Source organism: Bos javanicus, chromosome 6 (assembly GCF_032452875.1).
Source record: "Bos javanicus breed banteng chromosome 6, ARS-OSU_banteng_1.0, whole genome shotgun sequence".
NCBI classification, from domain to species: Eukaryota; Metazoa; Chordata; class Mammalia; order Artiodactyla; family Bovidae; genus Bos; species Bos javanicus.
This window is the reverse complement of record NC_083873.1, coordinates 99,555,975-99,628,063: the sequence shown is the minus strand read 5'-3', so window position 1 is coordinate 99,628,063 and position 72,089 is coordinate 99,555,975. Positions and strand designations below refer to the sequence as shown.

General features: G+C 43.7%; 1 protein-coding gene across 1 annotated transcript; it reads left to right on the top strand.

Moving 5' to 3' along the window:
* Positions 1–40,357: 40,357 nt before the first annotated feature.
* On the top strand, positions 40,358–46,609 carry NKX6-1 (NK6 homeobox 1). Its single transcript, XM_061420685.1, has 4 exons — positions 40,358–40,497; positions 40,794–42,202; positions 43,928–44,100; positions 46,276–46,609. The coding sequence occupies exons 2-4, from the start codon at positions 41,539–41,541 to the stop codon at positions 46,546–46,548; spliced, it is 1,110 nt and encodes a 369-aa protein (XP_061276669.1). The 5' UTR covers positions 40,358–40,497; positions 40,794–41,538; the 3' UTR covers positions 46,549–46,609.
* The last annotated feature ends 25,480 nt before the right edge of the window (positions 46,610–72,089 follow it).

Genomic DNA, 72,089 nt, shown 5'->3' with positions numbered 1-72,089 from the left:
TTTAAAAATTTAATTTATTTATTTGACCATGCCACACAGTATGTGGGATCTTAGTTCTCTCACTAGGAATTGAACCTGCAACCCCTGTGTTGGAAGTGGAGAATCTTAACCACTGGACCACTAGGAAAGTCCCTAAAATGAATCATTTTGGTGCTCAAATTGTCCCAGGTTTTGCCAGGAGAAGTCTCAAGCTAGCACCTGTGTCCTTGTGATATGCTCCTATTCTATTCCTTTTTTTTTGTTTGTTTTTTTAATTTGGAGAACTTCTTTACTTTCTGACATAACCAGCTGTTTCAGGATCAACTTGTATTTATTCTGCCCCAGTCCTGGAGTTAATACAACTTCCTATCTAGGCAGCAGTTACAGATTCAGGTGAGTATGCAGAAAGAGGGGAAGTACAACCCTGGGGTAGGAAGCCCTTCAGCCTTCTGCGATATGAGCAAAATAGAATGGATAATGATGAAGTAATATAGTGGGCATGTTTGCTGCTAGGAGAAAAACCAGATTTGGCATGTGCATTATTCTACAGCTGTGTCAACAGAATAAAATAGTGGCTTGATACATTTCAGTGGTAAAGAATCCACCTGCCAATGTAGAAGACTTGGGTTCAGTTCCTGGGTTGGCGAGATCCCCTGGAAGAGGAAATGGCAACCCACTCTAGTATTCTGGCCTGGGAAATTCCATGAACAGAGGAGCCTGGCAGGCTACAGTCCATGGGGTCACAAAAGAGTTGGACATGACTTAGTGACTGAACAACAACAACACGGACCGTGGAATAAGAATACCTAAATTAAAATTTCAGCTCTCATGTGCTGGTCACATGTCCTTTGGTTGAAGAATTAGTTTCTTCATCTGTAAAATGAAAGAGTAATAGTATTAACAGTATGAAATGATACAAGAATTACATTAAATAAACCATGTAAGTGCTGAGCAAAATCCATAGCACATAATGAATCCTCAATAAATCACAAGTTGTTATTATCAATCGTATTTGTTAGATTCTTTGTTCTTTTTCATTTCTCCTTTTTCAGGTTGAATAAAAAAAACAATGCTTTTCTAGTTGGAAACTATTCTGCTGTTAAGTTTAATTTTGGGGGGTGTATTGTGGAGCTGAAAAGGTCATTTGGTGATGTCACTTTTTTTTTTTTTAATGTATGATAGAAAGAAAATGTCTAAGAAATGTATAATAACCATTAAATTAGCCCTAAAGGGAAAATCCTATGTCCAGAGGAGCCTGACTGGCTACAATCTGTGGGGTCGAAAAGACTCAGACAGGACTTAGCAACTGAGCATGCATGCATGCAATCAATCCAGTTCATAAGGGTGTTCAGAAAATAATAGTGGGAACGTCCACTAGGGGGAGCTATTATAACAGATTATGTGGTATTCCTTTTAAAATTATTTTTGCAGTTGGTTGATAATGAATCTTTGCTGTAAGTGCAAGTTGATAAGTATGATGCTGTACTTTTGTGCAGACTGTAAATATGACAGCAGACTGTTTCAAAAGATAAACATTAGTGTAATTTGTAGAGAATAAATATTTCCCAAGTTTTGAAAACTACACTAGGATCCTATTCCATCTTGGCCAAAAGGATTTCATAGAAATTGAGTAGGACTAAGAGTTAAATAAAGTTCACATTAAATAGCAAAACAAAATCAAACGATTTAAAATGATTGCCAACATTCTCTGAAATGACTATAGAAAGTAAAGACAAATGACAATTGAAATGCAGTTCTCTCGAGTCCTGCTCTAATCAATAGTGAAAGAAGACTCTTAACACAAAAGAAGTGACTTTGAATCAGAAATAACCTGGTGATTTAGGACATACAGTGACACAGCAGCAGGGCAAAGGATCTGCTGGTAGTCAGGGGACTCAGCTATCCTGCTTTTTGACCCCAGGCCAATCATTCAGCCTCAGTTGCCCCATCTCTTACTGAACAGGGCTGGAGCTCCAAGGTTCCTTTGGGTTCTCACACTCTATCATGGTGACACTGAAAGCAGGAAGTTAGTGTAATTATGTTTAAGATATTTATTTGCTTAACTTTTACTATCTTATGTGTTATAGTCACATGGTCCATATTGTACTCCAGCCAAATACCCCCAAATCAGTCATAATTTATATATGAAAAACATTCTGGTACTTCCCTGGTGGTTAAGACATCGGACTTTGAAGATAGGGGATGCAGTTTCTATCCCTGGTCAGGGAACTAAAATCCCAAAAGCTTTGCAGCGCAGTTTAAAAAAATTTTTTTTTTCCTAACACTTAATTATTACTATTGTTTTTGGTTTGTTTTGGGTCTTTTTGAAGGGTAAGAGAATACTAGTTTCTAAGGACTGATCTGAGCTGAAGAATGTTAAAGCTGGCTATGTTAGGTTGGAAAAATAGATGGGCTATATTTCACTGCACAAAGCCAAATCAACCATTAGAAGAAATATATATTTCAGTAAAATTTTGTATTTTCAATGGAAAACTTTCATATCAATTGTGAATGTATTTGCAATTGGCAGACACAAACTCTATTCCTACTTTTTGTTTGAGAAAATGCTTTTTGGTATTTGGAAGAGTCCCTACACCTTATGGGCTTCTCTGGTGGCTCAGACAGTAAAAAAATCTGGCAACGCAGGAGACGGTGTTTGATCCCTGGGTGGGGAAGATCCCGTGCAGAAAGGAATGGCTACCCATCCCAATATTCTTGCCTGGAGAATTCCACGGACAGAGGAGCCTGGTGGGCTACCGTCCATGGGGTCACAAAGAATCAGACATGACTGGGTGACTAACACTAACATTTACACCTTATAGAACTGTATTTAAAAACACACTTTCAAAAAAAAAAAAAAAAAAAAACACACACTTTCCATTTCAATTAAGACTGATTTTATACTGTATACCATAATACAAGAGTTTCTGGTAATTTTGCAAAACTGCCTTGAAAATATCTATTGATCCCTTTTAGAAATGATGTGTCCATTTGTAGACCTCACTGGGATCTTGATTCAAACAAGCTACGTGTAAAAAGACATTTATGGGACCTCGAGGGCTTCCCAGGTGGCACCCATGGCGAAGAACTTGCTGCCAATGCAGGCGATGCCAGAGACAAGGAAGAGCCCTTGGTGTGGGGTGATCCCCTGGAGGAGGACAGGGAAACCCACTCCAGTACTCTTGTCTGGAAAACCCATGGACGGGGAGCCTGGCTGGGTACAGTCTATGGGGTCACAAAGAGCTGGACATGACTGAAGTGACTTAGCATGAGGAAACATGAACCCTGAAGAATAATAGAATTAAGAAACTAATTTTTAAATATGAAAATGAAAATATAGTTATGTGGATTTTTTTTTTAGGAGTCCTTCTCCTCTTTTAGACATGCACAGTGAAATAATTATCCATGTAATGATATGATAGCTGGAATTTGCTTCAAAACAGTCTAAGTGTCTGGGGGGAGAGAGAGATGAGTGAGGCCATAAATGAAATAAGCTTAGCCATGAGTTGAAAATTTCGAAGCTGGGTCCTGAGTATATGGTGGGGAGGGTCATTCTCCATTCTCTGTACTTTTTCATATTATAAAATTTTTCATAGGAAAAAGTTAAAAACAAATCACAGGCCCTCAAGCTCCCAAACCTAACTGTCATTATTTAATAACTTTGAACTTAGTGTGGACCTAAGAAGACATCTTTTACAAGAGAAATTTGCAGTTCCAAGTCTTTTTCTTGATGATTGGGTCTGAATGTGTTAATCAATGCTGCCCTGTCATAGCCCCTGACATAAGGAAATGCTGAAATGTGATTTTTAAATCATAAAAATGTGTCCATAGTAATAGCTCCATCTTTTGCATAATATTTAAATCAATTCATTGATTTCCAGTTGCCTGATACTCTTATTTCAGTAACAAAATAAACGATACATAGTTCAGTAAAGTTGAATCCATTTGGGTTCATTTCTGCGCAAAGTCTGAAGCCAATTAAAATCTGCTTCTTGGCTGTGAATCTGGGGACAGTGCATCAGTTTCTTTGTAAGGCTTGGGGTTTTTTCCTTTCTTTTTTGTAGAGTCACTAACCAGATTCTTGAAAAGAGAAATTAAGAGTGAAACTCACCCATGTCCTGCCTTGGCTCTTTGTATATTTGCATATAAAGAGATACAGATACAGTGAGTATCTACAAATGTCTTATAAACATCTCCATAAAAAAAAAAAAAAATTCCCAGAACACAAAACTTCTGAACCCCATATTCTCCTTCTTCTGCTTTTCTGTTTCCCTTTACAGCAAAGCTTTTCCAAAGTCTATACTTGCTGTCTCCAGTTCTTCAAGAATTCTTTCTTGAATTCACTTCACTGGGCCTTTTTTTTTTTGCCACCATAACCCCATTTTTGTCAAGATCATTATTTGACTTTCCTTTTGCTAAATCCAAGTGCCAATTCTTACTCCCCATCTAACTTGACAGGGTTGACCACTCTGGGCTTCCTAATACACATTTTGACTTCTCTTTCAGATCACAACACTCTGCAGATTTTCTTTATGCTTCACTGGTCACCCCTTCTCAGTCTTTCTTGCTGGTTCATACTCAGAATCTCGATTTTAAAGACTCCAGTATCAGTCCTTGAAACTTTCCTCTGTTCATGCCTATTATTTTGATAATATTATTCAGTCTCAACTGAGCTCTAAATGTCATATAAATACAGATGCTCTCAAATTTATATCCAAGCCAGGCCTCTCCCATTGAATTTCAGACTCTTACGTTTGCCTACCTCCTTGATATTTTGGATGTAAAATGGCATCTCAAAATTAGCACATTCAAAACAATTGCTAATCTTCTCATTCACCTGAAACCTGGTTGGGGCTGATGAAAATCAAAAGGAGAAATAAAGTCATCTTATCAAATTCCTTCTTGGCTTCATCACTTGTGTAAAACAGCTTACAGTTTATCAAGAGCTACTTCATATGCTTTCTTGTTGCATTTGAGCCTCACAAACTCTGATCATGGATAGGCATTCCTAAACACAAGAGGGAGATGAGGAACCTGGGGCCATGAGAGGTTAAAAAGTGTCCCAAGGCTGTGTATGGTCTCTGGTGACAGAAACAATAAGAAAGGAGGCCAGTATTTGCTACAAAGGTCATGGAACTGAATTCTACCTCCTCATCTGTGAGAATACATGACTAAAATACTATAGGGTCTTGATAAAGTCACTTAGGGTTTACAAATCTGACATTAACAAAATCTATCAAAAAATGCAAAATCCTACTTAAAGATTGTATTACAGCTCGATAGTTTCACTTTACTGATCCATGATGTTATTGTGATGGGGAGACAAACACAGGCTTTTCAGTCATATTGTTGAGACATCATTTAGTTTACCATGAACATTTTTTTCTGACTTGCCTGCAACAACAACAGTAACAATTAAGATTACTAAGCACCCTTCATTGTACAGAAGAATGGGAAACTAGTCTATATTTGGAAGCCTCCGGAATGAGAGGAAATTCCACAAATTCTTCCTTGGTGACCTGTTTAACAATGCCTGCTGTGATTGATCTTCTATTTAACGGATGAGAAATATGAAAGTACATGTCAGATTCCCTGGCACATGACTGGGTACTCAGTTAAAAGTATACCTGGACCTGTGACTGACGGGCATGACTCTTGCATACATGATTGCCATTTAAAATTGGGGCTTCTAATTTTTTTTATTTTATTAAAGTATAATTAATTCAATGTTGTGTTAATTTCTGGTGTATGGCAAAGTGCTTCAGTATTGTTATATATATATATATATATATATTTTTTCATATTCTCTTCCACTATGGTTTATCACAGGATATGGAATATAGTTTCCCTGTGTAATACAGTAGAACCTTGTTGATTATCTGTCCTATATATAATAGTTTACACCTGCTAATCTGAAACTCCCAATCCATCCCTCTTTCCCCCTTGGCAACCACAAGTCTTTTCTCTATGTCTATGAGTCTCCTTCTGTTCTGTAGATAAGGTCATTTGTGTTGTATTTCAGATTCCATACATAGTGATATCATATGATACTTGTCTTTCTCTTTATGAATTATTTCACTTAACACAGTGCCCTCCAAATCCATCCATGTCACTACAAATAGCATTATTACATTATTTTTATGGCTGAGTAGTATTCCATTGTAGTATTCCAGAATTTCATTCTCTCTATATATATTATATATATATATATATATATATGATGGTTATATGCATATGTAACCCTATCTTCTTTATCCATTCATCTGTTGATGGACACTTAGATTGCTTTCTTGTCTTGGTTATTGTAAACAGTGCTGTTATGAACTTTGGGATGCATATATCTTTTTGAATTATAGTTTCTTCTTCTATATGCACTTGCTGAGGGATGGGCAAGCTCTCCAACAAGCAGAGTACATATTTAAAGATCCCATATTCATCTGTGTTACTGGAAGAACTGTTACTCTAATGCATCAGTTTTCAGACATTTTTCTCTCAGGACTCCTCTACATTCTTAAAAGTTATTGAAGACCTCAAAAAGCTTTTGTTTATGTGAGTTATGTCTATCAAAATATATCACATTAGATATTAAACTGAAAAACATTTTAACTTATTAATCTTTTTTAAAGTAACAATAATACACCTATTACCTGTTAATGTGTATAGTATATTTTTATGGAAAAATCCATACTTCTAAGAAAAATTAGTGAGAAGAAAGGCACTGTTCTATGTTTTTGTAAACTGCTTGGACGTCTGACTTTGTAGAAGACAGCTGGATTCTCATATCTGCATTCAGCCTGCTGCGCTGCACTGTTGTTTGGCTGAATCATAGGAAGAACATCTGGGTTTACACAGATACTTGACTGGAAGGGAAGAATACACAGAAGAACTGTACAAAAAAGATTTTCACGACCAAGATAATCATGATGGTGTGATCACTCACCTAGAGCCAGACATCCTGGAATGTGAAGTCAAGTGGGCTTTAGGAAGCATCACTATGAACAAAGCTAGTGGAGGTGATGGAATTCCAGTTGAGCTATTTTAAATCCTGAAAGATGATGCTATATGAAAGCGCTGCACTCAATATGCCAGCAAATTTGGAAAACTCAGCAGTAGCCACAGGACTGGAAAAGGTCAGTTTTCATTCCAGTACCAAAGAAAGGCAATGCCAAAGAATGCTCAAACTACTGCACAATTGCACTCATCTCATACACTAGTAAAGTAATGCTCAAAATTCTCCAAGCCAGGCTTCAGCAATATATAAACCGTGAACTTCCAGATGTTCAAGCTAGTTTTAGAAAAGGCAGAGGAATCAGAGGTCAAATTGCCAACATCCGCTGGATCATCGAAAAAGCAAGAGTGTTCCAGAAAAACATCTATTTCTGCTTTACTGACTATGCCAAAGCCTTTGACTGTGTGAATCACAATAAACTGTGGAAAATTCTGAAAGAGATGGGAATACCAGAGCACCTAACCTGCCTCTTGAGAAACCAGGTCAGGAAGCAACAGTTAGAACTGGACATAGAACAACAGACTGGTTCCAAATAGGAAAAGGAGTATGTCAAGGCTGTATATTGTCACCCTGCTTATTTGCAGAGTACATCATGAGAAACACTGGGCTGGATGAAGTACAAGCTAGAATCAAGATTGCTGGGAGAAATATCAATAACCTCAGATATGCAGATGATACCACCCTTATGGCAGAAAGTGAAGACTTAAAGAGCCTCTTGATGAAAGTGAAAGAGGAGAGTGAAAAAGTTGGCTTAAAGTTTAACATTCAGAAAACGAAGATCATGGCATCTAGTCCCATCACTTCATGGGAAATAGATGGGGAAACAGTGGAAACAGTGTCAGACTTTATTTTGGGGGGCTCCAAAATCACTGCAGATGGTGATTGCAGCCATGAAATTAAAAGACGCTTACTCCTTGAAAGGAAAGTTATGACCAACCTAGACAAAATATTGAAAAGCAGAGACATTACTTTGTCAACAAAGATCTGTCTAGTCAAGGCTATGGTTTTTCCAGTAGTCATGTATGGATGTGAGAGTTGGACTATAAAGGAAGCTGAGCACTGAAGAATTGATGCTTTTGAACTGTGGTGTTGGAGAAGACTCTTGAGAGTCCCTTGGACTGTAAGGAGATCCAACCAGTCCATCCTAAAGGAAATCAGTCCTGAATATTCATTGGAAGGACTGATGTTGAAGCTGAAACTCCAGTACTTTGGCCACCTGATGCGAAGAGCTGACTCATTTGAAAAGACCCTGATGCTGGGAAAGATTGAAGGTGGGAGGAGAAGGGGATGACAGAGAATTATATGGTTGGATGGCATCACTGACTCAATGGACTTGAGTTTGAGTAAACTCTGGGAGTTGGCGATGGACAGGGAGGCCTGGCGTGCCGCAGTCCATGGGGTCACAAAGAGTCGGACACAAGTGAGAGACTGAACTGAACTGAGATGAAGTTTGCACATCGGCTTAGCTTAACATAGAGAAATCGGTTGGGACCATTCGGGTGGGTGCAGTGTGGCTCAGCTGGTAAAGAATCTGCCTGCAATGCTGGAGACCTGGATTTGATCCCTGGGTTGGGAAGATCCCCTGGAGAAGGGGAAGGCTACTCACTCTAATATTCTGGTCTGGAGAATTCCATGGACTGTATAGTCCATGGGGTCACAAAGAGTCGGACAGCGACACTCACTTTCACTGAGAGAGAGCGTCAGAGGCAAGACATGATGACAGAGAAGAGATCAGAGACCCTATGTTGCTGATTTTGAACATGGAGGAAGAAGCCAAGAACTCAGGAAATTGGGCAGCCTCTAGAAGCTAGGAAAAGCAGGGAAATAGTCTCCCCTACAGCCTTCAGGCTGCCCTGCTGACACCTGTTGGTTTTCGCCTGTTGAGACCTGTATTAAACCTCTAGGTAACGTGACTATGAGATTTAAAAAAATTGTGTTGTTTACATGTGGATGCAGGAGGGGAAGGGGAGGGTAGAACGAATTGGGAGATTGGATTGACATAATACACTACCATGTGTAAGAACAGACGGCGAGTGGGGACCTGCTGTTTAGCATATGGAGCTCAGTTTGCTGCTCTGTGATGACCTAGACGGTGGGCTGGGGGAGGTGGGAGGGAGGTTCAGGAGGGAGGGGATATATATATGTGTGTGACTGATTCACTTCTTGTACAGCAGAAACTAACACAATATTGTAAAGCAATTATACTTAATGAAAAATAATAAATTAAAAAAAAAAAAAACCTGTGCTGTTTTAAGCCACTAAGTTTGTGGTAATTTGCTCTGAAAAGGCATACTTCTTCTAACTGCCAATGTCACCAGAAAAGACTTTAAGTACTGAGAAGTGGTCAAGCTCACGGTGGCAAATACAAGCTTTCAAAAGGTTTGCTTGAAGCCTTACATTTTATCATTGGTGACAAATAGTGTCCATTGTTTTCCTTGCAGTGAGCACTTAAATGTTGTTGATATTTGAGAAAATGCTTGCCAGACACCCATGTCTGTTTGTTTATCAACTGCTCTTTCAAGTAAAAGTTGTTTTCTTTGAGAACTACTGCTCTACTATGATTTGTAACAAAGCTATTATTTGTTATATGAAATATTATATGTTAAATAAAAAAGGTATCCTTAAATAGTTTTGAAGACTTTTTAGCTTTCTTAGGTGATTTTTCAGTTTTAAAGTCATATTCTGAAAGTATTTGGCAGGAATTCCCTGGTCCCCAGAAAGGAAATCTTTCACAGTATTAAAATACCTGGACAGCATTTTAAAAACAAACCTTGTGGTTGAAAAATGAAGTCATAACTTCTTAGTAGAACTGGCCAGGCCAACCTGAGTGAAGTATAACTTCTCTGAAGACCAAATTTATTTGTTTGTTCACCAAGCATTTACTACCTATATTAGGCGTTATACTTTGCATTTGGAGAAGGAAATGGCAACCCACTGCAATATTCTTGCCTGGGAAATCCCATAGACAGAGGAGCCTGGCGGGTTACAGTCCATGGGGTCACAAAAGAGTTAGACAGGGCTTAGTGGTTGAACAGCAACATTCTTTGCATTGAGAAGGAGGAGGAGACTAAGGTATCGTCCCTACTTTTAAGGAGTTTATATTCCAGTGAGGAAGACCAGAAAGCTGACACTTTCAGTAACCAAAGGATAATATTGGGTCCGTCAAAAGTTTGTTCAAGTTTTTCCATGTTACAGAAAAACCTGAATGAACTTTTTGACCAACCCAGTACTATACGAGCTGAGCACAGGATGGCATGGAAACACAAAAAGGGCACCCAGCCAGACAGAGAGGGTGTGAGGGGGGTACTCTGATGTTGGAGCAGGAGGTGGGCCTGACAAGGGGAGGAAGGAGTGGGATCCCATTCCAGGGAGGAGCACGTGTAAAGGCTTAGTGGTGTGAGTGGCACATGCAGAGGCCGTGAGTAGACAGCTGGGAGCCCTGAGTTGAGTGTGAGGGTACAGCAGGGTTGGTGGGCCTGGTGCAGGGTGACCCTAGGGAGACAAAGCAGGATCAGGAGCAAGAGAACACGACCTCGTCTTCCATGGCCAGGAGTTGCACTTTGTGCTGAGGATTTAAGGGACAAACTCTGTCAAGTTTCTAGGGACTTGCCTGGTGGTCCAGTGGCTAAGATTCTAAATTTCCAAGACAGGGGCCTGGGTTCGATCCCTGGTCGGAGAGCTAGATCCTGCATGCAGCAATGAAAGATCCCACATGCAGCAGCTAAGACCTGGTGCAGACAAATGAAAAAAAAAAAGTTTCTCGAAGGGAGGTCAGGTGCTTGACTGCCCTGCATCCTCTCACGGCCATTCCCTTGCACTGTCCTGTCTGATCCCTGCAGGCTGTGTCTCCCAGACCCCCGTATTTGCTGACTTCTGGCTGGTTTAGTCAAAGTGGGGCACTGTTGGGGGACTGTGTGGCAATGGGAAGGGAGAAATTCAGCGTGCTTCTCCGTGATTCTTTCCACATCAGGTAGCCTCACCAGCTGCAGCTGTATCTGCCCATGGCCTCTTTTCTCTCTGTACAGGCTTGACGTAATACCCGCCTCTACTGGGTGACCCCAGAGTCTGGGCTCTAGTAAGAACCCTATTTCCCTTCATCCCTCCCACTTTGGGTGGCAGCAGCTCTTTCTTCTGCTGTTGGTAATCTCTGGCTGGGCTTTCCATCCTTTTTTTGATTTCTAAGCTATTTCATCACCTGTGTCATCAGTTTGGGGTATGAAATTACATCTGCTTCTCGGCATAGCTGGTTTCCTTGGCTGGGTACTGACCAGTACAAAAATGGCATAATTAATTGATATTCAGAAAAGATCACTCAAACTGCAGAGGAAATATGAATCACGTGGAAAGAGGTGGAAACCAGGAGAGCTTCTGAAGCTGATGCAGTCAACTAGGTGAGACAGGCTGCGAGGTGGAATGTAGGCAGTGGCCAGAGTTTAAAATGAAAAGGGTCAATCTGAGAAATATTAAGAAGGTGGAATCCACGAGTTGTGCCTGATAGGCTGTGGGGGAGGACTTACAGTGATATCTATGTTTCTAGTTTGGGCAAATGCCTGAGGCTATTCCTTGAGAAGGGAAATACAGGTTCCTGCCTTGGACCTGTAGGGCTTGAGAAATCTGTGAGATCCGTTATTGGATGGGTGAGTTACAGCTCATATAAGAGATCTGGTCTTTCCAGTTGTCGTGTACAGATGTGAGAGCTGGATAATAAAGAAAAAGCAGAGTGCCGAAGAATTGATGCTTTCAAACGGTGGTGTTGGAGAAGACTCTAGAGAGTTCTTGGACTGCAAGGAGATGAAACCAGTCAATCCTAAAGGAAATCAACCCTGAATACACTTGGAAAGGACTGATGCTGAAACTGAAGCTCCAATACTTTGTCCACTTGATGCGAACAGCTGCCTCACTGAAAAAGACCCTGATGCTGGGAAAGATTGTAGGCAGAAGAAGAGGGAAACAGAGGATGAGATGATTGGATGGCATCACTGATTCAATAGACATGAACTTGGGCAAACTCCCGGAGATGGTGAGGGACAGGGAAGCATGGGGTCCATGAGGTTGCGAAGAATCAGATATGACTTGGTGACTGAACGACAACAGCAGAAGAGATCTGCGCTAGAGAAGTCTATGAGAGAATCACGAAGGTCTCTGGGTGTTTACAGCCACAATAGTGGCAGAGATCACATGAGGCAGTGTGAGGAATAAAGATAGAGAAGGGAAGGGACTGCCCTGGTGGTCCAGTGGTTAAGACTTCGCCTTCCATTGCAGGGGGTGTGGGTTCCATCCCTGGTCAGGGAGCTAAGATTTCAGCCAAGAAACCAAAATATAAAATGAAAGCAATATTGTGACAAATTCAATAATGACTTTAAGAATGGTCCACATCAAAAAAATCTTAAAAACAGAGGGGATAGATGGGGGAAGGACAAAATAGATGGGAAGAGAAGATTTTAAGGAACTACAAAATTGTCACCAGTCTGCTTTCAGATTTACAAAACCTTGTGGATCCTTTTTATTATTTCATTTTGATTAATTTTATATTTATTTATTTATTTTCGACTTCACGATGTGGCTTTTACGATCTTAATCCCCCACTGAGGATTGAACCTGAGGCCATGTCAGTGAAAGCACAGTCCTAACCATTGTGCCACCAGAGATTTCTCCTAAATCTGTGGATTCTTTACTGGCCTATTGATTCAGAGCTTCTCCTTACCTCAAGAGGAGGGTGGCTAGCAAAGACTTTGGGAAAAATTGATTTAACAAAGGAAAGAGGTTAGAAAGTAGTTGCAAAGATGCTAACTCAGGCATATCCACTGGGATCTGGTACTTAAACTAGCCACTTCATCAAGCTTTCCATACCCAAGGATAAGTTACCGTAAGTACTAATAAATACTGGCCAGTCTTCGGTACTCTTTAACACAATGTGTTACATGTTTTGAGAAGGAAGTGATTGCTGTGCATTGTTAGGATCAAAAAGTGTTTGTTAAGGTGAGGATGACCTGGGTCTTTGGAACAGGCTGGGTTTGGCCAGCTGGGGAGAAAGGCAGACAATCACACTTTGCAGGACAGGTCAGCAAAAAAGCAAAGACAAAGATGTTCAAGGGCCTGACTGAAGGAAAGTAACATGGGAGAAAGCAGACAGTTTATAGGAGATAGGACAAATACAACAGCCCCAGAACACAAATGTCCGGCTGGAAAACTGTCATGATGAGGAAAACTTTGATTTTTCTCTATGATTCCAAAAAATAGCCATTGAAGTGTAGAACAAAAGGTACAGGGGTCATATTTTAGCTCTGCCAGAGATACCCAGAGATAAAATGCCCTGGGAGACAGTGAGTTCCCTGCCACCGCAAATATTCAAGATGGACAGAAGATGTTGGAGAGGGCAGTGGGACCAAATTTATTTTCCCTAAACTGCTCTTCAAAATTCGTTAATGAATCAGGAAATCAATTTATTGTATTGTATTAATTTGCTTTTGAACTATGGTGTTGGAGAAGACTCTTGAGAGTCCCTTGAACTGCAAGGAGATCAAACCAATCAATCCTAAAGGAAATCAGTTCTGAACATTCATTGGAAGGACTGATGCTGAAGCTGAAGCTGAAGCTCCAGTAAATTTGGCCACCTGATGCGAAGAACTGACTCATTGGAAAAGACCCTGATGCTGGGAAAGATTGAGGGCAGGAGAAGAGGATGACAGAGGATGACATGGTTGGATGGCATCACTGATTCAATTGACATGAGTTTGAGAAAGCTCTGGGAGTTGGCAATGGACAGGGAGGCCTGGTGTGCTGCAGTCCATGGGGTCACAAAAAGTTAGACACAACTGAGCTACTGAACTGAAACTGATTAATTTGCTGGGGCTGCCATACATCCAGGTACATAGACTGGGTGGCTTAAGCTATAGAAATTGTCTCTCAGTTCTAGAGGCTAGAAGCCCCACATCAAAGCATTGGCAGAGTTGCCTCCATCTGAGACTGTGAGGTAGACTCTGTTACCATCCTTCCTCCTTGGCCCACCTTCCCTCTGTGCATGTCAGTGTGTCTGAATTTCCCCCATTTACAAGGATACCAGTCATATTACAGGTTAGAGCTCACTGTAATGACCTTATTTTCACTTGATTACCTCTGTAAAGACACTACCTCCAAATATGGTTATCCTCTGAGTTATAGGGACTTCAACACATAAAATTGGGTTGGGGGAGGGGACACAATTAAATCCATTAAAAAATGTCTTCATTAAAATTTAAAAAGAAGGGGATAGGCAACCTCCCTGGTAGTCCAGTGGCTAAGACTCTGTGCGCCCAATGCAGGGGGCCTGAGTTTGATCCCTGGGCGAGGAACTGGATCCCATGTGCTGAAACTAAAGATCCTGCAATGAAGGTAGAAGGGCCTCCGTGCTGCAGCCAAGATCTGGCACAGTCAAGTAAATAAGCTAATAGAATGAAATGGGATAGGATAGAACAGAAAATATTAGAAGACATCATCTTTATGGGTATGTGTATGTGTCCTGAGTTGTAAAATGTCACAGCTTCTAAAGCTGAAAGTTTGCACTTGAGATTGAGGGAAAACTCAAAGGAGGATTTCAGAGTGGTCTCCCTTCCCACTCAGAGATGGGGGGAGATGAATCTGATGGACTGCCTTTCCGCCACTCAAGGGCCGCCGCTCTGTGTGCACAGCTGAGAGTTCGCTGGTCAGTGCACGTCTGCAGGGCTGCCCGGGGCCTGCCCGTGCCTTCCTGAGCCATGTTGGTCTGTTTTTATACTGCTTGCTTTTCTTTTTCTGTGTGTTGTGTACACTCGCCATGATTAATTTTCATTCCATCGGTGCAGGAATATCCCTGGGCTTTCTGCAACCCACTCCCTCCCCCGGCATTGCTTTTACTCTTACTTAAAATTCCATTTGGAGAACTCATTTATTCTAAACGTAACACTAAACTGAGTTACATGAGATGAACCACATCTTATCTTTGTTAAGGTAAAATACTAGTTGTAAAATATAACTGTGTGTGGAAACATACCATATTTCAACTAATTTGACATTAGTCAAAGCCGAAAATATAAGTCACATCTCTCTCTGCTCGGCAGTGTTCGCAAAAGCCCGGGGTGAAATTTCCAGTGATGGTTCTCTACTTATTGATGGAAGAGGTGGCACTGGTCTTGGCTGTTTGGATTTTATGCCTGAATAATGATCCATTTCACTCAGAATTTAATTAAATTTGTGACTTGGCCTCTGTAGTCATTAGAGTGACTGTATTTTTTCTGCATTTGAATCAATTGACAGGAAAATATGTCCTTTGATATAATTGCAGTTTCTTCTTCTTTTTTTGGCTGTACCACATGGCTTGTAGGATCGTACTTTCCCAACTGGGGATCAAACTATCCCTCCGGCAGTGAGAGCTTGGAAACCTAACCGCTGGACCACCAGGGGATTCCCAATTTCAGTTTCTTCCGTTTGCAGAAAGGAACGTCCATTGGAGTCTACTGCTTTGCTAGTCAGGCCTCATGTGCAAAGGTCAGGATGCAAAAGTCTGAGATGGAAACTTACAGCTCAGAGGGGGTTCCATGAGCCACACAGAAGTGGTAAATCTGTTGCTCTTCCACTAAAAAGTTCTATCCATCTGCATCATGCAGTGTGCAAGCACAGCACCAGGGGCGCTCTACTGCAGGTGAATGATTCAGGGCCGAAAACAGGTCAGTTATGAGACGTGTTGATTAAGTCTGGAGGTGCAGACAATGACAGAGCACTGACCTCGCACTGTTGTTTTACGTTTCAACTTCTTTTCCATTAACTGAATCTTGTTTAGGAGTCAGAGAGGATATTAGGAATTTCTATCTTGATTCACCACTATAATAATCTCTTTTGTTGTTGTTCAGATGCTAAGTCATGTCTGAATCTTTATGACCCCATGGACTGCAGCATGCCAGGCCCCTATCCTTCACTGTCTCCCAGAGTTTGCTCAAACTCATGACATGAGATGGATGTTATCCATCTTCTGTCATCCCCTTCTCCTGCCTTCAATCCTTCCCAGCATCAGGGTCTTTTCCAATGAGTTGACTCTTCACATCAGGGGAACAAAGTTTTCTCCAGCACCACAGTTGGAAAGCATCAATTCTTTGGCACTCAGCCTTCTTTATGGTCCAACTGTCACATCTGTATATGACTACTGGAAAAACCAGTATAGCTTTGACTATATGGCCCTTTGTCAGAAAAGTGATGCCTCTGCTTTTTAGTAGGCTATATAGGTTTGTCATAGCTTTTCTTCCAAGGAGCAAGCATCTTTTAATTGCATGGCTATAGTCATCGTCCACAGTGACTTTACAACCAAAGAAAATAAAATCTGTCACTGTGTCTATTTTTCCCCATCTATTTGCCATGAAGTGATGGGACCAGATGTCATGATCTTAGTTTTTTGAATGTTGAGTTTTAAGCCATCTTTTTCATTCTCCTCTTTTATGTTCATCAAGAGGGTCTTTAGTTCCTCTTTGCTTTCTGCTGTAAGGGTAATAATATCTCTATGAGGAATCAACAGGTATTTTCCCTGAGTAATAGGCTAAAATATAACTCCTTTGTCAGCAGTCCTGAATTTAGGTCATAGCTTTACTTTTTAAACTAGACTGACATAAACAAAGTGAGAACAGGAACTGTATTTTACCTGATGGAAGAGATGGCCATACCCATAAGCTGCTTACAAAATACCTCTTAGAAGAAGAGCAGATAAAAATGATCACACTTACTGAGCCCTCAGTGGGTTATGCAAGGCCTAGATTTGGCCAGGTTGGCACAGAGAAGGCAAGCCCTCTTGCAAGCCCATGTTTCCAGTTTAAAAATATAGGAATCATGATGCACGATACTGGATGCTTGGGGCTGGTGCACTGGGATGACCCAGAGGGATGGTATGGAGAGGGAGGAAGGAGGAGGGTCCAGGATGGGGAACACATGTATACCTGTGGCAGATTCATTTCAATATTTGGCAAAACAAATACAATATTGTAAAGTTTAAAAAAAATAAAAAACTGTAGGAACCAAGTAATGCATCAATCAGGAAAAGAATCCAAAGACCACCCTCTTTGCTTTCAAGGCATCGGTGACATTGCTCACAGTCTACAAATAGATCACTTCCCTGGTTCTACTGGGGGAGGAGTGATGCTGGAGGAGCCATTGAACAGAGCTGTCCATCTGGAAAAGTTCACACTGCTCATAGGGTAGCTTTGCCCTACGACTAAGTATTAATACTACTTTATACACCTCTTCTTGATCCATTCACAAGTTCATCTTGGGAACTTTCATGGATTTTCTTTCTTCTCACATTGCCAAGTCTTCCCTGAATCTTTCCATCCAAGGGATATTACCTGTTTGCCTGATAGAAGTTTCTTTATCCACTCAACTCTCCTACCCTAAATATCTGTTTATTTTTTATTTTATTGGAGGATAGTTGCCTTACAATGTTGTGTTAGTTTCTGCTGTACAATGAAGTGAATCAGCTATAGGTATACATATATCTCCTCCTTCCTGAGCCTCCCACCCTCACCCATCCCACCCCTCCAGACCATCACGGAGCACTGAGCTGAGCTCCCTGCGCTATACAGCAGCTTCCCACTAGCCATCTAGCTTACACATGATGGTGTATATATGTCAAGCTACTCTCCCAATTCTTCCTCCTCTCCCCTCCCCATCTTGTCCACCTGTTTGTTCTCTTCATCTGGGTTTCTACTCCTGCCCTACAAATAGGTTCATTGGAACCATTTTTCTAGATTTCATTTGTATATGAAATATACGATATTTGTTTATTTCTTTCTCACTTCTTTAGTCTGTAGGACAGGCTCTTGGTCCATCCACATTACATTTCTTTATAGCTAGTCTTGCCTCCTTCAATCCCAAAGAAAGACCTACCTTTCTACCTATTTTCATCCATTTGGACAGTTCTTATTCAATCACGCCCTCCAGACTCTTCAGTCTTTTCCACTGAGTTTTCCTTTTGGCTTTCTACAAAAATGCAGAGTAATATCCAGTCTGGGGGAGAACACACAAACTCCCTTTCCCATTACTGCAGGCCCCAGAAATTTATTCTACTTGCTCTTCTTCTTAGCAGCTGCCACCACCCAAGCAATTTCATAGAATTAGAGCCTCTCCAGTATTCCTGGGCTTCCCTTGTGGCTCAGCTGGTAAAGAATCCTCCTGCAATGCTGGAGACCTGGCTTTGATCCCTGCGTTGGGAAGATCCCCTGGTGAAGGGAAAGGCTACCCACTCCAGTATTTTGGCCTAGAGAATTCTATGGACTATATAGTCCATGGGGTCACAAAGAGTCAGACATGACTGACTAAAAAAAAAAAAAAAACGGTGGAGAGGAGCCCAAGCTACTTCCATTTTTTGAAGTTTGTGCAATAGTAAAAGATACATAAATTGCAAAATAGGATAACAAAAATTCTGGTTTATTTAACAATTAAGCACTTTTAACATATACATTGTTAATATTCACAGGGTAATTATGATATTTATTAAAGTGAAAGTGAAAGTGAAGTCGCTCAGTCATGTCTGACTCTTTGCGACCCATGGACTGTAGCCCACCAAGCTCCTCTGTCCATGGGATTCTCCAGGCAAGAATACTGGAGTGGGTTGCCATTTCCTTCTCCAAGATTTATTAAAATATTAACATAAATCCTGGGACTTCCCTGGTGTCCAGTGGTTAAGACTCTGTGCTCCCAATGCAGGGGGCCCAGGTTCAATCCCTGGTCAGGGAACTAGATCCCACATGCCACAACTAAGACCCAGTGCCGCCAGATAAAAAAATTAATTTTTAAAAATAAATTAACATACATCTTATAAAGACTATGTGATTGGGTAACAGGGCACAGGATTAAAATGGAAAGGTCTTTTTTAAGGCCCTAAATCAATTTATATTGGAGTATAATTGACTTACAGTGTTATGTTAGGTTCTGCTGTGCAGCAAAGTAAATTGGTTATACATATATCTACATCCACTCTTTTGAAGGTTCTATTCCCATGTAAGTCATTTCAGAGTACTGAGTAGAATTTCCTATGCTATATAGTAGGTCCTTATTGATTATCTATTTTATATATAATAGTGTGTATATATCAATCCCAATCTCCCTATTTATCCATACTTCCCCTTTCCCCCTTCTTTTTAAAATGGAAAGGTTTTTTTCTTTCCATTCATCAGTGTATGCACCTGTGATTGTGTGCGTGTTCTTTCCTGGAGGTAACTTTCAAGATCTAAATTTGAGGCTCTTTGTGTGGAAGCTGCAGGCCTTATAGCTTCCTGAACTGCCCACCTGCTTCCTCCAGGTACCCAGACACCTGGGCAAATGGCCACACAAGCCAAGTGGTATGCCCACCAATAAGCTCTCCGTAAGACCTGCTCGAGAGTGGTAGGAAGTCTCCCAGGTGGAACCCGTTCTTGCTTCCTAAACATAAGCACACAGAACCACTAAGCTTCAGGAGAAAATAAAAAACAGATACCCGTAAGTTATTAACTTTGGGAAATTTTACAAAGGTTTTATATCTCTAGTTCTTTGTGTCTGCCTCCTGACTCTCTTGGAGAAGGAAATGGGAACCCACTCCAGTACTCTTGCCTGGAAAATCCCATGAACGAAGGAGCCTGGTAGGCTACGGTCCATGGGGTTGCAGAGAGTCAGACATGACTGAGCAACTTCACTTTCTTTCACTTTCCTGACTCCCTAGGCTGAGATGGCACCTGAAATTTCTATGAGTATGTCCTCCATGGCGATTCTTCTGAAGTCAAAACTTGTAACAGCCACTCCATTTTCTCTCACTCCATCTTTCGTGAAGCCCCCTTGCCACAGGATATACAGGAAACCATGCAGTCCCGCACCCGGCTCCCTCCATCAAAACTTGCTCTTAGGTGAGGATCTGCTGAATTCTTACACCTGAATTTTCATGATTGCTAAGGCATGCTTCTCAGTCTTTTCTAGGGCTTACAGTTTTTAAAACTGTATTTATTTTTGGTTTTGTTGCTGCATGCAGGCTTTCTCTAGTTGCAGAGCATGGGCTCTGGGGTGAGCAGGCTTCAGTAGTTGCATTTGCACAGGCTGAGTAGTTGTGGCACAGGGGCTTAATTGCCCTGCAGCAAATGGAATCTTCCAGGAGTAGAGATCGAACCCATATCCCCTGCATTGGCAGGCAGATTCTTGACCACTGGACCACCAAGGAAGTCCAGAACTTATAGTTTTAACCAAAGTACATGCTAAGTCACTTCAGTTGTGTCCGAATCTGTGCGACCCTATGAACCATAGCCTGCCAGACTCCTTGGTCCGTGGGATTCTTTGGGCAAGAATACTGGAGTGGGTTGCCTACCCTCTCAGGGGATCTTCCCAACCCAGAGATGGAAACTGCATCTCTTACATCTCCTGCATTGGCAGGCAGATTCTTTATCACTAGTGCCACCAAAGACTATTTTTAAAGAGGAATAATTGATAATGTGAAAAACTGACTCCTTCGAAAAGACCCTGATGCTGGGAAAGATTGAAGGCAAGAGGAGAAGGGGACAACAGAGGTTGAGATGGTTGGATGGCATCACCGACTCGATGGACATGAGTTTGAGCAAGCTCTAGGAGTTGGTGATGGACAGTGAAGCCTGGCATGCTGCATTCCACGGGGTTTCAAAGAATCACACACGACTGAGCGACTGAACTGAACTGAACTGAATTGATAATGCACCATAATGCTATATAAAACATAAACTACTATTGTTTACCATTGAGGGATTTAAGCTTCTTACCTGATAGTCTGCTGAGTGGCATTTTCAGTGTTGATGTAGAGATCTAAACAGAATGTCTCAGGTGATAACTAAAGTTTTGCTCCTTGCTTCCTGTCCTTAATGTATAGAAATAATGAAATGAGGAAAATGCATCCCCCTGCTGTGTAGAACAGCATATGATGTATATCTATCTGTAAAAGAACAAACATGGTATTCAAACATTCTTTTGCAGAATACCTAACCCTTCAGGGAGACAAGATACAGTGCCTAGCTTTCCTGATGAGAATTTTAATGATAAACTTTATTATAGTTTAGTGTATCATTGGCTTGTGTTTTTGTAATCCTACAATAAAGTTTCCATTTCCACATATCCATCTGATGCATTTTCTTGGCCCAAGTTAATGTCTTCCAGTTATATCACCAGCAAACCAGACTCTGTATTGGACAAATATAGGCCTGAGTGTGAGTAAGCTATTAAGTATTTTTAATTACCTTTTACTCTTCTTTGGATAGAGTATATTTTTGAGGAAGCTGAATTGCAGTACTTTGACATTATAGAGGTTTATAGAACAAGCACATAGACTCGGCTTATTCATCATAATTGGCAGGGATTCAGTATACAGAATCTTGTAATAACGTGTCAGTTTTCTTGCTCTGGTAAATGTCATAATGAGCACATTTACAGCATGAATTATGTTGAGAGTGAAGAAATTTAAATCTTCATACCACTTTTATGCTCTCTTTTCCTGTTTGGTAATCAGATCTTGATTAAGGGGTAGAATTAACACCCAGTAGGGCATCAATGTTTCTTGGCTTGAATCCTCTGCTTATCTTTTCTTTGTCCCTAGGGCAGATAGAGAATAATTTATGGGCTTCATGATTTTGAAACAATAAAAAGTATCTGAGGGAAGTCCCTGGCAGTCCAGTGGATAAGACTCTGCACTTCTTCTGCAGGGGGCGTGGGTTTGATACCTGATGGGGAAACTAAGATCCCTCATGTCATGGTGATGTCAAAAAAAAATTATCTGAAATCATATTTGTTATTTCCTACAAGCCAATTACATCTGTTTATAATGGGCATGGCAACCAACTCCAGTATTCTTACTGGAGAATCCCCATGGACAGAGGGGTCTGCTCCATGGGGTGCAATGAGTCGAACACAACTGCTTGACTAAGCACACACACACAGAAAATTATGTCTGTTTATAATACGAAATATAAAAGAAACCTGGATGGGGAAAAGAAGTAAATTGCTATCATGCTGTTTTCATTTTGCCTTATTTAAATTTTGCATTTATAGGGCCATCATTCTCATGCCCTTAGTCTATCAATATCCATTTCTTTAGCTACTGGAATGTTGTCACTTCCTCTCCCAGCAGATGGTCTTCAGTGAAGACAACAGTAGGAGCGTTTTGCTCTCTATGGAGTGCTTTTGCCTATCCTCTGGGCACTTCTTCACAGCCTCTCTCTTATTTATTAAAAAAAACCCTTTATTTCTTTGGCTGCTCCAGGTCTTAGTTTAGCACGTGGGGTCCCTGATCTTCGTTGCAGCAAGCAGGATCTTTAGTTTTGGCGCTTGAACACTTAGTTGCCCCATGTGGGATCTAGTTCCCTGACCAGGGATTGAACCCAGGCCCCTTGCACTGGGAGCATGGAGTCCTAGCCACTGAACCACCAGGGAAGACCCTTCTTATTTTGAAATAGTATTATTGGGATGTGCTTCATATGCCATAACATTCACTCATTTAAAGTGTACAGTTCAGGGACTTCCCTGGTGGGCAAGTTCAGTAGTACAGAATCTGCCTGCCAATGCAGGAGACAGGGGTTTGATCCCTGATCCAGGAAGATCCCACATACCTAGGATCAATGAAGCCCTTTCCCCAAATACTGGGGCCGTGCTCTAGAGCCCACAACCCTCGACTACTGAAGTCAGCGTGCCCTAAAGCCCGTGCTCCGCAACAAGAGAAGCCACCACAGTGAGAAGCCCACACACAGGAGCTAGAGCGGTGCAAGCAGCAGCAGAGACCTAGCACAGCCAAAAATAAACAAATAAAATTATAAAACCCTGTACAGCTCGGTTGTTTTTTTTTAGTATATTCACAGAGTTGTGCAACCATAACCATAATGATAATTTTAGAACATTTTAATATCCCTCAAAGAACCTCTGGTAACCATCAATAGCCATTCCTATTTCTGTTTTCCTCACTGCCATCCCAGCCCCAAGGGGCCACTAATCTATCTTCTGTCTCTATGGATTTATCTATTTTGATAAATCAAACAATATGTGAAGTCTTTTGTGACTAATCTCTTTGCTTAGCAAAATGTTTTCAAGGTTCATCCATATTGCAGCATGAAGCAGTATTTTGTTCCTTTTTATTGTTGAATAATATTCCATTATTTAGATATATTATGTTTTATGTGTCCATTCATTAATTGATGAATATTTGGTTTTCCCAGGTGACAGTGTTAAAGAATCCACCTGCCAATGCATGAGACACGGGAGACATGAGTTTGATCCCTGGGTTGGGAAGATCCCCTGGAGGCAGGTATGGCAACCCACTCCATTATTCTAGCCTGGAGAAGCCCATGGACGGAGGAGTCTGGTGGGCTACAGTTCACGGGGTCACAAAGAGTGAGACATGATTGAGCGACTGAGTGCACATGCACACATATAGATATTAACATATTCTGTTTTATCTATCCATTCATTAACTGATGAATATTTGGGTTTCTTCCACTTTTTGGTTACTATAAATTATGCTGCTATGAATGTTAGCATAAAAATGTTTGAATAGCTATATGCTTCAGTCTATCTTATTTTTTTAAGGATAAGACTCGGAGTGTTAGAACTTAGGCTTATGATTCCTTATAATAAAGCCCTTTCCCTACTCATTGTATTCCAGAAATTTTAGAAATACAAGTTATTTTTAAAACTCTAGCATCACACATTGCTTCTATTTCTAAACTTGATTTGCATTACAAAATGTAGGAACATGTTTTGAAATTTTTCTCAAAATATTTTAAATACCTTGGCATCTGCCTGTATATCTCTTCGTAATCCAAATTGTGGATAGGCAGAGATGCTCTCCTTCTAAGTCTTTGGAATATGTTGCCTGTAACACGATCCTTTTAAATAATAAGTAATTGTGAAGAAATTCTGTTGAGCGTACTTATGGAATGAACCACCCCTTGTTATGGGCCTTAGAATGCTAAGGAAATGAGTGCTGTGCAGAACGACCTAGCTGTAATAAATCAACCTAATGTAAACTATGTCAAATTAAAATCAAGTGCCTAAATGAGCTGTGGTCAAAAGCATGCCACAGTCTCCCAGTACAGAAACTGTGTACAGCCAGTAGGTAGCAACCTCCTGGAAAGTCAGTCCCCTGGAAACTTAACCATGGCAGCTGGTGAACAATGTTTTCATTTGTACCCTCCTTCAGGGTGTTGGGCTTCCTCGCTGGTTTCTTAGTTCTTCCCACATGGTCTGGTTTGTGTCTGCCTCTAGGTTGGCCTTTTGCATACACCTGGCTTTTGGTCAACTCTAAGGCTCACAGAATATAAGCATCAAAAAGCGCCACAGAAATGACCTAAATCAGTGCTCTCCTTCACCCATCAATATGTGAAAGATGAGAAAAATTAGGTCTGCCAGGATTAAATGGACATGAATCTGAGCAAACTCAGGGAGATAGTGAAGCACATGGGAAGCCTGGCATGCTGCCGTTCATGAGGTCGCAAAGTTGGACACAACTGAGCAACTGAACAGCAACGACAACAGGGTTAAATAACCTGATGACCTAAGGCCATACTATTCTGGATCTCCTAAATTTGAATCCAGGCTAACCCTACTCCAGGAGAGGGCCCCAAACACGAGAACAGTGATGATTGTAAGACACAATGCGTGTTCCTTAGCTGTGAACAATTCCATTTGTCTTGGCTTAGAATCTGGAGGTGGGATTCTCGAATGTGGCTTGGAAAACTCTGAATCTCTCTGTTCTTGCCTTTGAGGGGTTTATTGTCCTACATCAGCAATTTCAGTGTGTTTTCTCCATGTGTGTTAACTCTTCCATGGGGATGAGTGAGGTGTTTTGGTTCCGTCCTTGGCCTGAGCCTGTTGTTACTTGTCTCCATTCTTGTCTTGTTCAGTTGCTCAGTTGTGGCTGAGTCTTTGTAACCCCATGAACGCCAGCCTTCCCTTCCTTCACCATCTCCCAGAGTTTGCCCAAACTCATGTCCATTGAGTCAGTGATGCCATGCAACCATCTCATCCTCTGTCGCCCCCTCCTCCTGCCCTTAATCTTTCCCAGCATCAGGGTCTTTTCCAATGAGTCGGCTCTTCACATCAGGTGGCCTCCACTCTAGTTTTTGGTTTTTCCCCCATCTGATTGAGGAGTGGGCAGTCAAGTACTACAAAAGTGGATTCAGGGAATAGTAGGTAAACTGCGATAGAAAGAATCCAAATAATTGGCACAATTCCAGGGAAACTTGAGGAAAGTTCATATTTTGGGGCAGAACCCATAGTTCCCACCTCTGGGAAACAACACCCTTTCCTCCCGTCTCTAGTTGCATCAGGAGACAGAAGAAGCGCTTGGTAAATGTTGAAATGTACTTTCATGCCATCTCCTCCTTTGCCAACACCACATTCACTTCTTCCTTGATTCCCTGACTACATGCTCTCCTTCTGCTTATAACACTCTTCTCTAGAACCAGAATTCTCTCTTGTTTTCTTTATGCAAATCTTGCTTTCATTTAAGACACACTGTAAGTGACCTGTGTGTTTTAGTCACTCAGTCATGTCTGACTCTTTGCAACCCCATGGACTGTAGACCACGAGGTTCTTCTGTCCATGGAATTCTCCAGGCAAGAATACTGGTGTGGGAGAAGCTCCAATACTTTGGCCACCTGATGTGAAGAACCAACTCATTGGAAAAGACTCTTAATGCTCGGAAAGACAGAGGGCAGGAGGAGAAGGGGGCGGTAGAGGATGAGATGGTTGGATAGCATCACCAACTCAATGGACATAAATTTACACAAACCCTAGGAGACAGTGAAGGACAGGGAAGATTTTCGTGCTGCAGTCCATGCGGTCATAAAGAGTCAGACACAACTTAGCGACTGAACAACAACAAAAATAAGTGATCCACCTTCTGTCACAAAGCTTTCTCTTCCAAGCACCCTGTTAAGTAACACTGCACAATTCTGAATTCCTGCAACATTTAGTTTATGTTTTCCAATCACAAGCTCTACTGAACACTGCCTAATTATCTCTAGACACATCATATATTGAACTTCATTTCTCCAAGCACGAAGAAACTCCCATGGGCAGGAGCTGTGCCTTCTGTATCTGCAAAACTTCCATGGTATAACTGGCACAAAGATAGGAGTTTGTAGATGCCAAATACTTTCATTTGCCTAATTTATAATCTGAAGTTCAAGATTAATTGTAGTTACTCCATTTTTGTGTGGGAGCACACCTATTTTCATCAGTCATTCTATAAGATAAGGATCCTAAAGAAAATGCATACAAAGTAGTGTTGATTGGAAGGTATTAGGTACTGAGTATGTGCCAGGTACTGTGCTGGGTACTGGGAATGCAAAGATACATTGGTCCTGTTCTCAAGATGTAAGCAAGTAAGTTCAATCATGAAGTAGAATATTCTAGGCAGAGAACGGCATAAACCAAGGTACAGAAAGCTGAGTGTTGTGTGTAGCTGTACATATGTGTGTGTATATTGTGTTTAAGCAGCTTAGAGGAAAGAATGGGCCATACGAAGACAATGGAAGGTTTAAGAATAAATTGAAATAATAAGCTCAGTCAGTAAAGAATCTGTCTGCATTATAGGAGATCCAGCTTCGATTCCTGGGTTGGGAAGATCCCCTGGAGAAGGAAGCGGTAACTCATTCCAGTATTCTTGCCTGGAGAATCCCATGGACAGAGAAGCCTGGCAGGCTACAGTCCATGGCGTCACAAGAGTTAGACACTACTGAGCGATTAAGCACCACCACCTGTTCAGTAAGCACTGCCCTAGGTGCTTCTCTGTTTAAGTCTCCGAGTCAGAAGTTAGCTGTTACTACTTTGGATAACGCTGGAAGACCCCTATAGGAAAAAATAGGATATAGGAATTTTTGTTAGGATTTTGAATTTGGGAAACTGAAAGACAGAGTATGTTCATTGGAGATGCTAAATAGGCCATGCAGTGTACTAGAGGTCAAATTAGCCAATACAGTTATATGGAAAATAAAGCTTCAAGGAACATGTCTGGACTAAGCATACAACACTTTGTGACCAGGTAGGCCAAAGAAATGGGTGCAGAAGTGATATGTGTTATTTCCAGAATGAGCACACAACACACACACACACACACACACACACACACACACACACAGTTGAAATGACCTCTCAGTGTTGCCTAATCTTACTTTCAGTAGTGGTGAGAAGCCTCTATACCTGTGCTGTCCAATATGGTAACCACTAGCCAGGCATGACCTTTGAACATTTGAAATGTGGCTGTGTGACTAAGGAGCTGTATTTTAATTTTCACTTTATTTTAAATTAATTTAAATAGCCACATGTGGCTAACAGTCACTAGATTGCATAGCTCAGGTCTAGATAATCAGGCTATATGCAATGGAGTTTTCTGGGTTAAATACAGAAGTGTATCATTTATTCCATCTCTCTACGTGCTCCAGACTGATGAGTCACGGAGATGATAAGGATGTGCTGTGGGAATGACCTTGACCTTTCACATAGGTACCTCAGTTTCTTCATTGTTAAAATGACAGTAATAATGTCCTTCTCAAGGGCTTTGAAGAGAATTAAATGAGATACCACATGTAAAAATGCTTTGCAAACTTAATATACATGAAAACATTGTCTAAACTGTCTAAAGTTATAAAATAGTGGTTCTCAATGGGGACGTTTGGCAAATCTGTGGGTACCTTTTGCCTTGTCAGATTGATTTATGGACAATACTGTCAAACAGGCAGAGCCCAGAGAGGCTCAGTTCAGTTCAGTTCAGTCCCACAGTCATGTCCAACTCTTTGCGACCCATGAACCGCAGCAAGCCAGGCCGCCCTGTCCATCACCAATTCCCAGAGTTTACCCAAACTCATGTCCATTGAATCAGTGATGCCATCCCACCATCTCATCCTCTGTTGCCCCCTTCTCTTCCTGCCTTCAATCTTTCCCAGCATCAGGGTCTTTTCAAATGAGTCAGCTCTTCGCACGAGGAGGCCAAAATATTGGAGTTTCAGCTTCAGCATCATTCCTTCCAATGAACACCCAGGACTGATCTCCTTTAGAATGGACTGGTTGGATCTCCTTGCAGTCCAAGGGACTCTCAAGAGTCTTCTCCAACACCATAGTTCAAAAGCAGCAATTCTTCAGTGCTCAGCTTTCTTTATAGTCCAACTCTCACATCCATACATGACTACTGGAAAAACCATAGCCTTGACTAGACGGACCTTTGTTGGCAAAGTAATCTCCTTGCTTTTTAATATGCTGTCTAGGTTGGTCATAACTTTCCTTCCAAGGAGTAAGCGTCTTTTAGTTCATGGCTGCAGTCACCATTTGCAGTGATTTTGGAGCCCAAAAAAATAAAGTCAGCCACTGTTTCCCCATCTATTTGCTATGAAGTGACAGGACCAAATGCCATGATCTTCGTTTTCTGAATGTTAAGCTTTAAGCCAACTTTTTCACTCTCCTCTTTCACTTTCATCAAGAGGCTTTTTAGTTCCTCTTCACTTTCTGCCATAAGGGTGGTGTCATCTGCATATCTGAAGTTATTGATATTTCTCCCAGCAATCTTGATTCCAGCTTGTGCTTCTTCCAGCCCAGTGTTTCTCATGATGTACTCTGCATAGAAGTTAAATAACTTATGAGTTAAATAACTTATATAAGAGGCTAGATCTCCTATAATGCATTTGTGTAAAAAGTAAAAATTTGGATCTCTCAATGGACACTTATGTAGATGAAAATTCTCATTATTGAGCACAGAATTAACTCTTGACAGTAAAGTATCTGCCTGCAATGTGGGATACCCAGGTCGATCCCTGCATCAGGAAGATCCTCTGGAGAAGGCAATGGCAACCCACTCCAGTATTCTTGCTTGGAAAATCCCATGGACAGAGGAGCCTGGTGGGCTAGTATCCATGGAGTCACAAAGAGTCAGACACGACTGACTGACTTCACTTTCTTTTCCTTTTGTATAAACACAAAACATTTTTATAGGTTTCAATAAACACTGAATTATCTAGGAAAGTAACGTCCATGTAAACTAAAAGAAAAATCTTTATCTCATTTAAGAGTTATTTACTGTTTCTGAAAATCAACACACAAATGCTAATGTCTCCAATAATATTTGAAGTGCCTTCTTCAGCTTGTATTTGCAGTAGGGACTGACTTTACTGTGATTAGATGTTTATAAATATATATTTATGTCTCATTTCTTGTCTTCAGTGTGGTCTCCACTCATATACATATTGAATTGCACTTACATTATTATAAATTATTTTCCATTTATTTTTCCTTTATGTTATAGTTCAGGCTGTATATTGATTTTTTGGGAAATTATATGTGTAGCTAGATATGAATATCATTTCAGGGTAGTAAAAGAGCCATTATTGAGTATTTGTTCTAAAAAGGGAGCACTAATTCTAACAAGGTTGAGAACCACTGTTTTAAAAGCACCTTGGACAGCTCGAAATCCAAATGCAAACAAAGAACAGTCTGAGCGAGGTGAACATCCCTTCTCTAATCACTTAAGGCCTGCCTTCAAGTATGTCTCTCCTTCCCAAGGACCTGCTCTTTCATTGATGATTAAGATCAAGAAGGCCTACTTCAGTTAAGTAAACTTTACCCCTGTATACATAGAGACCTATCACCACTGCAAGATTGCCTCTACCAGCCAACCTGTGAAAGGCGAAACACAAGTCTAGAGAGTCATTTGTTAGCACGACAAAGTGTTAGTTCTAAATAAAGAGTAATTAGCCTACCCAAGATCACAGATAGGAAATAGAGCATGAATCACATAGGGTTGCTGAAGTCCAGGCTGATAAACAGTGAGTTTGTTCTAATAGACACGGCATCACTTCTGGTGGGTTGATAACTACCCCTGCGGATTGTAAAACAGCTTTCGTGCTTGCTAAGTCATTTCAGTCTTGACCAACTCTTTGTGACCCCATGGACTGTAGCCTGCCAGGCTCTTCTGTCCATGGGATTCTCGAGGCAAGAATACTAGAGTGGGTTGCCATTTCCTTCTCCAGCAGATCTTTCCCACCCACGGATCGAACCTGCATCTCTTATGTCTTCTGTATTATCAGGCGGGTTCTTTACCATTAGCACCACCTGGGCTTGAGTACTGCTGTTATTCCATCATATACCAAGTAACTGGAGACTTTCTGGATGGCCAACAGGATAACTCACATCGTTGGCAATTTTGCAGGTAAAATGGCCAGGTTGACAGGTTTGTTTAGAAGGCTATCTGGCCTGTGAATAGCCATTTAGAGCTATAATCTAGACCATCCTTGAAGCGAATCTATGATTAACCACTACCCTGGATTAAGGGAACAAAAATGTGAAGCTAAGTTATGTATTTGTTAATATTAAATTTTAATTTAAAAAGTAATTAAGATGTCTAAAAGTTGTCCTAAAAATAGGGTCAATCATTTTTAAAAAGTAACTAAAATTAAAAGTATATTTGAACTTAAATATGTGTCTTGCACATAAACCAAGTCTTAATATTATTTTCAGGAATTTTTTTTTTGTGTGTGTGTGTGTACAACACAATTGAGATATGTTTCCATGTTGATCAAAATATACTTTTATCACTTTTTTTATAATTATAAACTATGCTGCATCAAAGATCTTTGTTCATATCTTAAGCAGAATAAACAAACTTTATATGAGTTGGACTTCTAGGTGTTCATTGTTTCTTTTTTTTGTTTGTTTGTTTTGTGTGATATGAATAGAAATTTGAGGATAAGAGTTATTCTTAACTACCTAGGAAATGGCAATATATTTTATTTCTACCTGTTATATCTTCCGATTGGTTTGGTGTTATAGTTGAAGAGTTGAGCGGTAGCTATATATTTTATTTTGCTACTAACACATTTTAGTTAGTATCTGCAAGTTAATACTAAGAAGAAAATGTACAACGTAATTCTTTTCTTTTTTTTTTTTTTGATAATTATAAAGTCAGTTGTCTTTATTAGCATCATTACTACTATTATAATTGAAAAATTGTTTATTTTATGTAAGGCTCTTGCAGTGCATGCTAAGCTTGCTACATATATGATTTGACTTAATCATTCAATAACTGGGTATTTTATTTTTTATTTTTTATTTTTTGACAGCTTTAATTTTTCAACACTTTATTTTTTTTTTATTTGATAAATTTAACGCCTTTTATTGCCATACCTCATTTTACTGTGCTTTGCTTTAGTGAGCTTTATAGATACATTTTTTTTTTCCTTGTTAATTTTCTGTTTAGTTGATCTATCCATAAGTGTGAGTGGGGTATTAAAGTCTCCCACTATTATTGTGTTATTGTTAATTTCTCCTTTCATACTTGTTAGGATTTGTCTTACATACTGCGGTGCTCCCATGTTGGGTGGATATATATTTATAATTGTTATATCTTCTTCTTGGATTGATCCTTTGATCATTATGTAGTGACCTTCTTTGTCTCTTTTCACAGCCTTTGTTTTAAAGTCTAACTTATCTGATACGAGTATTGTGACTCCTGCTTTCTTTTGGTCCCAATTTGCATGGAAAATCTTTTTCCAGCCCTTCACTTTCAGTCTGTATGTGTCCCCTGTTTTGAGGTGGGTCTCTTGTAGACAACATATGTAGGGGTCTTGTTTTTGTATCCATTCAGCCAGTCTTTGTCTTTTGGTTGGGGCATTCAACCCATTTACGTTTAAGGTAATTACTGATAAGTATGATCCCGTTGCCATTTACTTTATTGTTTTGGGTTCGAGTTTATACACCATTTTTGTGTTTCCTGTCTAGAGAATATCCTTTAGTATTTGTTGGAGAGCTGGTTTGGTGGTGCAGAATTCTCTCAGCTTTTGCTTGTCTGAAAAGCTTTTGATTTCTCCTTCATACTTGAATGAGATCCTTGCTGGGTACAATAATCTGGGCTGGAGGTTATTTTCTTTCATCACTTTAAGTATGTCTTGCCATTCCCTCCTGGCTTGAAGAGTTTCTATTGAAAGATCAGCTGTTATCCTTACGGGAATTCCCTTGTGTGTTATTTGTTGTTTTTCCCTTGCTGCTTTTAATATTTGTTCTTTGTGTTTGAGCTTTGTTAATTTGATTAATATGTGTCTTGGGGTGTTTCTCCTTGGGTTTATCCTGTTTGGGACTCTCTGGGTTTCTTGGACTTGGGTGATTATTTCCTTCCCCATTTTAGGGAAGTTTTCAACTATTATCTCCTCAAGTATTTTCTCATGGTCTTTCTTTTTGTCTTCTTCTTCTGGAACCCCTATGATTCGAATGTTGTAGCATTTAATATTGTCCTGGAGGTCTCTGAGATTGTCCTCATTTCTTTTAATTCGTTTTTATTTTATCCTCTCTGATTCATTTATTTCTACCATTCTATCTTCTAATTCACTAATCCTATCTTCTGCCTATTTTCAGGAATTAAATATTTATTCAAATAGCTTATCAAAGAATTCAATAAGCTCCATTATCCTTTTCAATATTTTTCTTACCAAAGAGATTTTGAATTGTGAGATTTTTTTTTCTGTAACGGGATATGCAAAGATTCACCTAATATTTACTTCAGTTCAGTTCAGTTCAGTCGCTCTGTCATGTCCGACTCTTTGCGACCCCATGAATCACAGCACGCCAGGCCTCCCTGTCCATCACCAACTCCCAGAGTTCACTCAAACTCACGTCCATCAAGTCGGTGATGCCATACAGCCATCTCATCCTCTGTTGTCCCCTTTTCCTCCTGCACCCAATCCCTCCCAGCATCAGAGATTTCCAATGAGTCAACTCTTTGCATGAGGTGGCTAAAGTACTGGAGTTTCAGCTTTAGCATCATTCCTTCCAAAGAACACCCAGGACTGATCTCCTTTAGGATGGACTGGTTGGATCTCCTTGCAGTCCAAGGGACTCTCAAGAGTCTTCTCCAACACCACACTTCAAAAGCATCAATTCTTCAGCACTCAGCTTTCTTTACAGTCCAACTCTCACATCCATACATGACCACTGGAAAAACCATAGCCTTGACTAGATGGACCTTTGTTGGCAAAGTAATGTCTCTGCTTTTGAATATGCTATCTAGGTTGGTCATAACTTTCCTTCCAAGGAGTAAGTGTCTTTTAATTTCATGGCTGCAATCACCATCTGCAGTGATTTGGGAGCCCCCCAAAATAAAGTCTGACACTGTTTCCACTGTTTCCCCATCTATTTCCCATGAAGTGATGGGACCAGATGCCATGATCTTCGTTTTCTGAATGTTGAACTTTAAGCCAACTTTTTCACTCTCCTCTTTCACTTTCATCAAGAGGCTTTTGAGTTCCTCTTCATTTTCTGCCATAAGGGTGGTGTCATCTGAATATCTGAGGTTATTGATATTTCTCCTGGCAATCTTGATTTCCGCTTGTGCTTCTCCAGCCCAGTGTTTCTCATGATGTACTCTGCATATAAGTTAAATAAGCAGAGTGACAATATACAGCCTTGACTTACTCCTTTTCCTATTTGGAACCAGTCTGTTGTTCCATGTCCAGTTCTAACTGTTGCTTCCTGACCAGCATATAGGTTTCTCAAGAGGCAGGTCAGGTGGTCTGGTATTCCCATCTCTTTCAGAATTTTCCACAGTTTATTGTGACCCACACAGTAAAAGGCTTTGGCATAGTCAATAAAGCAAAAGTAGATGTTTTTTTCTGGGACTCTCTTGCTTTTTCTATGATCCAGCAGATTTTGGAAATTTAATCTCTGGTTCCTCTGCCTTTTCTAAAACCAGCTTGAACATCTGGAAGTTCATGGTTCACGTACTGCTGAAGCCTGGCTTGGAGAATTTTGAGCATGACTTTACTAGCTTGTGAGATGAGTGCAATTGTGTGGTAGTTTGAGCATTCTTTGGCATTGCCTTTCTTTGGGATTGGAATGAAAACTGACCTTTTCCAGTCCTGTGGCCACCACTGAGTTTTCCAAATTTGCTGGCATATTGAGTGCAGCACTTTCACAGCATCATCTTTCAGGATTTGAAATAGCTCAACTGGAATTCCATCATCTCCACTAGCTTTGTTCGTAGTGATGCTTTCTAAGGCCCACTTGACTTCACATTCCAGGATATCTGGCTCTAGGCTAGTGATCACACCATTGTGATTATCTGGGTCATGAAAATCTTTTTTGTACAGTTCTTCTGTGTATTCTTGCCACCTCTTCTTAATACTTTCTGCTTCTGTTAGGTCCATACCATTTCTGTCCTTTGTCGAACCCATCTTTTCATGAAATGTTCCCTGGGTATCTCTAATTTTCTTGAAAAGATCTCTAGTCTTTCCCATTCTGTTGTTTTCCTCTATTTCTTTGCATTGATCACTGAGGAAGGCTTTCTTATCTCTTCTTGCTATTCTTTTTACCAGTTTATAATATTCAGGGACTTCCCTGGTGGTCCAGTGGTTAAAAATCCACCTTGCAATGCAGGGAACTCAGGTTCAATCCCTGTTCAGGGAACACAGATCCCCCACGCTGTGGAGCAACTAAGCCATGTACCACAACTAGAGAGCCCTAGAGACCAGCTACCGAGCTCACACGCTACAACTGAAAAATTGTAGAGAATTCGTGTGGAGCAATGAAAGATCTCACCCGAAACATTGAAGATCCCTTGTACTGAAACTAAGACCCAATGCAGCCAAATAAATAAACAAATGCATAAAGATATCATAAAAATTTATAACATTCAGATTGCTTTCTTATACCTTAATTTTCCCCCAGTTTTCAGAGGAGCAGTTTAATTTAGTTAAAGTATGGACTATGGAGCCAAACCACCTGGGGTTTAAATTCCAGCTTCCCCAATTACTAACTGTATAATTTTAAGCAAGTTACCTAACTTCTCTGTGCTTTAATTTCATCATTCTTATAATAGGGATAGCTATCGTATTAATTCAGAGATGCAGAATTGTTGTTGAATTACTACTGTGAAGTACTCAGAACAGTAAACATTCAGTGTTAGCTCTTATTAATATTATCTGTCAGAACATTCTGAGAACTAGTGGTAAAAGTGTCTGAGAACCTGAAGGGGTTCGTGGAAGAATCAGGGCAGGAATCTTGGCATTGAGCACTTGGCCTCCCTGCAGGATCATGGTTTGTGGGAGTAAGCTGGACCCAGGTCCCTGACAGTGTTCAGGGCTCTTCTCACTTCATAGGAGACTAAGTCTGGGAGATTTCGGTGCTGATCTGTACCTGATTCAGTAAGTGGATGAAGCAGGTTATAAAATAAGTTTCAGGAAACACTAGTATATACTCAATGAGACCTCGACCATTAAAGCAAAACATAGGATTAAGACTGGAGAAAAGACAGCAAGCAAATATGTTAAAATATCGGAAGTGTTTGTCCTCTGAAGATGGGATTATGGGTGGCTCTTTGTTTTTATAATTCTTTCTTCTTTCCAAATATTCTGAATTAAGCATAGTATTATTTTGATAATTAGGGAAGAAAAGTAAAAAAGATAATTCCAATAAAAATTGAAATTTGTTTTATCCAGACTGAGTCAAATGACAGAATGCAATGAAGGGGAGGGGAGGAAGAAAGATTAAAATTGAAATGTTCATTTTAGAAGGCTTTTGCTATCTGAACTAAAGCAAGAATTGCCAGGCCTACACTTCATTTTATGAATTTGGCATTTCAGATAAAAATTAAGCACATATTAATCAAGGATCTATACAAAGGCAAACCTGTTTGAGAAATTAAATTTCTACTTTTAACACAACCAGGCAGGCTTGTCTTTTCTAGACCGAATGAACTGCTAAGTTTCTTCCACAAGAGGGCAGTAACTGCTCAGGGTTTCTTTAAAACCGCCTGAAGGACCCAGGCACTGTAAGCGAGGCAGTGACGCAAATAGGACAACTTTTTTTCATGGAAGAAGGAGTCGCACAGGGTGAGTCGGCTGAAAGGACCAATGCTGAGACACGCAAGCACACCCAAGTCAGAAGCAGCACCTTTTAGGGGGACTGAAAGAGGAACTAGTTCACCGGCTCGTTTAAAATTATTTACATTATGCTCCGTGGACGTCATGTATACAGGTGTAAATTTTTTTACCGGCCGTTCACATCAGATCCTGTTTAACCTGGTGGTGAAACTGAACCAGGATTTTATTTTTTAAGGAAATTGTAGACATTCACTGACATTCCTTCAAGCACATGGAGGAATCCACAGTGGATCTTGGTTTCCAGAATGTACATCAAAGCATGTAACTTCCCTGGAAGCGAATGGGTCTTTGTAGAAAATACTCGGGGGCATGCTGGGCTTGGGTGTTACACATGCAGATATGTTTGCTAAAGTTATGCGTGCTTTGCTGAAGTTCAATACTAGTTTTCTCTCTAGCAGGTCATCGGTGTTTTCTTGCATTTCCTCTCACTCCTGAATCCAGTTTTGATATTGCAGACATTTAGACTTAGAATTTTTCATCTTCTGGGACTTTTCACAACACTCCCTTCCGAGTGCACATGTCCCCCAGGACAGCTTCTGTAGGTGTGTGAAGGGGTGCCGTGTTGTCACATTGAAGATCCCCGATGGGAGCTGGGAGTGGGGAGGTGGAGGCTGGTATGAAATTCCAAACCATTTTGGTAGTAGATCCCACAAGGCTGTCTACAGGGGATCGGTTCCCTCTCTCATTTTGTGTTGGTCTCGGCAGGGAGAGCTAGGCCGACAGCAGGATTCCCCCAGGGCTCTTCCCCACCCGGCATTTGTAGGCCTCTCTGTACCCCGACCCTTCCCAAGTAGTCTCCCTAATTCCTGGTCAGCAAAAGCGGCCAAGGATCCAGTTTCCGTAAAACCGCCTTTAGGGCATGCAAAGAGATGCACACAGTCGTGCTCTCCTTCTCAGAGAGTGGGTGATTCCAAGACGGTGGACTTCCTTCCTTCTCCCTTAAGTTTCTACTTAGCCACCGGCTCCACTCAACCCCTCTTTTTAACAGGAACTGTAAACCCAACCGGCCTCCAGGTTCAGCCCAACCGAGCCTCATTCTTCGGCCCAAGTGGAGTTATTAAAGAAGTCATTGGGACAATTCAGGCAAACACCCTTTGGAGTGGGTTTTGGCCTGAAACACACAAAATTCCCTTCCTCCCCCTCCTCTCTCCTTCTCTGAATTTAGAATTGGCTTCCTGTGGCTACACTTGAGTATCCCGACCTTTGTTTGACGTTAATATATTTGGGGAAGAATAGTTATCATTCATCCCCGACAGACTGCTGAATTTAAGTATAGTTAGCTGAGATTTCATTTGCATTCCTCTGTGAATTACTCTGAATTTAGGCTCTGCTCCTTCCATTTAAAACAGAAGTAGCACAACTCGCTAGGCTTCCGAGTTCAGGGTTAAGACCAAGGGTGGGATGGTCAACTGCGTGGCGCAGGCTGCATCGTAGTAGGAACCGACTGAAAACAGTAACTTGAAAGCGGAGGCCCTGGTCTGCAGGCTAAAAGGAAGTCCAGGGGCTGGGGAGCGGGGCGTCGCCTTCTTTACCCCTACCCTTTAGCTCTTTTGGCAACCTCCGAATTTGCCAAACCATTTTCATTTATTTTTCAATTAAAATGCAAATCAATCGCTTTCCAACACAATCCTCCCCCTAAATATATATAGTGCAGAGACGCGGGAGGCAAAGGGGGTCGTGAGCTCGTGTGACACGTTCCATTCCCAAGGGTTGCTTAGAAATGCCGGGCTCTCTTAGGTCGTGGGCAGAATCCCGCGCGGGTCTTGAAGGGGGTGCTCCCCGAGGGAGAGAAGTCCTGATTCTTTAGGGCGTGTGTATGCGGCGTGTAAGATGGCCCTGACCATAAACCCGCCTCCCGAATCCGCGTCGGGATCTGCTCCTCTAGGACGCGGTCCGGAAGGTGGTTTACGCTCTGCAGGGGCAGGGTCGTCTCTCCCAATAGCCCACCCCCTTCGAGGATGCCCCTCGCTCTCCCGGCTCCCAGCTGGAGACAGACGGAGCAGATCGACCAAGATAACAGCACCAGGCAGGAGACACCGACCGGCCTTCCTTCGGCCGCGCCTCACCGTGAGCGTCTGAATTTCATTGCCCCACGCGGGATTCGGGCACCCAAGGCTCATCCCCCGGGATCTAGGTACATAGACCCCAGATGTTTTTATTGTCACAATTAAGAACAACACTGCTGTTTTAATTCCGCAATGTGAATGATAAATAAAAGCAAACGATTGAGACTTCCAATCGGCACCCAAGCTTTGCAATTATTTACCGATGGCAATTAACCCAGAATTGGGTGGAGTTGAATCAGTGGTTCGCCGGGTTGGTCGGTCTTTCTGGTTTTGCTCTATTTCTACATCACCCACACCAAATCATATACTAGATCTACAGTAGGAAAATGTTCAATGCTTTCCCAGGTCAGGCTATTTACATGAAATAAAGTGAAGTCGCTTTTTGAAATTGGAGTATTTGGGGATCACTGGCTTCCTTCCCTCTCCATTCCTACCTAGTCCTGGAGAATGTGGTGTGAGGTGTGCGGGGGAGGTGAGGAGTTCGCTCCGGGCCCAGGCGAGGGGTTCAGGCAAAGAGTTGTGTGTCACAGCCGTCCTGGAGACTCCCGAGGCGAGATAAAGTTTCGTTTTTAACGAATCGGGAAGCAGAGGACCCCAACTCTGGGGCCAGGGTCGGGCTACATGTGCCTCCCTCCTACTGGAGTTCCCCTAGTGGCCCAAGGACAGGGCGCTGGAGTTTATACCCACAACCCAGCAAACATCCTCACGGGGAAATACAGACGGCCCCTTCATCATCTGTCTTCTTGCCCTACTCAGCACAATTCACATTGAAGAAGGATCTTACCCTCCCCTTAGTCAGAGTCTATGGTCTGTGTAGTGATAGGTTTAGCCCAGTCTCGAAATTAATGAAAAATAATCGAGAGGGAACGTTATTTTTATATCAGAAGTGAATAACAAAAGTGGCAAAAGGTAAACAAAAACCTCTCAAACTCAAGCTCAAGTTGCTACCTTTAAAAGATCAGTGCAGCGGAAACCCTAGGTTATCTAAGTGGAATAAGCCCTCTGGCTTTCAGTGCTGGGATGCAAATAAGAGCTTTTGGCTCTCACAGCCAAACTCGGTCCATGGGTGGTGCCGATCAAATTGTATTCCTTATTTATTTCAATTTTCTGCTGATTAAGTTTGGACTTAATGATCTCGTCCAAACTACTGTAGTGATTATCCCTCGATGGTGTGCTACTTTAATACCCTTAAATCTCAAAATTGTGCAAGGATCTTCCTTCCCCGTGTACACAGCTCAACGCTCCTGGAAATTTAAAGATCTCCAGCTATGGAAGAAATTGAGAGGGAATAAGAGAAACCGCCGTCCAACACCTAAACCCTGACATCCCATCATCACAGCCCAGAAGCCGGGAAGTCTCCATCTCCTGAAACATTCTGGGGTTGAGAAAGGGGTAAGAGTTTTCGAGATGGTTGTGAAGGGGTGTGTGTATGTGTACCAGATACTATTGTATCTAAAGACTCCACCTCAATTTTGGTGATTCTGACCCCGTAAAACTCAAAACAAATAATGCTCACAGGGGAGAAAAGTTTAAAAAGTTCACTGCTCTCAGGTTGAAACATCACATGAGAAACAAATGCTCCCAATAAGCTGATTCCGTTCCCTGAGAATGGAGTAAACCTATAAATGATAACATCTTGTGTGTGTGGAGGTGGGGGGAAACCCAGGAATAAAAAGAAAAGTGAAAGAGAAGAAACAGAGAAGGAAAGCGGGGAGGTGGCAAAGATGGAATAGGGCGATCCTTCGGCCTACAAGGGGATTAAGGACATCTCTAAGGCTTAAGGAGCAACAAATTAATTTACACAATCCTGGGAGAGCCCAGATGGCCTTTAATTAATCCCTTCAAAAGAAGGAGCTAGGCCAGGGCTGCGCCGGCTGCCTGCTCCATTAGCTCCATTTTACAAGAGACCAGACTCTGTTCGAGGTGAGGCGTCGTGAGCTCGTGGGGGAAGGGGGGCTAGGGTGACGAGAGCAGGCGAGGGGGAGGCGAGGGAAGAATATGAACTGCTCTTCCATAAAAGGGCTGGGTTTTCATTATTCTTCTCTTTAAAAAGTAATACCCTCTTCGTCTCTGCTCTGCCCCCCTCCCCTTTCCCATTTTATTTAACACAATTAATTGAGGCGTCCACTGGCCCAGCGGCCGAACCGCACCACTCGTCAGGCCCCGCCCCCTGGCCCCGCCCACCGGCGGGATAGAAGTGGGAGGGGGCGGGAACAGGGCGGGCGCGGTCCTACGGCTAGCCCCCTTCAGCCAATCGGAAGGCGCGGCGCTTCCGAGTGGGCGTGACCCGGAGGCGACGCGAGGCCCCAGGCAGAGCGCTATTGGAGACGGTGGTTACGCCCCCGGCTTGCACCCCACCCTCCCCGCTCCTCGGGCCCGCCCTTCCCGGCTGCCTCGGAGTGACGTCCTTCAAAGTTCTCATTTTGGACCCCCCATCTGCCCCTCCCTCTCGTCCCCCAGCTAAAGAGGGGTAGGGAGTGATGCAAATGTTTTATTACCTTTGAGAGCTTCATCTGAACTGTCAGGCCCGGAGGGAGCAAGGAGAGGAGAGAGAGAGGTAGTGGAACAGCCTCGGAGAGGGGGTCAGCTTGGCCGGAGGACAGGACTTAGAAAAGCGAAGCCTGTGGAGTCGCTAAGAAAATGCGAGACAGAAGAGGCAAAGGCGGAGAGTGAGAGGAAGAGAGGGCGCTGGGGGCGGGGTGGGGCCGGGGTCGCCAGGTCCTTTTGCAGAAGTGGACAGACGAGTGGAGCCATAACTGAAGGCGTCAGACTTTTCACTTAGTCTTTGCTTTTCTGTGTTTTTCCTCCCCACTTTTTTTCCCCTTCTTTTTCTTTGCAATATTTCAACTCTAGTACCCCGTGGCGCACAGGGGAAGACGGGTCGGCGCGCCGAGTCTGGGAGCCGCGGAGATCGGTGGCACTGCCCTTTCTGGCGCCGAAGCCTCGGGCAGAGCAGGCGGAGGAAGCCCGCCCAGAGGCCAACCCTCCCGCGGGTTAGATGCGCTCTCTCCCTGCGCGCTCCGCGCGCCGAGTGCGAAATCAACCTCGTGGCCCAAAGAGCAGGGCATCCAAGTAAGACTGGAGCTCGTCGAGCGGAACCCGGCATCCTTTGAACCTCCCCGAAGAAAGCGAGCCGGCCCCCCACCCCCAACTCTCCCCACATCAAAGATTCGGTGATTCTTAACTTTGTTACGAGCTCTCTGGGGCCGGACGGGGTTTGGTTTTGCTTATTTCCAAGAGGGAGAAGATGAGAAGTTGCGCTCTTTGAGCGGCGAGGAAAAAGTGAGGAAGAAACGAGGAGCCCGAGATTGAATCCAGGACTCTACCAGGGAAAGGACAGCCCAAACCACCCGGACGCTGCTCGCTGGTCTCGGCCAGCCACCGCCTCTCCACTGGTGTGTTTGGACATTTCTGCTGCGCAGTTCCGAGAGCAATTCTCGGCGGCGGCATTCCTGGCCCCGTTGGCACGTCGCCCCCGGGTGCGCCGCCGAGCGCCTCCTTGCTCGCGCCCGCGGCGCTTCTCGCTCTTCGGAGCCCCGCCGAGGGGTAGGGGCCGGCGCCCTAGCTGCGTGGCCGCGGGCTCCGGCCTGATCGTGGGATGTTAGCGGTGGGGGCGATGGAGGGCCCCCGGCAGAGCGCGTTCCTGCTCAGCAGCCCGCCCCTGGCCGCCCTGCACAGCATGGCAGAAATGAAGACCCCGCTGTACCCCGCCGCCTACCCCCCGCTGCCCGCCGGTCCCCCCTCCTCCTCGTCCTCCTCGTCCTCCTCGTCGTCTCCCTCCCCGCCTTTGGGCGCTCACAACCCGGGCAACCTGAAGCCCCCGGCCGCGGGGGGGCTCTCGGCCCTGGGCAGCCCCCCGCAGCAGCTCTCGGCCGCCACCCCGCACGGCATCAACGACATCCTGAGCCGGCCCTCCATGCCGGTGGCCTCAGGGGCCGCCCTGCCTTCCGCCTCGCCCTCTGGGTCCTCCTCATCCTCCTCTTCCTCGTCCACCTCCGCTTCGGCTGCTGCGGCCGCAGCCGCAGCGGCCGCCGCCGCCGCCTCGTCGCCAGCGGGGCTCCTGGCCGGCCTGCCCCGTTTCAGCAGCCTGAGCCCGCCGCCGCCGCCGCCCGGGCTCTACTTCAGCCCCAGCGCCGCGGCCGTGGCCGCCGTGGGTCGGTACCCGAAGCCGCTCGCCGAGCTGCCCGGACGGACGCCTATCTTCTGGCCGGGAGTGATGCAGAGCCCACCCTGGAGGGACGCCCGCCTGGCCTGCACCCCTCGTGAGTACAGTCGCCTGCTGCGCCCACTTGTGCTGGTTCTGCCCGCTCTCAGGTCACGGCCTCTGGTGTGCAAGCGTCCAGGTCCACCCTCTTGCCCGCCGAGCAGTTTGGCAGGGCCAGAATCACACGATTTAGGGTGGGCCAGGGTGTTCGGGGAGGGATTCTTGCTTTCCTGAGCGCCACGGTGTGTCCAGACGGCCCCTCTTCACAAGTCCCGGGCACGCGAAGCAGAGCGCGTGTGCATGCGTCTCCGTGAAACACACCGCGGTGTGCGGGACGTATGTCTCACCCAAGGCCTCGGCTGCTCCCGGAACAGCCTGGCCCGGAACCGTAGGCCCCTCCTGGGTTAGAGAGGTGCTGAGGGCAAGAGGGGCTACTGCGTCCCCGCCCGCACTCCAGCTTTCCCGTGTCCCAGGCCAAAGTCCCATTCGATCTTCGCAGCCTCACTGGCCTCCTGCTGGGGAACGGCATCGAGGAGCCCTTCACAGCCCTGAGCCGAACGCTTGTGTTTGCATGTGCGACTTGGTCCAGGGTGTCCCCACCTCACCTGGTCGTCTTCACCGCCCCCCTTCGTCCTGCGAGTACATGCAGCCCAGGGAGCCCACTGAAGACAGGTCCGCGGTCGAGTGCCACTTCGGGCCGCTCGCCACCGCTGGGCTCTGGTTTTTTCCACCTGCCTCGGCCCCAAGGGCCGGGACGCCTTGGGCCTGGACATATTGAGGGGCGTCGTGGCTCTCAACATCCTAATAGGAGAAAGAACCGGAGGATGAACCAGGCGGCGGGACAAGGATGGGGGGCAATGCAACATCCCGCAAAGATTTTGCTGGAAACCAACTGAGTCAGCCCAGGATCGCTCTAATCTAGGTAGTTGGCCAGCTCGCCGACGCAGCTCCCATCCTCCTGGGTGGCATTGAGGGCCCAGTGCCCGGTCCTTTTCTCGCTCAGTTCTTTGCTTTTGACCGAGTCCCCGAAGTTTCTCACGTCTCTGGATCTCACGTCTCAGCTCTGTGGCTGAGCGGCAGTAACTGAGGGAAGTTGGGAGAGCCAAGTGGAGGCTCCCTTGGGGAGCCTCGGGACTGGGGTGGCGCGGGGAGGGGGAGTGGCGGGGGCGGGTGAGGGTGTCCGGGAGACGCTTTTGTGTGTGTTCGAACGGCCACGTAGGGACCTCCAACAAAGGCGACGCCCCCTCCCCCTCGGCCGCAGCGGCGTTAGGGTTGGGGGGCGACTTAGCTCGCTTGTATTTCTAAAACAAGGCGCCCTTTGTGGCTCGGGCACAGGTTAGGAAAGCGTTCGAGGAACAAAATTAGTCATCCCACGCAAAGGCCCAGAGACCGAGCGCCCCCAACTAGACTAGACGGCGAGGAAGGGGACTTGCCCACCAGTCCCCAGCCCCGCACTCCGTTTCCAGGGCCCTAGCGATTCAGCCTCGGCAAACTTGAGCGATGAGCTCTCAGTTGGACATCGTTGTTGGGCCAAAGGTTATTTAATGCAGTTCCAAGCACACCCGCTTAAAAGACAAAAAACAACAAGAAACAGGTGGGTGTAAAAAAAGCAAAGGGGGGAAGAGCCGTAGGGCCGTAAGCGCCCCCCAGGATTTCTCAGTACTGCAGAGGAGCACGCTCTCGGTTCCCACCGCAACGTGGTTTCTGGAGTTCGTTTCTTCTCAGTGGAGCCGCTGATAACTGATTGCTTCTTCCATTCCCTTTTAAAAAATCTGTCTCCTAGATCAAGGATCCATCTTGTTGGACAAAGATGGGAAGAGGAAACACACGAGACCCACGTTCTCGGGCCAGCAGATCTTTGCCCTGGAGAAGACTTTCGAACAAACGAAATACTTGGCGGGGCCCGAGAGGGCTCGCTTGGCCTATTCGTTGGGGATGACGGAGAGTCAGGTCAAGGTGAGTGGACCTTGCAAACCTCGAGGAATAGCGCCCCTGTGTTCGCCGTGTGCGTGTACCTACACACACACACACACACACACACCAAACTAACAAATAGCCACCCGCCCAGGGGTGCGGGTCTGCGGAGACTGGGGAGAGCTGAGATCAGCGAAGGAGGTTGGTGGGGGGGAGTAAGTTACAAAGGCTCTGGGTCTCACAGGCGGGCAAACTGTTGATGAACAAAAGGAATCAAGCCCCCGCCTTTGAAATTAGGTTAATCTAGATAGCAGCATGTGCTGGGGGAACTCTCCATTATTAGAGAATAAAAGCATTACTGAAATATCAGCCCTGAGAATAGATGAGGCCAGTTAGATAGCTTCTATTTGTTCTATTTGTAAGCATATTCAAGCTTTTGCTTGTCAATTCAGGCTCCACTAGTTAAAGAATTTCCTAATGTAGATCAGTATTATAGTGCTACTGTATTAACTTACAGGTTAAAAAAAAAATCCACACGATTTGACCCCTTAACATGGATGCACCTGCTTTTAACTGAGCCTGAAGGCAGTCACTTTGGAGTAGTAATTTTCCAAGTGAATTAACAAGATTATGACTGTATTATGAAATAGAAGTTTATCAATATATGTAAGGTTTTACTGTTTATTACAATTTATAATTAAAATGTCACTTAGCTTATAATTGAGTTGTACAGTAAATTTCCAGGGAATCAAATTGGAGAACTCTTTCCCTGAAAAATAAAGGGATGGAAACAGCTGTGTACCGTAAATCTAGTGGTTTCCTGTATTTCCAGTATTCCCTTTTGTTCTTCAGTTTGCTATATCTTGCTCTCTCTATGTGTTTGTGTGTGTGTGTGTGTATGTATATATATATATATATATATATTGATATCTATATCAATGCATTTCAGAAGTGATTTTCTACATGACCATTAGAGTACCATCACTGTTAAGATTATTTTTTGCAGTGGTTGGTACAAAGTTTACCACAGTAGTCTGGAGGTCTTCATTTGTCACCATAAATATGTCTACGTGGCTAGAAGTGAATTATTATAACTGCATAAAGAAACTAAAAATCACTTTCTTAACAATTCTGATTCTCTAGATAAATACGTAACAGATGAGAAAATGGATGAGAAGCATAAAGACAGGATGCTTCAATATATTTGGGAAATTGGTTACCTATGGCTGGTGCTTTAGGTTTAAAATACGTATATCAAATACAATGTCAAAAATCATGAATAGGCTTAAAATAGTTGTATAAAAATGAATGTCTTAGGAAGGATCAATATTGAAATAATATTTGAAAGACCAGGCATGCTAATAGTGGGAAATAATGTAATTGGCAAAATTTCACTTTTAAAAAGTAACTCATGAAGATTCTTGCCTTGATCTTTGGTTTTATGAAAAACATTAAACCAGAGAGACAGAGACACACAAACTGCTATGATGATTTCAACTAAGCTATTAAATATTTTCATGCATTTATGTTGGTTATTATCACTGACTTAAGGTTTGTGTTTTATCAGTATTTTATTTGACATCACATCATACAAGTATACATGGGTAGGGGAGTGTTTACTCACCATTTTTGTGTGTCTTCAGACCGGAAATAAGTGAAACAGGCAAATATCCCAAAGTGAAAAAAACAGAGGTTATTAGTGTAAATGCTGGGTCTTTCCCCACAAATCTCACTAAAAAGCAAGTACGCCTCAGATTGTTTGAAATACCTGAATCTGAGAAAGTAAAAAAACGAATAGAATTGCAGTCACTAGGAGGCAGCTTTACGGAGGGGAGAAGTTTTCTACTTCCAACTAGAAAGTAGGCAAGCGAAGTCTTTTAGGGAAACTCAGTTTAAGTTTCCAAGTTTTTTTTTTTTTTTCCCTCTTCTGAGAAATCGCTCAGTGACAACCTCAATACTCTTGTGTTGCTATCACTATGGCAACGGCAGGCAGTTTGTTGGTGCCTGATCCGCAGACAAGACCCGGGCGATGGAGACCGACTTTGACGGCCCGGACGCTGGAGGGCCGCAGGGGAGCGCGTCTCGCCATCCGGGGGGAGTGGGGGCGGCCCGCAGGAGCCGGGGGCCACGGCCTGGCTCCTCTGCTCCGTGGAAATTCCTTCCACCACCCCGCCTCCCCCCGAATCTCCCCTCTTCTCCGCTTTCTCGGTCTGCCAGGTCTGGTTCCAGAACCGCCGGACCAAGTGGAGGAAGAAGCATGCAGCCGAGATGGCCACGGCCAAGAAGAAGCAGGACTCGGAGACCGAGCGGCTGAAAGGGGCCTCGGAGAACGAGGAGGAGGACGACGACTACAACAAGCCCCTGGACCCCAACTCGGACGACGAGAAAATCACGCAGCTGCTGAAGAAGCACAAGTCGAGCGGCGGCGGCGGCGGCGGCGGCGGCGGCGGGCTCCTGCTGCACGCGTCCGAGACCGAGGGCTCGTCCTGAGCGCCCGCCGCCCGCGCGCCCGCCGGCCTCGCGTCTCCCGCCCGCCGGGGCCCCGCGCTTTTCTAAGATGTACATATCTATTTTTGTAACCTACGAGTGGAGCAGGGGCAGGGGACAGAGACTTCGGAGGATGACGAGACGTGGCAGACAAGACCACGAATTGCACCAAACTGATGCTGCAGCGGGGCCACCCTCCGCCCCCGCTCGTTGTCCCAGCCGCGTCTCCCTCTCCGTGTTCCCCCCTCCCCCTCCTCACACCGCCCGCCCGCCCCCCCGCCCGCCCGCCACTACCCCACCCCACCCAACCCCAGTTTTGCCTGGAGACCGGCCGGGGCGGGGAGCGCGGAGGGAGACCCGGTCTGGACCCTCCGACACCCACCGCGCGGGGGACCTCGGCGCCACCGATGGGAAGAGGGACAAGTCTCCCCCCGCAAACTGCTGTGGCGACTAAAGTAACCTGTTGAAGGCTCTTTGTAAATAAATCGTGAGTCACACTGACTAGAAGTTACTTTATTGTGAATATTTAAAATGTAAGATGCTTTCTTTTTGGAATTTGGTATAAAAAGATGGACCTCCTTCTCCCGGCTCCCCTCCCGCTTTTAAGAGCAATTTAAACCACACGGTTCCCCTTTTATTTTGAAATTAATTGGAGAAGCATAGACAGGAATATTCTCAGTCTCCCTCCCCTCTCGCGCCCCTCCCGGGTCTGGATTTGTTCAGTCTCTTTTTCCCCCCCGTACATCCTCTCTGGCTCTTCTCCTACGACCCCTGGCCCCGAGCCCGGTTTCCCCCGTCCAGGACTTGAAATAGAAGACGTGGAACCAGGGAAGGCCCCCAACCAGCCTCTCTGTCCCCCTCTGAAATTGCACAGTCGTTTGTTGCTATTTATTAGTGATTTAAAGAAAGTGTTGGGGAGGGATGGGGCTACGATAGCTTGTATTTAATTTAACTCCTTTCGGATAAAAATGCGTGTTAAAGTAGATGGTGGGAATTGTTACAACCGCTCTGGGTCAGAAACAGAAAACTCCATTTAGTTGCTGTAATTGAATTTGAAGTGTTTTGTATCATAAGAATACTATAGACTATGTAAATTGTTTTCTTTTTTAAAGCTAATAACGGTGATATATTAGCATCTTTAACTTTTATTAATTTATATAAGGAATTCGGTTTGTAAAGAGAAGAAAACCCCCTTTGCAAGACCAGTTAAATGTAATGCACTTTCTGTTTCAAAGGATAAATCAAATTAAAAAACAGTTTGAAGAAGTCTGTTGCCTTGAATCAAAGGGTTTATATAGACCATTTGATCTCATCTGAGATCTCAAATAAAAGTCAAGACCACAAGCATTTTATTTTGGTTTCTTGGGTAAAATAATTGTTACATTATTATTATTTTGGAAGGGGGGAGGTCACATCTCATTCTCCTAGATTGGAAAGATAAATGCAGCCCCATTCAATGGGCTTCTTGGAGAGACTTGTCCAACAGGCTGCCTCTGCTGTCTTGTCTGTGCTGTCTGATTTCTTCCTGATCGCTTTTTCCTTTGCGAGAAAGTCCCTGGAGGTTTTGGGGAGACCTCATTTCCATATACCCAAGATCGCTTCTCAATTCAGCCTTAGCTTTCTTCGCTGAGAGGAGGCAGTGGAACTGGCTGTCAGGGCAATGCTGCTGTTTGATGCTAACATTTTCTCCCCAGTAGGTTGTAAAAATACAGAAGTTGGTGGAAAACCGGGACCCCTGATTTTGCTAAACATTACAATAAAGAAGGCTGTATTTCAAGAAAGCTTCTTCTCTAGGATTCTCTAGGATTAAGGAAGCAATATCACAGCTTCTGCAGCTGAAATTGTGAAAAAATAAAAATAGGGAATCCCGAGGAGAGAGCTGTATTACTGTCTTGGGATCTTTCTGTTTTCAGACACTCAGTTATAGGCTCAGTGAAATATAGTTATCCCCTTAGTGTTTCAGGTTAATGAGCCTGTGTTCAAAGGGAGGAAAATCAATAGGATTCAGTAGATTCTTCAGGCGTGTGTTAGGTAACAAAAGTGTGGGTCTGTTTTGTTTAGACCCATATGACATAAAAATAAAAAAACAGTAAAAACTGCGAATGAAATTGCTCGAAGTAAATTATTGCAGGCTACATTCCTCACGGCATGGTTTAATAGAAAGGAAGGATACAAATCTGCCCTATTTCTTTTCTCTAGTTGGTCCATGAAGTTCCCAATAAGTTTTAAACTTCTAAATTTCTGTTCTCTTCGAGAGACTTTTCTTGTGGCTCAGCTGGTAAAGAATCCGCCTGCAATTCGAGAGACCCGGGTTTGATCTCTGGGTTGGGAAGATCCCTTGGAGAAGGGAAAAGCTAGCCATTCCAGTATTCTGGCCTGGAGAATTCAATGGACTGTATAGTCCGTGGGGTGGCAGAGAGTCGGACAGGACTGAGCGACTTTCACTTTCACTTTCGAAAGACTAAGGTGTGTGTCCTACAGAGAGGTAGCTATTTCAAAAGAGGTTTTGAATTTAAATCCTAGATGTAAACAATAAGATCGATCTTTTCCCTTTCTCACTTCCTTCTTTCCTTCCCTCTGCCTCTCATCTTTCTCTTTCTGAAAGAACCTAGCGGTGGGGCAAGTCTGTTATCCTAAAGCACCACTTTATTATTTGTTATTTTGCACCAAATGAAAGTCTCTTATCTACTTTATTTACTTACTTTTACCTTCTTCCATCCTTCTTCTGTCTTGAAAAGCCAAGCAACTTTTTATTTATTCCTGCTTCCTAAGAAAGGAACAATCCACCAGATAATTAGAAATGCTCTTTCTGAAGTATAATAATAAAAACTATTATGACAGTAGTAGTAGTAATAGAGTAGTATCACTTATAGAAAACTTGGAACCAAGACTGAATCATTTCCCAAGAAGTAAATGTGCTATGATTAGTCGTGACCAACTCTTTGCAACCTCACAGTCTGCAGCCCGTCAGGCTTCTCTGTCCACGGAATTCTCCAGGCAAGAATACTGGAATGGGTTGCCATGCCCTTCTCCAGGGGACCTTCCCAACCCAGGGATTGAACCCAGGTCTCCTGCATTGCAGGTGGATTCTTTACCGTCTGAGTCACCAGGGAAGCCCCTAGATCTATAGCATTTATCCCCAGTTAGATAGGTGGAGAGACACCTCTTCCAGTTTCTTCAGGAAGCATTCTCTCTGAGCTCTTTGTGTTTAAAGCATCTGAGAAGTCTGAAAGCTAGTGGCCTGGCCCCCATCCTACAGACAGATATACAGAGGGCACACAGAGTGTGTGTGCTTGCCAGTCTGAGCACTGATGAGCCCTGAGTTGTGCAGGCAGCAGCCAGAGGTATGCTCTGAGGCCATGTTGCACTGGCATTCATTCCTTTGTCCCAGGGGACTGCACCAGTGACTGGAGTTTCCAGTTAATTTACTTCCACCCGGGATTCCAGCTGGCCACCAGTTGCAACTGGCACCATAAAACGGAGTGAGGGAGGAGAGGGCGGGGGTACCTTACTTAGGCCCCCTCTATCATGGTTGGTTAGGTTTAGTTCCATGCATGCACAACAGGAATGTTTTTCCTAAGAGTTAGCATGGTACGAAAGCTGAGGAAACACCCCACAGCTTAAGCAAGGGAGAGTAAGAATTATTTTTCATAATGGCTCAAAAATTTTAGGACCTTAACCAGCCATAAGCATCTGATTAAGCCTGCCAATCAGTCATGACAGCTAAAGGGGTCATGATTTAAAAACAAAAAGTAACAGCAAGTGGCCCAATACACCTCTGCTTTTATTTTAAAAATTTTCCCTTAGTTTTATTAAGATAAAATTGACAAATAACATTGTGTAAGTATAAGGTATACAACATAAAGTTTTGACATATGTATATATTGCAAAATAATCACCATGATACATCTAGTTAATATCCATCACCTCACTTTTTTTTTTCCTCATTATGAAAACTTTTAAGATCTAGTCTCTTAGTGACTTTTGCATATACACTACAGTATTGTTAACCATGATCACTGGGCTGTACATTACATGCCCAGATGTTTTCTACATTTTGATCACCTTCACACATTTCCCCTATCCTCCACTCCACCTCTGCTTTTAAAAATGCTTATAGGTAACAAAGTGTCAACGTGTAAAACAAAATGAGAAAAATGAGGGCTCTGTGTGTGTGTGGTTAAAGGAGGGTAAAACTGCTTTCTCATTTTTGTTTTATACATGAATGTCTTTTCCTATAAAGGGAAACCCAGTGAGGTTGGGTGAGGGCACTCAGCCTGGAAGCGAAGGGCCTTGTTCCTGCCTCTCAGATGTCCCAGCTGCGTTCACAGTTTGAAGCTCCTACTCGGTTACTTTCTCGGTCCCCAAATTCCAGGCTCAGTTCTAATTGATTTTACCTTTCTTTGGCTCACATTCAGAGGATTCTGTAAAGCTCTACACCTTCTTTCCCAGAAGTTGTGGTTTATTGAGCAGCTTCCCAAGCACGTGAGTACTGTAATCCACTTTCCCTTTCTCTACTTCGGAGGAACCAAAAATGGTTCATTCTTCCCTGGAAAGATGTGTGCCCCTCACCGCTCAGTGTGCAAGCAATCTGGACTGGAGGCCAGCTCTTCTTACAAATACGGTATTAGGCAACAGAGCCTGAGAGTGCCTTTGACAACTTTTAGAGCCTGATGTCATGAACATGAGTGTGTTATGAGCCCAGCTAGGGTAGATCTCCACTGTCTTGTCCATTAAGCTGGTCATCAGCACACACACTCACACTCACACACACACAGGAGAGGTGAAATTCCACTTGAGAACTCCTAGCACTGAATAGCCTAAAAGAGACTGACTCTTTTGTCAATCTCTGACAATAGACTCACGTAATAACAACAGAGGAAGCAGCAGCTTTCATCTATAAACTCTATTTTAGGTTAATCTGAGCAGATTTCTATAAATTTTCTCCTTTCCACCACACACACACACACAAATGCAAAAAGTATTCTTCTGCCTTCCCAGTATAACTTAAAAAAAGTCAGTTCCTCTTTACCCTTCCTTTTTTTGACAAGAAGGTGTATATTTTGTTCTGCAGCATTTAGACTCCAGCTTCACAGAGAAACGGTCTCTCTAATGTAGCCTTTTTCAAGGTCTGCAGAAATCACAATAATATATGCCCCACATCTACTGATGAAAAGCTTGACTGGAGAGTAGAGCGATGGTGTGTGTGGGAGGACAAAAGGGCTGGGCTATTTTCCTGAAGTTCAGTCTTCAGCATTAACATGGCAACCCACTCCAGTATGCTTGCCTGGACAGTTCCATGGACAGAGGAGCCTGGCTGGCTACAGTCCATGGGGTCGCAAAGAGTCAGACACGACTAAGCACAGCAGAGCATTCCAGAGACTGGCTTGGGGTGGTTTCATAAACTGGAAGGTTTATCTGAAAGCTTCAGTCTTCTTCTTTGATCCAACAGATTATTCACCTCAAAGATGAATATCTAGATATGCATCATTTGTTTTCTGGCCCAGACCAGATATTTCCATTGAATATCACACTTGGAAAAAAGTGGAGCATAATGTTTCTTTGTTGCCTGGCAGGAATTCTGAAGTAGAAGCCTCATCTAGGGTTTCTATTTTAGTCTGCTTTGAATAATAAGGGCTAGTTTGGGTGAAGATCTATTCAAAGGTGAATTCCTTCCTCATTATAGAGAAAGAGTTTAATGAATGTGTATTATTTTTGTAGAGGGGCCCTATGACCTTCCTAATGTTATTGCCTATGTCTACCTTGGTGAAGCTAAAGGAAATATTGAGATATAATTATCTTATATACTCAGTTATTACAAGAGAGCAGAGATATTCAGTTGAGAAAAAAAATCAGCATACTTCTATTATACAGTTTTATTTCTAAAGAAAATTCTGAAGGTGCATGCCTTCTGAAAAATCTATCAACGGTCAGTATGTTGTTTGGGACCAATTTGCTTATATAGACCAGAGAAAAGTAAGGTTGCTGAAAATTCAGTCTTCTCATCTCTAAAATGGATATGATAATTGTGCAATTATTCATAGTAACACTGTTTCATATCTTTGTGACCCCATGGACTGTAGCCCGCCAGGCTCTATCCCTGGGATTCTCCAGGCCAGAATACTGGAGTGGGTTGCCATTTTCTTCTCCAGGGGATCTTCCTGACCCAGGGAATCAAACCCAGGTCTCTCTTGTCTCCTGCATTGCCACTGGGTAGTACCAAACTAGTGCCACCTGGGAAGCCCCTTCTGTCCTGTACAGGATAACTCTTCAATGGAGGAAAGGGTATGAAAAGTTAAAGTAGAAGTGGAAACAAGGTATATTTTCCATGACACTGGAAAGACCCTAAAGCGGTTTTCAAATATTTCTCCAAATTCCTTGATATTCTTTCCTTTAAAAGATGGAGCCTAGGACTTCCCCGGTGGTCCAATGGATAAGACTCTGCCTGCCAATGCGGGAGCGGAGAAGGCAATGGCACCCCACTCCAGCACTCTTGCCTGGAAAATCCCATGGACGGAGGAGCCTGGTGGGCTGAAGTCCATGGGATTGCTGCCAGTCGAACACGACTGAGCGACTTCACTTTCACGCATTGGAGAAGGAAATGGCAACCCACTCCAGTGTTCTTGCCTGGAGAATCCCAGGGTCAGGGGAGCCTGGTGGGCTGCCACCTATGGGGTTGCACAGAGTTGGACACGACTGAAGCGACTTAGCAGCAGCAGCAGCAGGAGACACAGGTTTGATCCCTGGTTTGGGAAGATCCCACATGCCAAGGAGCAATTAAGTCCACGTGCTACAACTATTGAGCCTGTGCTCTAGAGCCCGGGAGCCGCAACTGCTGAGACCTTGTGCCGCAACCACTGAAGCCTGTCCGCCCTAGGGCCCATGCTCTGCAACACGAGAAGCCACTTCAATGAGAAGCCTGCTCACCATAACTAGAGAGTAGCCCCTGCTCACTGCAACTAAAGAAAAGCCCGCGTGGCAATGAAGACACAGCACAGCCAAAACGAACTAACTGAATAAAATTACTTTTTTTACAAAGCATGGAGCATAACGCTTCTCTCCCTGAGAGTGGCTATACTGAGATACTCTGATGGACACAGTGTGCAGAAGTGATGCTGTGTGGTTGGGTCATAAAAGGCTCTGTAGCATCCCCCTTGTCTTTTCTCTTGATCACTCAGTTGTCATGCTATGAGGACAATCAAGCAGCCCCATGGCAAGGGCCTTCTGGTGAGTAGCTGAGGCCTCTGTCAATCATGAATCCTAATTTTTAAGGAATGTTAAGTGAACTCTGGAATCAGGTCCCCTATCCCCACTCAAGCCTTCATGTGACTGCAGCCCTGGTCAACATGTGACTGTGACCTCATGAGGTACATTGAGGCAGACTCACCCTTCTAAGCGCTCCACGATTTCTGAGCTATAACAACTGTATGAGGTAACCAAGGTTTATGAAGTCATTACATCTGGGGGTAATTTGTTACATGGGCATGCCCGGTAAGTTGCTTCAGTTATGTCCGACTCTTTTGTGACCCCATGGACTGTAGCCCATCAGGCTCCTCTGTCCATGGGGATTCTCCAGGCAAGAATACTGGAGTGTGTTGCCATGCCCTTCTCCAGGGGATCTTTGCAATCATGGGATTGAACCCAAGTCTCTTAGCTCTCCTGCATTGGCAGGAGAGTTCTGTACCACTAGCGCCACCTGGGAAACCCAAGAACAGATAACTAATGTAGTATATAACAGACCTATTTCTGTTCTCTACAAATGTTCTTTTTGAAATATAATAACAAAAACTATTATGCCAGTAGTAGTAGTAGTAGTAATAGAGTAGTATCACTTATAGGAAACTTGGAACCAAGACTGAAGCATTTCCCAAGAAGTAAATGTGCTATGATTAGTCGTGACCGACTCTTTGCAACCCCACAGACTGCAGCCCGCCAGGCTCCTCTGTCCATGGAATTCTCCAAGCAAGAATACTGGAGTGGGTTGCCATGCCCTTCTCCAGGGGACCTTCCCAAGCCAGGGATCGAACCCAGGTCTCCCGCACTGCAGGCAGACTCTTTACCATCTGAGCCATCAGGGAAGCTTAAAAATATAAAGTGCACATACAAAAATGTAAGAGGCGATGACCGTATCTCATAATGCGGATGTATAGTTTGGCTAACTCTGTCATACTGTTGTTTCTCATGAAGGAGTCTAAGACTTGGAAAGAACTAGGATCTGGCTTCATAGGCAGTTTTATTTGCTTAACTATAGAACATGGCTACAGATACACTGCCATCTTTACTCTGGCTGGTTAAAGGCAGGAAAAGCTTAACTCTAGGGGGAGAAAAGCTCAGGGAAATGAAAAAAAAGGTACAAAGAAGAGAAGGGACCCTGAGTTTTGAGTTAAGATTGAGGGTTTAGGACTGTCCCCCTTGTCTTTCCTTTGAGAATTGGGGACAGAACTTGTTTCCAGGAGAATCAAGGTGGCAAGAAAGCAGGAGAGAGAGAGGCAGTAAGGGACAGGCACTCAAACTGCCATTGGCTCCTTGGGATGAAGGACGAAGGGAGACAGCAAGCTCCTAGAAAAATAAAGGCAGGTCCCCGAAGCCAGGAGAACTGGCTCTTGATTGAGAGGAATGCTCCTGTAGACCCTCCTTCTTCCCGAGTGAGCCTGGGCAATGGCTGCCAATCAGTATTGATGGGAAGATGATTCCTCTTCTCTGCCATACTAATGGCTGCCAATCAGTATTGATGGGCAGATGGTTCCTCTTCTCTGCCATACTACTCTACACTTGCACATCCTTTGCATCACTGCAGAAGCAGAAAAGTCCATGCAGGGTAACCGTGCAAACTGCAAATACAGTTGAAGGGTTGGCCTTCGTGGCCTTTGGTGTAAGAAGCCACCCCAGTGCCAGCTGAGGTATTCTGATAAAGGCTGTGCAAAAAGACAAGGGACTGTGAAGGCATATATGAAATCTGTGTGTTGTCATTAACCTTCTTGACACAGAGAGTAAGGCAGAAATGGATGACTTCAAGAGACCTTGCTTTCTGTACCTGTAAGGTGACTGGCTTCCCTGGTGGCTCAGACGCTAAAGCGTCTGCCTGCAACGAGGGAGACCTGGGTTAGTTCCCTGGGTCAGAAAGATCCCCTGCAGAAGGAAATGGCAACCCACTCCAGTATTCTTACCTGGAGAATTCCAGGGACAGAGGAGCCTAGCAAGCTATAATCCATGGGGTCACAAAGAGACGGACATGACTGAGCTACTTCACTTTCACTTTCAAGGTGACTGGCAGCCAGGAACCCACAGTTTGCATAAAAGGGTCATGATGGTTTCCAGCGAACAGTCTGCCTGCCTGCGTGTCTCTCTCCCTCTTTCTCCCTTCTCCTTCCTCTCCCTCCTCCCCATTCCACCTCTCCTTCTTCTTCTTCCCCCTCCTCCTTCTCTCCTTCTCCATCTTTATGGTATGTTGTTGTTTAGTTACTCAGTCCTGTATGACTCTTTTGCAACCTGATTGACTGTAGCTCACCAGGCTCCTCTGTCTATGGGATTTCCTAGGTGAGACTACTAGAGCAGGTGGCCACTTCCTCCTTCAGGGAATCTTCCTGACCCAGGGATCGAACCTGAGGCTCCTGCATTGGCAGGTAGAATCTTTACCACGAAGCCACCAGGGAAGCTCTCTTTATAGAATAGGGCTGTGTCATTTCACCAAGCATGTGAAATAATAAGACTTTGCCTCAAAGGCCAGAGTGGGTAACAGTTTGGACAGAGGTGCAATTGTACCACCTCTTGGAAAACTAAGATGCAGAACAAACTTCCAGGGCACAGGCACACTTGGCCCATGTTTACTATTGGATTCCCAGGACACTACACAGTGCCTGGTCCATAGGAGGTATTCAAGGAGTAATTTTTGAATGCACACACACACACACACCCCCCAGTGAAGCTGAAGTCACAGGGAACTTTGCATTTTCTTGAAGGTCTTAAAGAAAATGACAGACCTTTACAGCAACCCTTTCTCATCTCCCAGCCTGGAGGCAGAGAACTGATTTCCAAGCTAGGAAGAGTCTTACTTACCTCTGTGTATACATGTAAACATCTGACAAATTGCTGTAAAATTAGTCATGAACAGCTTAAATAGGAAATGGGTGAGTTCAATGTAAAGATTTTTTTTTTTTTTACAAAATGGAAGATCAAGTAAGGTTATTATAATAAATTCATTTATCAGCTCACATCGTTACTTGTAAATAACTTTAAAATAAAATCTTCAGCATAATCATCATTCATAGTGATGTATGTCATTCTTCAAGGCACATGGGTTATAATTATGCATAAAAAAAAAACAAAGGAGGACTTACTGGGCCTCCCTGCTGGCTCAGATGATAAAGAATCCACCTGGAATGCAGGGGACTCAGGTTTGATCCCCAGGAAGATCCCCTGGAGAAGGGAATGGTTACCCACTCTGGTATTCTTGCCTGGAGAATTCCATGGACAGAGAAGCCTGGTGGGCTATAGTCCATGGGGTTGCAAACAGTTGGACACAACTGAGTGACTAACACTTTCACTTTACTGGCCATTTAAAATACTCTTGGAGGAGGAAATGGCAACCCACTCCAGTATCCTTGCCTGGAAAATTCCATGGACAGAGGAGCCTGGCTGGCTACAGTCCATAAGGTCGCACAGAGTTGGACATGACTGAAGCCACTTAGCAATTGAGATGCATGTCTCAGTCACTGATGCCATCCAATAGTCTGCAATATCAAACTTAGATTTCCAGCAATATTTTCTTAGGGACAAAAACTTGAGAAGATATAAGACATAAATGAATACATCTAACTCCTGTACATTTTACCTGGGGTTTCCTGCTGTTAGAGGATTCTCTGTCTCTCACTAAGACTACGAAGTGTTTCCCTTGGCCACCCTCCATGTCTGTCTCATGTTGTTCTCTGTACCTGAAAACTCTGGATGCACTGTGGACACCTTTGCATCTTCAGAGACCTCTGTGTGGTGAACTGATCCTTAGAGACTGTGAGAGCTCCAAGAAGCCTGCAGGAGATCTTGTTACAAGTAGCTGGTGGTGGTGGGTTTGGAGTCAACTTCTTGACCTGTTGGTCAATGTTACAATTAAGCTGTTTTCTTTCATCCACTCCCTTTCTTTCCCCTAGAATAGGGAATTTAGGAGCTCCTGGTTTCCCTGTCCCATCCCCTCCACCATTAGCCTCTGTATTGAAAGCCAACAGCCAATGACCACTTCTATTTCCAAGGCAAGTTTTTAAAATTTTGTTCTGGAGGATCTAGGATCCAAGGAGAAGGAAGAATAAGTCCAGACCTCAGGTCTCTTAACTGAAATTATGAAACTAGCAATATCTTCCCCCACTTCCCACACAGTTCCCTGTACTCACCTGTCCAAAGGGATATGAATTCTTCCACTTGTGATGGCTTCATCATTCAACAACTTTTCTCCAGTACCTTTTCTATTAGGCTGGCTGAAAAATTCATTCGGATTTTTTCTGTTACATCTCACAAAAGCAGAAGGCACTTATTGAATGGCCAACCCAACATACTGCTGGTTTACAGCAACATCCATGCATTGTCCCCTGGCTGCCAGGGACATCTAGAAAAGTCTTTTGTGTGCTACCTTTATTCCCTGGAAATCAGGGAGACCCTTATCCAGGGAATGGTGTCTGGTCTCAGGGTTTCAGTCCACAACTTAAGTCTGGGCTCTCCCTTTTACTGGATCCTATTTTTTCTTTTAATCTCTTCCCTGAATTGGCACCCAGGAGGTTCTCTTTAAAGATCAGGGAGTGTATAAGAGCAGAGAGTGAGGGAACTCAGCTTCCCCAGGGAAAAAGGGGAAGAGAGCTGGCTTGGGAAGATTTACCAGACTTGACAAGTGTTCTTTAGGGAAAAGTCTGGAATAATCTCTGTGTCCCACCTACAACAGGCAGGCGTTGAAATAATCTCCCCAAAGCCTGAGAGGCTGTGCCTGGCCTGGACCTCCTAGAACTTTCTGTCCAGGTCAGGAGAGAGGGAACACCGCACAGAGCTTGAAGGCCGGGGGAGTTCTGAAAAATTCTGCCGGTTCAAAAAGGACCTGGAAACAAAAGATGCGGAGTTTGGGGCGGGGGTGCTGAGTTTCCCTTTGAATCACAAAGGTTTGAAGGAGCCAAATCGGAATTCGCCCTGATTAAATGGGTAGACGGATTTTTAAAAAGGTATTTGCCAGCCGCATTCTATTTGATCTGGAAGAGGCTCTCCGCAGGGAAATCCTGTGTACAGGCTCGAGATCTGTCCTCTCCCGCTCCTCTGACCTGCACACTCCGGACCCTGGAATTCATGTCTGCAAAAGGGGACAAGCGGGCAAGAGCATATCTGTTAGGAGGGTTTCATAGTGGTACTGGCTGCCTGGATGATGTGGGAATGGAGGCAAAGAGAGTCCACTGGATGGGTTTGCTCACTTCTCTTATTGACCACTTTAAACCCAGAGGGCGGTGCCTCTGCGGACCGCTGCACCACACACCCTATCCTCCCAGGAGGCGCACTGGTAGGTACCCTCAGAGGCACAGGTGCTCAGACCCTTCCACATCCCCCTAGAGCCGGAAAGGGTCGTCCAGCTGTCCCTTTCAGACCCCCTCTTTTCGTGCTGCCTCCTCCGCTATCTTCCCATGATAAGGACTGAGCTCCAATCCAGTTACTGGACCGCAGGGAACTCACCTCCACCAGTCAGTCTCTCGCCACCACGTTCTCTGTTCTCTACTTTCAGGGGGTGACAAGGCCCGGGAAATTCGACAAGAGTTCGGAAGTGGCCGTCACCGTGTTTCCCTCTCTCATTTTGGTTCTGCCTTTTTTTTTTTTTGGCTCAGCCCAAAGAAGTGTGTTTGGGATTCAGGATGCCCTTCCCGGACCCTGGGCCCACAGCGGAACCCGCGGCTTCGGTCCCTAATGGCTAGGCAAAGGCCTTGGAGAGCAGCCTTCGGGAGCGACACATGCCATCGCCACGTGTGCGCAGCCCGTCGGGCTCCTTCCCGCAGGACAGCTTCCTGCTGCAAGGAGAGGACTCGGAAGCCCCGCGGGAGGCATCGCCGGTACTATCTTCCCTTGGTACCGCCGAGCCCAGAACTGACAGGATACCCCGTGAGACTCTCCACAGCGCGGCTGCACAGAGGAGGGAAAGAAACCCCGGCGCCTGGCGCAGAGCCAAACACGCTCTGCTCTTTCTGCTTCTCCACGAGGTTTTTTTTTTTAAACCAGAGCTTGGAGGCCGAGATTCGGGGAAAGATTGAAGGCGGGAGGAGAAGGGGACGACAGAGGATGAGATGGTTGGATGGCATCACCGACTCAACGGACGTTGAGTTTGATGGACAGGGAGGCCTGGCATGCTGCAGGCCCTGGGGTCGCAAAGAGTCGGAGACGACTGAGCGACTGAACGGAACTGAACTGAACTGAACTGGAGGCTGAAGGCTGAACCTCGGAGGCCCAGCGCGCCCCCTGCAGGAGGGGCGGGAGACTCGGGCCCCGGGGATCCTGACCCCAGGCTGGGCCCTGGGGAGGCCGAGCGCGCCCCTTGCAGGCCGAGTGAGAAACCCCGCGCCCTCCACACCGAGGGTGGCGCCCGGAGCTTTGTCACCCAGATCCCTGTGGTCCAAGGCTAATTGGCGCCTCTTACACGGTCGATGCACCGCGCCTTCGCCGCCACCACCGGCTCAGAGAAAAAAGCCTCTTCCGGGCCTCTCGGGGTCTCAGAGTTTGCAAGGCCCGGGCTGTGGACACCACGTTGCGCAGTTCCTAGACGAGGACAGGCTGTCTTCCCGGGCTCCTCCGCACGGACCATCCAGGCATACTGCTACGCTAGCTTCCATCTTCTCTCTACTTCTCTCCTTACTTGGTGATCACAAAGATGCCGGAAAGGTCACCGCAGCAATGCTGGACTTCACCGCGAAAAATACAAAAACCGCTCTTAAGTGATACACATAGAGAAGTGTGCGCGCACGTGTGAACACAAATTTCTCTCTCTTGTCTTTCATACACACACTCCCGATTCTTCCCCTGCCCTTTCCCTTCCCCCTCCAGACTGCCTCTCCCCTCTCCCCGGCAGCTCCCACCAGGTATGTTCTAGAACCCAGGCAGGTTGCTAGCGCCGTCCACCAGCTGCCCCGAACATCAGTTGCAGATCTCCGCGAGGGACGAAAACATCTGTTTGTGGGGAAACTGGGAGGCGTGGAGGCGGGTGTCGCGCGGCGAGGAGTCACCCCACCCGGGCGCGGCGGGAGAGTGCCGCTCGCGGAGAATTTTGGAGATTCAGGTACCCCTCGCAGAAGGGGGTGCGAGGGCGTTTCGTGTCTCTCACGCCCTGCCCCACCCACCTCCGACCTTTGTTCTCTCCCCACTCCCTTTAGGCTCGGGGTGGGGACATTCCCTCCTTCCTCCGTTGTGACTCAGGGAAGGTTGGGCGCGCGACCGCGCCGACTGGGCGCGGCGCCCTACGGGCGCAGAGATGGGGACGCTGCTCGCATCTCGGGCTCGGAAATTTCTCCCTAGAGCGCGTTGGAGCCGTTTCTCCAGAGATCAGAAGGGACGGCAGGGTCTCCCGCAGTTGCAAATATATTTTTAAATAGTTTATTTCTGGTTTACTAAGTAGTTCGCCCACGTGGTGAAAAGAAATTCAAGCAGGACAAAAGAATGCGCCTGCAAGCAGGTATTTGGATGTATCCTCTTGGGTGTCTCCTCTAGGGAGTGTCTGAGCTGTTGGATAATATGGGTGCAGAGACCCTCTTGGTCCAAGTGCCCACAGTCTCGGCGGCGGACGCTTCCTGAGTCGTCCACAATTTGTCTCTTAGTGTTTTCTCTTCTCCCCTGCTCAGCGGCATTTCGCTGTGCGGTTCCCGGGAGAGCCGCTGCTTGTCCTGCGGGTTCTAAATTGAGCTTGGCCAGCCCTCTGTGACTTCCGAAGAAGGGCGACTGGCGTCAAGCGCTCATTATTGACTACTTTGATGGCTAATGGGGAGAGGGGCGGCTTCATTTTTCTTTTTCATTTCTCCGATTCCATTCACAGTGAACGCACTAATGGTTAATAAAATGCAATTTGCGACGGTAATATGGGGACGGAGCGGTCCCAATAAATGTCACGAGATGTAAGACAAAAAGTACCCTCCGACTATGTGCAGCAGAACTGTGTTGCTCCCAGTTGTGGCTACGGAAGCACTAAAATAACCTGTTAACACACACCAAAGTGCATCCTTATAATAACCTCCTCAATCATTTATTAAAAGTCGTGTCAGGCCGGCCCGTATAATTCATCTCTATGCAAATACATCAATGTCAGGCCATTAGTGTATTGCTCAGGTTTTTATTAAAGTGCATTCTTTTTAATTCAGCCCTGTAAAATACGAGCCCCATTGCTCAAGAATTATAGCAACTATTAGAGTAACATATGGGCAACATGCACTCAGAAAATAAAAACCAACAGATAAAGTGGCAGGGTCACATCGCAGGAGCAAACACTTAACAAAATGGCAGTGGGGTAATAGATTTTTCTTCCAGGGCCTTTGCGAGAGGGTGTCATGGGCATCGGAAAGGGTAAGAGGCTCGAAGTTACTCTGCCCTGTCCCAACCCCAGAAACAGCCCACGATGAGCATCCTCGGAGTTGAGATGAAAAGCTTCTAAGGGTGCTGCGTATCTGGTCTCTCTCTTTCGATTCGAGGATTTCAGCACACACTAGAGAGAGAAGTCATTATAGGATGTTTGGTTGAAACCATCTCTTCCTTCCAACCCCCTCATCCCTGCCTCCCTCCCATCTTCCCGCCGCGCCCCTCATTTCTTCGAGGCCTCTTCTCGGTACTTGGGGACCGGGAGCCCCGCCCCCACCTCGAGTACTTTCTGAGATGGTCTCCCCTCCCTGTTTCCTTCAGGAAAATTAAGAAGAAATGAACAAGGCCCAGGAAGACCGGGGGACTTGGTGGCAAATCTCCCTCTCCCGTGTAGAAGCCTGGAGGAAAAACTTTCCATGAAATCCACCTGAGGCTCAGTAGTCCGGACACCGTTAAACTCCCGACTCAGAAGAAACGTAGGTGACCTCTGCCCATGCCACCCACTCTGCCTCCCTCCCCGCAGGTCATCCGCCGGTTTTTCCCGGTTAGAACGCTTTGCTGTCAATTTTGCTAAACCAGGGCAGTCTAACCTGATCCTAGAGGGCCTTCCCTATTTATGGTACTGAATACCGAGAACGGTTTGGGGAGCCCTGCATCTCTTCAACCAACGCCCGATGCTCAGGTCTGAAGTGGTGTGGAGGGAGGGAGACACACAGAGAGAGAAAGAGAGAGAGAGAGAAAGGAACACCGAGAGGAAACAGAGCAGCTGACAAATCCACTAGAGTAGTCAGCAGCATCAAATTCAGTTTTTTATTTTTAATTCCGTTAGAGCAATCAATTTCCAGAGGCCTAAAAATAAACCTCAAATCCAAAACACAACCCAAGGCTCTCACAGAAAAATGGAGAGAAAAGGGGAAAAAAACTCTTAAGAACAATCTCCCGGATTTAATGAGAGAGGCGCCCACATCCTCATCACCCCAGCATGGTAATTGAGCAGATCTATTAACTTGTTACACTAGATTTGTTTAAAGAGACTATTACACAGTCATTTAATCAATTTGTTACACTGGAGGTCCTGACTTATGAGACACTTGCCTTATGATTCCTTAATGACTGAATTAATTTGTTTTAATAAAACCAACATTGTGTACAAGTACATTTCTAGAAATGTAATTTCGGAAGACAGAACAGTCCAATGCTTCATCTGATTAGGTCCTTTCTATGGTTTATCAAAGTCTGTAGTTTCTGACATAGCTGCTTGTATGGAGTATTTTTCTTTTTTATAGCGCCATTAATTTAATATGGATCATTAGTTCTTTATACACATGCATGTTCTGACAAATGAACCCAATGAATAATGCAGCTAATGTGCTTAGGCCCAAATGCATCACATCATAAACAGAGACCTCTGCAAAAATAACAACAATGAAATAAAACGCCCCCTCTAGTCGCCTGGTCATCATCAGGATTGCATTTCAAGTAACACATTTTGCAGAGTATGATATGTTGGACCCCAGAATTATATCAACATAACCAACTGGGTCTAACTATGCAGTGAACGCAAATAGATTTAGGGTGAATTAAGGTTGTCTTGAGAGCAGAGGCAGGACAAGAAAATTGGTTTTGCTCTTGATGGAAACTGACGTGTGTAGAATAAAATGTAAATAAACAGAAAGTCCCCAAGAAAAGGGACTTGATGTTATTGATTATGTAAAATAATTAGGACATTACAAATGATAATGCACCAGAAATAGTTCGCATTTATGGTTGAATTTTTTTTTTTTGCAAGGAGAAACGATTTAGGCTCTGAAACACCACTTGAAAAATGGGGCATGATCTGAACGGCAATAACAAATTAATAATGGAGGGATAGGAATGATCAGTTTGTAACTGATTACTGATATAAATGATAACTGAATGAGCCTGCTAGAGAGGTAAACATTTGCTCTTAGAGGAACATAAGGCGAATGATGGCCCTGCAAGATCACTTGAGGCATAGAGTGTGCTTTTGTATAATGTGTAACTATGTACAGAAGCTGAATATCCACTAACCAGTTTACTATTATTACAGAGAAGAGAGAGAAGCTGGATGTATTTCCAATAAGAAGATACTTTACAAATCTTTCTTAACAATGCTGGACAGACAGGCGCTTGAACTTGTTTCATTTCAAGAAAGACTCTAGGCTGCACACACATTAGCAGTATATTCGAATGCTTTCATGCTCTCTTTTTGGTGTTCTTTTGAAACAGAAATGGACCTGAAGTTGATAAATGAAATTTGTAAATAAAAAGATATGGCTACTTTTGCTGTATGGAGTCATGATGATGATTACATACCAATGAAACTCAGCTTAGAGTTATATAAATAGAAAGAAACTTGCTCTACAAATAGTCTGGGGGGACAAAAAACAACTCCACCAAGATTTCAAGAGGTACAAAAATCAGATGTGGTTGTGTGGATTGATTTTGATTAAACAAGTTAATATAATTGATGATTTGGATTCTCTTTTGAAACTAGTTTTCCCAACATCATCATTGATAAAATAGGCTATTTTTGAGTCATGCACCCTCGAGTTTGTGGGTAACGTGAAAGATGCCACCCGAGTTTTGATTTTTGAAGCATAAACATTTGTAAAACAAGGAAGAGTTCAGAAATCATACAGTTCTACAGTTCTGACATTTTCACAAGCTACATTTATCTTTTCCCTTTCACTAGATAGAGCTCAGTGATTTCTCTGCTTGAGACAGGAATGTTTATGATGATAAATCAATGTTGTTTAATTAGATTCATCTTTACTTCATTTTAATGTTAGCTGGAAATGTATTTCTTTAGTTTATAAAAATGAATAATGTAATTACTTTCTGGTATAAAATAAGTGGCGTGTGACCAAAAATCAATGTTGGCTCCTTTTTGGAATTTTTGATTTATTTTAAATTCCTTGTGTAATATCTTACCTTCTTGTTCTGACAAAGAATTTTATGCATCTCTTTCTGTTTGTAAGCAGCTAATGTAAAATATATTTGCTATTTATTACAAAGTAAATGAATTTGACCTTTTGCTTCTCTCACCAGATGCTACTTCTGACCATCCCAAAAAGCCTGTTTAAAGTCAACAGCATGAAGCAGTTGAGGTCACAGGACCAACTCAAGGTCGTTTTAATACTGGCAAAAGGTTAATTAGACCACTGCATTAAAACAGGAATAGACTTTTATTCAACTTCATCTAAATAAGTATAGACAAGCATACTTTACCTTTTAAGATTTTTTTTGAAGATTCTAGCTCATTTTTTAGAATAAAAAATGACTTCTGTAAATATAATTCCTAAAATTTCCTTTCCAAATTTTAGTTATGTTTGTCATTTATTGGGTGCTTACTATATAGCAGACACTATCTAGCATACTTTACACATCTTCACATACTCTACATCATCTCATGTAATCCACCCAATAGCCCTATGAAGCAGGTATTATTATTATCCCCATTTTACAGATGAGTATACTGAGGCTTAGCAAGATTACTTGATGATATTCAGTTCATCCAGTTCGTGTCCGACTCTATGTGACCCCGTGAATCGCAGCATGCCAGGCCTCCCTGTCCATCACCTCCCTGTTCACTCAGACTCATGTCCATCGAGTCAGTGATGCCATCCAGCCATCTCATCCTCTGTCGTCCCCTTCTCCTCCTGCCCCCAATCCCTCCCAGCATCAGAGTCTTTTCCAATGAGTCAACTCTTCGCATGAGGTGGCCAAAGTACTGGAGTTTCAGCTTTAGCATCATTCCTTCCAAAGAAATCCCAGGGCTGATCTCCTTCAGAATGGACTGGTTGGATCTCCTTGCAGTCCAAGGGACTCTCAAGAGTCTTCTCCAACACCACAGTTCAAAAGCATCAATTCTTCGGCGCTCAGCCTTCTTCACAGTCCAACTCTCACATCCATACATGACCACTGGAAAAACCATAGCCTTGACTAGAGAACCCTTGTTGGCAAAGTAATGTCTCTGCTTTCCAATATACTATCTAGATTGGTCATAAGTTTTCTTCCAAGGAGTAAGCGTCTTTTAATTTCATGGCTGCAGTCAGCATCTGCAGTGATTTTGGAGCCCAGAAAAATAAAGTCTGACACTGTTTCCCCATCTATTTCCCATGAAGTGATGGGATCAGATGCCATGATCTTTGTTTTCTGAATGTTGAGCTTTAAGCCAACTTTTTTACTCTCCTCTTTCATTTTCATCAAGAGGCTTTTGAGTTCCTCTTCACTTTCTGCCATAAGGGTGGTGTCATCTGCATATCTGAGGTTATTGATATTTCTCCCAGCAATCTTGATTCCAGCTTGTGCTTCATCCAGCCCAGTGTTTCTCATGGTGTAGTCTGCATAGAAGTTAAATAAGCAGGGGGACAATATACAGCCTTGACGTACTCCTTTTCCTATCTGGAACCGGTCTGTTGTTCCATGTCCAGTTCTAACTGTTATTTCCTGACCTGTGTATAGGTTTCTCAAGAGGCAGGTCAGGTGGTCTGGTATTCCCATCTCTTTCAGAATTTTCCACAGTTTATTGTGATCCATACAGTCAAAGGCTTTGGTATGGTCAATAAAGCAGAAATAGATGTTTTTCTGGAACTCTCTTGCTTTTTCTATGATCCAGCAGATGTTGGCAGTTTGATCTCTGGTTCCTCTGCCTTTTCTAAAACCAGCTTGAACATCAGGAAGTTCACGGTTCATGTATTGCTGAAGCCTGGCTTGGAGAATTTTGAGCATTACTTTACTAGTGTGTGAGATGAGTGCAATTGCGCGGTAGTTTGAGCATTCTTTGGCATTGCCTTTCTTTGGGATTGGAATGAAAACTGACCTTTTCCAGTCCTATGGCCACTGCTGAGTTTTCCAAATTTTCTGGCATATTGAGTGCAGCACTTTCACAGCATCATCTTTCAGGATTTGATGATATTAGCAAGTATTAATCTAGATTCAAATTCAGGCTCTAAACTTAACTGCTGCTTTCATTAAGCATATTATACATCATTTGGAAGCCATAAACTCTTTCTTAATTGAAAGCCGTTAGCTGAATATGATGGAAGAACAAGTGAAGTGAAGTGAAGTGAAACTTGCTGTCATGTCCGACTCTTTGCAACCCTATGGACTATACAGTCCATGGAATTCTCCAGGCCAGAATACTGTAGTGGATAGCCTTTCCCATCTACACGGGATCTTCCTAATCCCGGGGTCAAACCCAGGTCTCCCGCATTGGTGACCAATCCTTTACCAGCTGAGGCACAAGGGAAGCCCTGATAGAAGAAGCAAGCCTAAGAAATGTATATAGTTGTATTGCTTGTAAGAACAATGACCTTTTGTGTTTTTCTCACACAACACTTTAATAAACAAATATTAAGTATGATGGTAAATTGGTATTGTTTAATTAAAGCTGTCCCATAGTGTGTTTGCGACTGAGTGACTTCACTTTCACTTTTCACTTTCATGCATTGGGGAAGGAAATGGCAACCCACGCCAGAGTTCTTGCCTGGAGAATCCCAGGGACGGGGGAGCCTCGTGGGCTGCCGTCTATGGGGTTGCACAGAGTCGGACACGACTGAAGTGACTTAGCAGCATAGTGTGTTTGACAGTGAAAATGAACAATGAAGTGTTAGTGGCTCAGTTGTATCTGACTCCTTTCAACCCCACGGACTGTAGCCCGTCTGTCTAGGGATCCTCCAGGCATCTCTAGAGGAAGAATACCTAAAAAGGACAGAAAGAGTACCTAAAAAGAAAGAATACCTAAAAAGACACAAGCAAGATAAGCCAGACAAATAACTTCATGTCGGGGCCCACATGGAATTTCTTTTTTCCTTTATGAATGACAAGATTAAAATAATGTAATGAACTTACCCAGGGCTTCCCTGGTGGCTCAGACAGTAAAGGATCTAACTGTCAATGCAGAAGACCTGAGTTTGATTCCTGGGCTGGGAAGATCCCCTGGAGAAGGGCATCACTACCCACTCCAGTCATCTTGCCTGGAGAGTTCCATAGACAGAGAAGCATGACGGGTTACAGTCTATGGGGTCGCAAAGAGTCGGACAGGACTGAGCAACTAAAACACACACACATGAACATACCCATCACTCAGATTCTGAAATTACCATAGTTTCTCTAACATAGAATTTAATTCTCATATGGCATTGGTCATAAAGCCAGAAGATGCTACATATTTAATTCTCATAAATTAAATAGGTTAACACCTCAAATCTGCTCTAAGGGCAGCCATACACAATTTGCATTATCTCCCAATCACTGCTAAGAATGAAAGCTTCCAACTCCAACCTGATGTGCCATAGAAGCAGCAAATCCTATTTCCAAATTCCATGTATTCAGACTCTATTTAAGTGGTTCTTGGTCAGGACTTTTCAGCTTTTGATCACTATTGGTGGATTGAACAGTAAGCACTCAGTAAATGACAAATGTAAATGATTTAGGTGAGCTCCAAGACAAGGTGTTCCAGCTGTGAGACCTGGCCATAAAATTACAAGGCAGAACTTGCTGCTAAGAACAGATCTGGAAAATCCTTCTTAGTTTTTTCCCTGGTTCTTCTTTGGGACTGGGCCTATTCTTTTGCCTTACCTATGGGGCTTTTCTGAGACATTCTGTCCCATCTTACAACCTGTAGACGATGCTGAATCTCCGGGCTGCACATGAAAGTGTACAGACTATTGTTGACTATAGTCACTGTGCTAAACCTTAGATCCTGACAACTTACTCATAACCAGAAGTTTGTACTTTTTTTCCCCAGTATCTTCCCATTCCCCGCCGCCCCCCTCCGCCACCTAACCCGTTACAACCTCCAATCTACTCTTTGTTTCTATGAGTTCCAGTTTTTTAAGATTCCACATACAAATGAAATCATAGGGTTTGTCTTTCTCTCTCTGACTTCTTTCACTTAGCGTAAGGCCCTCAAGGTCCATCCATGCTGTTGCAAATGGCAAGATTTTCTTCTTTCTCCTGGCTGAAGAATATTCCACTATATATCTCTATATAGATGGATACAGACAGTGTGTATATATACTGTGTAAATATATATATATACACACTGTATACACACTATCGAGTATATAAGATATATACGTGTGTGTGTTTTAAGTTGCTTCAGTCCTGTCCGACTCTTTGCGACCCTATGCTCCTCTGTCCATGAGAATTCTCCAGGCAAGAATACTGGAGTGGGTTGTATTTCCTTCTCCAAGATATATACAAATGTATGTATCTTGGATAAGATAGTATATATATAACTTATTTATATATACACTGTATATATACACACTGTCTATATATCTATCTGTATATAGATAGATATATATGTACCACATTTTATTTTTGCAAATAGCGGGATTTCTTTCTTTTTTATGACTGAATAATGTTATCTATCTATATTTTCTTTATCCATTCATTTGTTGGTGAATAATTAGCTTGTTTCCATGTCTTGTCTATTGTGAATAATGCTGCAACAAACCCAGGGGCACAGATGTGTCTTTGGTATCTTGATTTCACTTCCTTTAGATGTATATCCAGAAGCAGATTGCTGAATCATATGGTATTATAGTTCTATTTTGGAGAAGGCAACGGCACCCCACTCCAGTACTTTTGCCTGGAAAATCCCATGGATGAAGGAGCCTGGTAGGCTGCAGTCCATGGGGTCGCTAAGAGTTGGGCACGACTGAGCGATTTCACTTTCACTTTTCACTTTCATGCATTGGAGAAGGAAATGGCAACCCACTCCAGTGGTCTTGCCTGGAGAATCCCAGGGACAGAGGAGCCTTGTGGGCTGCCATCTATGGGGTCGCACAGAGTTGGACACGACTGAATCGACTTAGCAGCAGCAGCATAGTTCTATTTTTAATTTTTTGAAAAATATTCATACTGTTTTCCCTAGCAGCTGCATCAGTTTACATTCTCTCTGACAGTGCACAAGTCCCCTTTTCTACACATTTCTTGCCAGTGCTTCTCTCTTGTCTTTTTGATAATAGCCTTCTCCAGGTGTGAGGTGATATCTCATTGTTTTGATTAGCATTCCCTAAAGATCAGTGTTGCTGAGTGCCTTCTCATATGCCTGTTGGCTGTTTGTATGTCTTCTTTGGAAAAATGTCTGTTCACATCCTCTCCCCATTTTAAAATCAGATTATTTGTATTTCTGCTATTGAGTTATATGTGTTTGCTATTATGGTTAACAAGTCCAGGTTGTAATAAGAACAATGATGGTCCTAATGATGCTGGACAGTTTGACCCTGGGGAATGCCTTCTAATTCTGAAGCACCTTGCTCTACGAACAACTCGATGGCTGACATTTTATTTTTGGAACTTCACAGAAGCAAGAGTCAGTTTGAAGACGGGTTCGCTCCCCATCTCCTTTTATAGGATAGCAATAAACACGGCTGTATCTCATTAAATTTAATGAGTCTTCATAAAATAACCATTACATTCTGAAGGTAATGAAAGAATGGCTTTGATGGTTAGTAAATAAACTACCAAGGGCAGTTTCATCATGTTCTAGGGCAGCATGGGGTACAGGCGGCATCAGGAAGGGGCTGTGATATATTTGTGGTAAGATCAGGACAGGGTGTGCCTGGCTATGCTGCATGAAAACCCACGGGACAGCAATGTTCATTTCGGCCAGGGTGTTCCTCGCTATGCCGTGGTTGTGAGATGTGATTAAACTGATTGGCTTAAGAATCTGCTAAAGGATTTTACGTGTACCACGTCACTGATATTGAATTTGAATACTATCCTAGTAGGTTAGACTAAATAATTTATCTTATAAACATAGAGGTAGAGCAGATTGAATAGAGTATGCTGCTGCTAAGCTGCTAAGTCGCTTCAGTTGTGTCTGACTCTGTGCGACCCCATAGATGGCAGCCCATTAGGCTCCTCTGTCCCTGGGATTCTCCAGGCAAGACCACTGGAGTGGGTTGCCATTTCCTTCTCCAATGCATGAAAGTGAAAAGTGAAAGTGAAGTCGCTCAGTCGTGCCCAACTCTTAGTGACCCCATGGATTGCAGCCTACCAGGCTCCTCGGTTCATGGGATTTTCCAGGCAAGAGTACTGGAGTGGGGTGCCATTGCCTTCTCCGGGAAATGTTGCTATATACTATAAAAGAATTTTTTCAATTTTTTAACACTACAGTAAATTCCACCTTCTAATTCTATAAAAGAATTTATTGGATATCTGCACATAGATATTATGTTTACATTCAGTTTGATGGGAATGTAATTTGCAGAAGTTAACTGAGCCTTTGTCTTAAAAGTTCATCTATTTGAGTCTTATACATATTTTTTACATCTTCAAGATCTAATCAAAGTTCTTCTGCCTCTTCTGCTTTTTCTCCATACATCTGCAGAATAGTGTTGTATCTTTGATCCAAATCCCTTAGCTGTGTTCGAAGTTTGGGTATCTCCTTCACTTTCTCTTCAAGTTCGTCGTTTTGATTTGTTAATTTAACTAGCTCTTCAGCCATTATGGAGCATGTTTTTTCTAGATTGCCAATTCCTAGCTGTAAATGAGAAATTTCTCCTTTCCTTAGCTTCAGCTGAGACTGTAGAGTTTCAATAATGCTAAAGGATTTTACGTGTACCATGTCACTGATATTGAATTTGAATACTATCCTAGTAGGTTAGACTAAATAATTTATCTTATAAACATAGAGGTAGAGCAGATTGAATAGAGTATGCAAATGTATGTAAATAACCCTACAAATTCAGACTCTTCTGATCCAAGAGCCCTGGTACTTTATAAACAGGGCTGTAACATTGTAAATCAGAAGTTATTAACCTGTGGTCCATGGCCCAGTAGGGTCCTGAATTTATATGCAAAATTGCATGCGTGTGTATTTTTCTAGAGAGAGGGTCCAAAGCTTTCATTATATTCTCAAAGGGGCTCACCACCAAAAGAATGTAAGAACCATAGTATAAATATTCTAGATGGTCATATTAAATCAAATCACATTT

What these genes read in the sequence shown, in the direction of transcription:
- NKX6-1 (XM_061420685.1), top strand. Translation starts at nt 41,539, where the DNA reads ATGTTAGCGGTGGGGGCGATGGAGGGCCCCCGGCAGAGCGCGTTCCTG. An exon ending in CCGCCTGGCCTGCACCCCTC is followed by an intron (nt 42,203 to 43,927) that starts GTGAGTACAGTC and finishes TCTGTCTCCTAG; the next exon opens with ATCAAGGATCCATCTTGTTG. An exon ending in TGACGGAGAGTCAGGTCAAG is followed by an intron (nt 44,101 to 46,275) that starts GTGAGTGGACCT and finishes TCGGTCTGCCAG; the next exon opens with GTCTGGTTCCAGAACCGCCG.